Genomic DNA, 70,760 nt, shown 5'->3' with positions numbered 1-70,760 from the left:
TGACTACAGTACAGTATTAACAAATTCTTCTCATCTACTGTATTTAATGTCACTGGCAATAAGGCAGCAGAGGAAAGGGTCTCAATCTGCAGGCAGCCTGACCTAGAATGAAGCAAAGCGTTCCTAAGCTTCCTCTTGTCGGGAACAGCAAAGGACTGTCCAGAGGTGCTTTGAAGTGACAAAAATACACTAGTGGGCACCTTCCAACGTTCTGAAAAATCCCCCATTTCTGCCAAATACTGTGGCCTGAGACCAAGCGTCCGAGCATGGGCGACGATCACCCACAATCCCACAGCAAGAGAGAGAACCATTTGCTCAGTTGTGATCATGTGACGTTCAGTGTCATGTACCACATCGCTCGTTTGTCAAGTTAAAATTTATTAGAAACGTTCGCTCGTCTTGCGGGACCCTCGCAGAACAAGTTACTCACAATCCGGGGTTTTACTGTATTATATTTCTCAAAGATGCCAGTAGCTTTTCCCTCATCTAAATAACCATCATTCTTTTGTAATGTTTGTTTATTTTTGAGAGAGAGAGAGAGAGAGCATGAGTGGGGGAGGGACAGAGAGAGGGGGAGACAGAGAATCCCAAGCAGTCTCCGTGCCGTGCTGAGAACAGAGAGCCCAATGCGGGACTCGAACCCATGAGCCATGAGATCATGACCTGAGCTGAAGTCGGACACTTAACCGACTGAGCCACCCAGGTGCCACTAGATAGCTCTCATTCTTAAGGAGCCTGGCATCTATGAACTACTCAATGAACGGGTGTTGAATGCACAGACGAATGGTGTTGCCTGGACTATCATAGTTTTTTCCTTGAATGGATTTTTCCAAATAGGTGAATTAAGAGAACTCTTGGGGCGCCTGGGTGGCTCTGTTGATTAAGTGTCTGATTTTGGCTCAGGTCATGATCTCACAGTTTGTGAGTTTGAGGCCCACATGGGGCTCTGTGTGGACAATGTGGAGCCTGCTTGGGATTCTCTCTCTCTCTCTCTCTCTCTCTCTCTCTCTCTCCCCCCTCCCCTGCTTGTGTTCACACACACTCTCTCTCTCTCTCAAAATAAACTAATTAATTAAAAAGAGAGAGAGAGAGAGAACTCCTACCCTAAAAGAGATCTAAGGGACCCTTGCTGTACAAGGATTTCGGAGGGTTTGAACTCCACTTACATTGATCTTTAACAGAAATTGTGCATTGAAACCCCAAAAGATGCTTTGAAAACCTCTATGGGGACACAATGTGAATTTGGTACCTCCCCAGTCACTCCGCTGGTGATGTTCAAAGGGAATATTTTTATGACCTTATGAAGTGCTTGCTATATTACCAATTCGAGGCAATAAGGAAGTATAAAGGGCAGTCCAAATCTGAACAAAGAATAAATATGAAAATAGTCCCTGCAGTTGGCTAAGACGTCAGCAGAAGGTGGGTATAGCTGGGTTCCAGGAGATGGCCCAGTGTGGGACATCACAGATCGAGCATCACAGACCCAGCATAATGCAGATGTCAAGACTGCAAACCGACCCACCAACCGTCATCATCGGAAACTAACTGGCACTAATTTGCATAAAGTTTCTTATATAAGTTAATTGAAGTCAAAATAAACACAAACTCCCCTGAGCCTGTGGATTTTCATTATATGCATCCCCAGTCCCCTCTAGCCTCTCCCGAGCCTAACCTATTCAGAAAAAAATTTTTAACTTAAATTAAAGAAAAATAAAAAATAAAAAACCCTTGCCTTGGCCCAGCCTAAGCCAGTGGTTTTCAGTTTTTACCCCCCAGCATTGCTAACTGTCATCTCCTGGTCTCCATCTTGACACTAAAGCATAGAGCAGAGTATTAACCCTCGAACCAAAGATCTCCTTTACTTCTCATAACAATTGTCATTTTGCAATCTAGAGAGTAACTAGGCCAAGTCACCAGCTGGTAATAGGAATTCAAATCCAAGCATCTGATTCCAAAGTCAATGCTTTTCACTGACCCCCATTCTCCATTGTCCCCTTCCTCCTCAAATCAGAAAACTGGGTGCCCACCAAAATGGAATGGCAGAGGTCTAGAAGTCTTGAAGCATTCCTCCTGCCATGAAGACCCCCAAGAGACAAGAGAGACAATGGCCAGCTCATCCACGCTGTCCCGAATTCACTGCCACCAATGCCAGATGTCTACTTGGAGCGCGGAAGATCGAGTCTCAGCCTCCCCTGATTTCCCTGCATCTACAGCTTCTGGTGTGAGGAGTCGTGTTCTAGACATTTCAGCCTTGACGGATATAACCTTTCCTACAACTTAGGAGCCCATAAGCGCAGACACTAGAGAGTCAGCCCTTTTTTTTTTTTTTTTTTTAAGTATGCTTCATGCCCAATGTGGAGCCCAACGCAGGGCTTGAACTCCCGACTCTGAGATCGAGACCTGAGCTAAGATCAAGAGCCAGATGTTTAACTGACTGAGCCACCCAGGCGCCCCAAGAGTCAGCCCAATTCTTTTTTTTTTTTTTTTTTTTTTTAGCTATGACTGTTTTGTTTTTTTTTTTATTTTTTTTTTTTTTAACACTTATTTATTTTTGAGACAGAGAGAGACAGAGCATGAACAGGGGAGGGGCAGAGAGAGAGGGAGACACAGAATCTGAAACAGGCTCCAGGCTCTGAGCTGTCAGCACAGAGCCCGACGCGGGGCTCGAACCCACCCACCGCGAGATCATGACCTGAGCCGAAGTCGGCCGCTTAACCGACTGAGCCACCCAGGCGCCCCGAGTCAGCCCAATTCTGATGCTGAGATGGAAGGGGACCTTAACTAAGTCCACGCTTTCTTCTCCTTTACCCTGTCACAGTAACTATATTCATCAGTGTCTAGGCCATGGAACTTTTGATCGGAAAAGGACTGGAGAATACTTTTTATAAGAAAAAAAAGGCAAGGTGAAGGACAGTGATGTAATAGATTCCTAGTAAAGGGGAGATAAAAATCTACAATATGTATGTGTATAAATTAACTAACAAGATGAGTGAGTATGGTAGAGAGACAGAGGCAAGATGGGCAGATGAGGGGCACCTGGGTGGTTCAGTTGGTTGGGCATCCGACTTCGGCTCCGGTCATGATCTCGCTGTTCCGAGTTCAAACCCTGCATTGGGCTCTGTGCTGACAGCTCAGAGCCTGGAGCCGGCTTTGGATTCTGTGTCTCCCTCTCCTTCTGCCCCTCCCCCATTCGCACTCTGTCTCTCTCTCTCTCTCTCAAAAATAAATAAATAAACGTTAAAAAAAAAAAAAAAGATGGGCAGATGAGGGGTGGATTAACAGGGAGATTTTTTTCACCGTGTAAGTTTTTGTGTATTTTTTTTTTTTTTGGACCCATGTGAATGTACCATCTATTCAAAAATCAAACACATTGATTTTTAAATTAAAATAAAGTATTACCATCAAAAGTGTTAACATGATTTGCCTCTAGACAGAAAAACCAAAGGGATGGGGGGAAGATAGGATGTGAGTTTCCTAGCTCCATAACAAAGAATCACAAACTGGACGACTTACAACAATAGAAATTTATTCTCTTACAGTTCTGGAAGCTTCAAGTCCAAAACCAAGGTGTCAGCAGCGCCTCGCTTCCTCTAAAACTCCGGATAGACCCTTTCTTGCCTCTTCCTAACTTCTAGAGGTGGCTGGCAATCCTGAACGCTCCTTGGTTTACAGTTGCACTGCTCTAATCTCTGCCTCTGTCACCACATGACCTTCTCCCTCTGTGACTCTGTCCAAATTTCCCCCCTCCTGTAAGGACACCAATCCTATTGCATTAAGGACACACCCAACTCCAGTATGACCTCAACTTAACTAATCACATCTGCAATGATGTGATTTCCAACCAAAGTTACATGCTGGGGTTAGGACTCACACATATCTTGGGTGGGAGGGACACTACAGAACCCATAACAGATGGGTTGGGGAGAAGTTTTCATAGTGTCTCTTTTCACACTGTCTTATTTTTTCCTGTCAAGTGCAAAAGAGAAATGCATAACATTTGGAAATACAAAAGACCACCATCACAAACCAACCAGTGCCCTGTTGGAAAAGAGGACTCTCCATACAAAATGCATTCTGAAACCACACTGTATGTGAATTCTGCCTGTGCTTGTGTTTGCAGGGAGGGGGGGGGGGGGGGAGGGGGTGTTAGGGTTCCCCCCACCGAGGATGCTAAAGGAAAAGTAAAGACTACAGGCTAAGGAAGTATATGCATATTTACATAAGCTGTCAGGAGCCCCGGTCTTTTCATGACCTTGGCACAGTCAAAATGGGACCCAACTGGTCCAGAGTCACTTTAGTAGAAGTGGCCCAAAGTAGCCTTCATTTTTGGTTTATGTTTCTCTCCTGTAAATACAGGAAGAAGCAAATATGGATCATCCAAGATCCTCCTTCCCCAGCACTTATTAATTACCCAATAAAATCGAATGGCTCTATCATTAATTCAGATGGCACCCATCCACCTAGAAAGCCATAGGAAATCACACCAGAAGGCCATGGGCCACACAAGCAGCTGATATTTCAACCGTGATATCCTGGAGGAGTTCGTTTGTCAAACGAAAAAGGAGTTAAATTGTTTGCTGGCCACAATTCAGAGTTGTGGGGAGTTTCAGGGAGACGAGATAAGAATTCTCTGCTCACCGAGGACCCAACACGGAAACCTAGCACCGTCTTCACTTACAAAAGAAGTCAACATGGGGGAGGTGGGGTTCTTTTAAAAAGATCCTCTTTTAAATTGAAACCTCAGGGGCGCCTGGGTGGCTCAGTCGGTTAGGTGTCCGACTTCGGCTCAGGTCATGATCTCACAGTTTGTGGGTTCAAGCCCCGCGTTGGGCTCTGTGCTGACAGCTCAGAGCCTGGAGCCTGCTTCGGATTCTGTGTCTTCTTCTCTCTCTCTGTTCCTCCCCTGCTCATGCTCTGTCTCTCTCTCTCTCTCTCAAAATAAATAAAGATTAAAAATTTTTTAAAAATAAAATAAAATAAAATAAAATAAAATAAAATAAAATAAAATAAATTGAAACCTCAGCGGGTTGATGGGCGGTGGGCGTGAGGGGAGGGTGGGTGATGGGTATTGAGGAGGGCACCTTTTGGGATGAGCACTGGGTGTTGTATGGAAATCAATTTGACAATAAACTTCATATATTGAAAAATAAATAAATTGAAACCTCAGAGCCCATTTTCACATGCAAAAAAAAATATCCAACTTAGTCATTTCTTTTCAGGAACACATCCTCTCTCCAACTACACCCATTTCCAAATCACATTTGATTATTGCCCTCTGTTTAACATTTTTCCCACTGAAAGATCTAAACCTTTATAATATGTATCTTATTAACCTAACATTTTGTTGTTGCTTTTGTTACCAATGCATCCAAGGCTCTTTGCCAATCACTGTAGAGAACAGGGACCTAAATAAATCATAGGCCTTGCCCCTGATATACTTGCCATCTGGTGAAGAAATAAACAGGTAACCAAACACAAAGTAGAATGTGAGTATCCCTCATGTTTTATTTAACAGGCCTTATTGTACCTGAAGCACACACCCAGTGTTACACTTATTAACTTTATTACAAAGATATAGGATGTTCAGTAAATAGTGATGGTAACCGTAGGTTCACAGCAAGTGGGTTTAAATAGAATTAAAACAGGGTTAAATAAAGTTACAAAAACTATGCTCTAAGGAGTCGGGAGAAGAGGCAATTGCTTCTGATTAGGGTAAGATGAATTTGTAATTTGGGATTTAAATTATATATATATATATATATATATATATATATATATATATATTTTTTTTTTTTTTTTTTTTTTTTTTTTTCCCCTGAGTGGGAGGAATGGCGTTCCAAGCTGAACAAAGGTCAGAAGGAGTCTTGTAAGTTCCTGGTATATTCCAGGCAAGGCAAAAGTTGGGAGCAACCAACGCATCAGGGTATTTGGAAGCACATCACCAGCAGCAGTCTGCAAAAGCAGTTTGGGGTTGGGTCAAGGAGGACCTGCCAGGCGAAGAGTTTTAGAAGTTAATCTTTACGAAAGGGAAACTGTCACCGTTTTGTTGGAGAGGAGATTGATATAATGAGACCTACGTTCAGGAATATAACTCCAGGCTACATACAATGCTCAGCGTGGATCCAATGTGGCAGATGAACTGGAGTGGAGAAGAGCTGTGTCTGAAGATCTCAGAGGGGAAGCGGAAGTGCTGGCTCATTGCAGCCTAATTATAAAGCCACTTACAGCTTCCAAACACTCTGCAGGTTTACGGTATCCATTATTCTATCGAATTCCTATAAAACAGATAGCAGCATGCCCATTTTACAGATGAGGATATGAAAGCTCACCCATGTTAACTGGTATGCCCACAGCTAAAAACCAGCACCTCCTCTCCTTCTGAATCCACTCCTCTCTCCACCAAACCACAGCCAACTCCAAATATGTCCCTCTTTAGGTGACAATGAGAGTCACTGACTCAAACATACCTCGCGTTGTGGATAAAAAGATGGAAACATCTGGGCTTCTGGGAAACAGTTTGCTTTAAACAAAAATGCCTCTTTGGTCATCCTTGCGTGTGAAACGCACACGCGCGCGCACACACACACACACACACACACCCCCAAAAAACTTTCACACCAAGATTTAAAGTGAAGCAAATGTTAGCAGTCAACTTTTAAACTTTGGAAAATGGTGTCATGAAAGGAGTAACAGCCACAATAACAAGGCTCCAATAAAACAGTCAATACTAATATGGTGTGAATGAGAAGAATTGTGTGTTACGTTCCCTAGGAATGCGGGTCAACCTTCTCATGACTCCCCTTCAGCCTTGTCTGAAGCGTTCACAAACGGCTTTTGTGTCCCTGTCTGTGTGACTATGGTATGTGACTGCACAAGCGGCTACTTCACACAAGAAGGGCTTATATGTAAAGGTTTATATCTACAGTAGCCCCTTCTGACCCAGAGGGATTGAAATGCTATTCAAGAAGCACTGTGGTGGTCCCACCCCCCTCCCCACTGGGCCCTGTTTCGGGAAGCCACGGCTCCAGCTGGCTGGCTCTGTCTTTTGTTGGCAATGAGTCCTAAGCCAGGTTTTCTGCTCACACTCCCTAATGCATTCGACTCCTCACGCCTACCCAAGACATCTTTGTGGGTGGTAGGGCTTTTTACTGTTTAAACTTTGGTGGAAGGGGGAAGAGGGAGTTCTGCTATTCTTTTTCAACAAAGTCATTTCAGGTAAAGCAATTTTGGTGACCGTTTTCATTCTTCAATCCCCCCGAGGCCACCTTTTTTCTTCTCCTTTGCTCAAGTTGCTCAGTAAGTATCATCGTTGCTTTCTTGGTTGGTAGAATCCAACACCTGGTACATTTTCCAACTTGCCTTATGTTCTCCTGCTTCAATGTCTTTATATAGTTAAAAAAAAAAAAGTCCTTCAAAGCTGGTTCCAAAAATCTCAGATATTGGGCTCAGCAATTTCTTAGGTTACGCTTTGGGCAAGATATAGAAGTGGTAATTACAGTTAGCCCAAAGGATAAAAACTGCAAACGAAAAGAAGAAAATACTTACAACCTTGCGATGGGATTTTATTGCTTTCTCTGTGTATTAAAATTTGATATCTTAACCTCTGCATGAGTGGAAGGAAACATATTTGCAAATTCAACCATTATCTGTTCGCAATTAATAATATGGAATATCATCTGTCCCAAACCTCTCCTTTCGACGTGTGTCAACATTTGATCTAGGAGTTTTGTTTTGCAGCAGAGAGAGTGAGGTCAAAAGTTGGTTTTCCATGCTTCTCCAGAGGTAACTAATGTCTGAGGGAACTAGAGGAATGGTTGAGAATTCACTTTCCTATTTTATGAGACTGGAGGAGGGGGTCGCTCTATATCAGACCACGAATCAGGAGAATTTTAATACAGTACAATAAGGATAAATTTTTGGACACGTCAGCCAAATCCACTGTGGCTTTTAAAAAAATTTTTTTTTAATGTTTATTTATTTTTGAGACAGGGAGAGACAGAGCATGAAAGGGGGAGGGTCAGAGAGAGGGAGACACAGAATTGAAACAGGCTCCGGGCTCTGAGCTGTCAGCACAGGGGCCCGATGCGGGGCTCGAACTCAAGAACCACGAGATCGTGACCTGAGCCGAAGTCGGCGCTCAACCGACTGAGCCACCCAGGCGCCCCTCCACTGTGGCTTTTAAACTAACTAGAGGACATTGGGCACCTGGGTGGCTCAGTCGGTTAAGTATCCAACTTCAGTCTGGGTCACTATCTCATGGTTTGTGGGTTCAAACCCCACGTTGGGCTCTGTGCTAACAGCTTAGAGCCTGGAGCCTTCTTCAGATTCTGTGTCTCCTTCTCTCTGCCCCTCCCCCACTTGCACCCTGTCTCTCTCTCTCAAAAATAAATAAACATTAAACTAACCAGAAGACAGCCACAAAAACCAACTTGGTAGTCTTAGACAGCCTGAGTTACTGAGGCAAATTCATCTAACCTAGTCCCATGGTTACAGCCTTTATTATTATTATTACTATCTCATCCTCTAAGGAGAAAAAATAAATTTAACTTAAAGTCTATCTGACAAGAAAAATTAAATAGAAAGGAATAAGATTTTGTCACATCGGGTTGAGCTTGGAGGGCCACAAGCCACTATAATCTCTAAGATTTTTTGCCCCCAAAGATCCAATTTTTGCCCCTTTAAGGGCAATATCACCCCAACTGAGAATGCATGTTTTTACGTAATTCCATATATCATAATGATTTATCAGTCCACCCCCACTCTATGCATAAATCCCTGTTACAACTCACTTCAGTGTCTGTAATTATATTTTCATTCTTCTGCCTCCCCACCAGCCCGGAAGCTTCTCAGTGGAATTTGTTCCTAGCAAACAGCTCAAAAATGTTGAATAAGTCAACGAACAGATGAAAACATGAGATATAAAGGCTGAATACTACAAAAAGTAAGGGGCCAGTATGCCCTTAATCGCTCTGCCTCTTTCTTCCTTGACCAGCCGACCCAAGCTTCAAACATTAAAGACCATCTCCGGGTATTGCCCCAGCCCAGGGACTAGCCTGAAAAAGCGCTAAAAGTTTTCCAAACAGCCGTGAGGTCTTGCCCACGTTTTGGAGGATGACAGGTGCTGTAGCAGGCGGTGACAGAGACCTGATGCTTGTTTGATGTCTTTGTGACCATTTCTCTACCAGACGCAATAAGGCGTGGGAAGTAGTAATTATGTTGTCTCGAAGCAGCATGGCAAATTTACTCACCAAAATGAACACCTCACCTTTCTCACTGTTGCGCTTGGCCTAGCTGCTAAGAGTGATGGCCAACAGTAGGGCTAATGGCCTGGGCAAAGCGGAACAGAGCACCCTGCAATTAGGAGGGAGGAGATTCCTAAGGATACTATGCTGGGTGGCCAGGGGGCCTCAGACACCCACACCCCCCAGACCCCGAGGTGCCACAGGATGTAGGGAGATTTGTCAAGAAGAGCCAAATCCCTGCCAGTGGTGTTTCTCCCATTCAATCAGCACCGTCTGTCTACCTCCTTTCCCACCCGACCCATCACCACCCACATCTCCAATTTGCTCAACCAAAGTTCAATCAATTTTACTAATGGCTGTTGCAGAATAGGTTACCGGAGGTACTAGCTATTATGGGTAAGAAACAGCACATAATAATAATAATAATAATAATAACAACAACAACAACTATAGCAGCAACAAAAGTACCAAGGCACCTGCCTGGCTAAGTCAGTAGAGCATGAGACTCTTGATCTCTGGGTTGTATGTTCGATCCTCATGTTGGGTGCAGAGGTTACTTTAAAATTGAATCTTTAGGGGGCGCCTGGGTGGCGCAGTCGGTTAAGCGTCCGACTTCAGCCAGGTCACGATCTCGCAGTCCGTGAGTTCGAGCCCCGCGTCAGCCTCTGGGCTGATGGCTCGGAGCCTGGAGCCTGTTTCCGATTCTGTGTCTCCCTCTCTCTCTGACCCTCCCCCGTTCATGCTCTGTCTCTCTCTGTCCCAAAAAAACAAATAAAAAACGTTGAAAAAAAAAAAATTTGAATCTTTAGGGGCGCCTGGGTGGCTCGGTCGGTTAAGCATCCGACTTCGGCTCAGGTCAGGGAATTCGAGCCCCACGTCAGGCTCTGTGCTGACAGCTCAGAGCGTGGAGCCTGTTTCGGATTCTGTATCTCCCTCTGTCTCTCTGACGCTCCCGCATTTATGCTCTGTCTCTCTCTGTCTCAAAAATAAATAAACGTTAAAAAAAAATTAAAAAAAAAAAAGAAAGCGTGATCTTTAAAAACTTAAAATTAAAATAAATAAAATCTTTAAAATTAAATTAAATTTGATTTGATTTGATTAATTAAAATAATAAAGTACCACATATTCATGTAGCATTTTACGTTTACAGAGCAATTTCATAAGGATCAAATTTTATCTTTTTTTAATGTTTATTTATTTGTGAGAGAGAGAGAAAGAGAGAGAGAGAGAGAGACAGAATCCAAAGCAGGCTCCAGGCTCCGAGCTGTCAGCACAGAGTCTGATGCGAGGCTGGAACTCATGAACCATGAGATCACGACCTGAGCTGAAGTCGGACGCTCAACCGACAGAGCCCCCAGGTGCCCCGGATCGAATTTTATCTTCACCACACTGTGTACACAACATAGACTAGACCGACATTCACTGCCTTTTATGGACAAGAAAGCTGATGGCAAATGACTGAAAGTCCTGTGGGGGTGCACTTTCCATTCTAGTGTCCTGGATGGATTCCAGACTGCGAATCAGCAGTTACTCACTGGTGGCCTAAGACAGGTCACTTAGGCTCTTTCAGCTTCGTTCCCTCACTTTATTTTATTTTATTTTATGTACTGTTTATTTATACTTGAGAGAGAGAAGAGTGCATGCACAGGCCCGCAGGGAGGGTCAGTGAGAGAGGGGGACAGAGAATCCGAAGCAGGCTCTTTGCCGAGAGCAGGGAGCCTGAGGGGGGCTCAGACTCACAAACCGGGAGATCGCAACCTGAGCTGAAGTCAGATGCTTAGCCAACTGAGCCACCCAGGCTCCCTGGTTCCCTCATTTAGAAAATAAAGATACCGGAGTGCCTGGGTGGCCCCATCGGTTGAGCATCTGACTCTTGATTTCCGCTCAGGTGATGATCCCAGGGTCGTGGGATAGAGCATTGAGTCAGGCTCTGTGCTGAGTATAGAGCCTACTTAAGATTCTCTCTCTCTCCCTCTGCCCCTCCCCACCGCTCGCTCGCTCGCTCTCTCAAATAAAAAAAATAGGGGTGCCTGGGTGGCTCAGTCAGATAAGCATCTGACTCTGGCTCAGGTCATGATCTCGGGGTTCCTGAGTTCAATCCTTGTGTCGGGCTCTGTGCTGACAACTCAGAGCCTGGCACCTGCTTCGGATTCTGTGTCTCCCTCTCTCTCTGCCCCTCCCCTGCTCACGCTCTGCTTCTCTTTCTCTCAAAAATAAATAAACATTAAAAAAATAATAATAAAATAAAATAATACCAACAATAGCATCTATCTAAAAAAGTTGTTGAGAGTTTGAATGAGGTAAAACCTATAAGGCACTGAGCGACTGGCAAAAGATACAAGTTAAAAAAAATGATAGTTATTAGTATTAGTATTTGGAAGACATGAAATATTAAGCAATGTATGCAAAGCTAAAACGACTTGATTTCAGCAGCTCTCAAAGGAAACAGGAAAATATTCAAATTGTCCTAGATATTTACAAAAAATAAACCTGTTTTTCTCCTTCAGAAGAAATAAAGCCTTAAGACAAAATGACCCCATTAAAGAAATATAAAACATCTTCCTTCAAAACATATTCTTTAAAATGTGATACACACACACATACACACACACGCACACACACACGAGTATTAGTCAGCCTTAAAAAACAAGGAAATCTTGCCATTTGTGACAGTATGCGTGAACCTGGAGGACATTATGCTAAGTGACATAAGCCAGACACAGAAAGACAAATATTGCATGAGTTCACTTATATGTGGAATCTAAAATAGTTGAACTCACAGAAGCAGAGAATACAATGGTTGTTGCCAGGGGCTGGGGGTAGAGGGAAACGATGAGATGTTAGTTACAGGGTACAAAGTTTCAGTGACAAAAGATGAACGAGCCTAATGTACAGCATGGTGATCACAGTTAATAATACTTTTTATATACTTGAAATTTGCTAAGAGATCTTGAATATTGTCACACACACACAAAGTGAGGTCATGGGTATGTTAGTTTGAGTGTGGTGGTCATTTCACAATTTGTATGTATATCAAAATACCAAGTTGTATTCTTATTTGTCAATTCTTTTATTTTTTTTTTTTTAATTCCAGAGAGAGATAGAGAGGGAGTGGGGGAGGGGCAGAGGGAGAAAGTCAGGGAGGGTAGAGACAATCTTAAGCAGGCTCCACCATCAGCTCAGAGCTGGCAAGAGGCTCGATCCCACAACCCTGGGACCATGACCTGAGCCAAAATCAAGAGTCAGCCGCTCAACCAACTAAGCCCCCAGGCATCCCCGTATTTGTCAATTCTTTATCGATAAAGCTGGAAGAAAACAAATACATATGCTTTCTATAATGACTTTCACCCGCAGACCTCAAATGTCTTCTCCTGAACTCCAGGTAGTAAAGAGGGATCTGGAAGGTGGGAATTAAAGCATTTTCCCAAAGTTAGATAAGGAGCCATTTGCCTAGCCTTGTAAAGCAATACATCTACCAAAACAGCCAAATCAAAGTGTAAACTTCATGAGGGAAGGGATTTTTGCCTGTTTTATTGGCTGCAGTATCCCCAGTGGCAAGAACTATCCCTGTATATAGTAAGTCATTAAAAAGAAACATTTGTTGAATATTGCAGACATTGACTGCTCGAGCACCTTGGTCCATCTTCAGATATTATCAGGTGGATCATCCATTGACTTACTTAACTTTCTGTTACGGGTCCATTTAATCATTTCCTTATTCGGCACACACCTATTCACCACCTTCTGTGTGCCGAATGCGGCGCTGGATGCTGAGGATAGAAATACCAGAATAAGATCTCCCCCTCTGGGAGCTTACAGTCCCATCGCAGAGAGGAAGGAAAGAGCAATGGCGTCCTGCAGGTTGTAGAAGACAATGAACTTGCCACCTGTCCTCCTCTCCCAGGCGTTTCCTTTGAGCTCCTCTTGTGCCTGAATGCTGAGTACGTTCGTGTCAATAACAGGCATTCTGTTGCCAAAGAAAAGAAACAGAAGGGCATTTCGTGTTTCTGCTCACTCCCATCCAGCAGCTCCCACACCCCTACATTTTTGGTTGTGGCGCTGCAGCGGTTACATGGTAGCTGATCCTGTCCCGTGAGACGCCAGCGTCCGACCCAGGTCGGATGCAATGGTGCATCGCCGGACTAGGGCTCCAACCACATTAGCCATAGGCCGCATTGTTGCTGCCGCTGCTGTTATTTTAATTATGATTGTACGTTAACTACCACCTTCCTTCCTCTGCCTTCCTTCAGCGGCAATGATGTATGTTACTTTTTGGTAACTGGATTTCATTAACATTTATGAACTCTCATAAAGTAGTAGAAAAAGCAATTTGTGTGGAAGAATTTTCCACCTCATTAAACAGTGTTCTTTTGGGGGTCAAGCTGATATTTTTTTTGTTGTTGGATTTTTTTTTTTTATAGGTCCTTTGTCCTTCCCTGAGCCCTGGGGGATGAAAGGAAAGCCGTCCACAGTCGGCGGGGCTCATGAGCCCTATAGAGGGCGCTAGACCGAGGGCGGGCTTCCCGCTCGCTTCCGCCTGGCGTTACCCACCGGCTTTTCAGACTCCACCGGTCCCACGTACCCGCTCTGGGTCCCTACGCCCTTCTGCCTCCTGGGCCACGTCTGACTCCTTTCCCGCCTGCGGATGAGGTCGCCTGGCTGAGGGCGGGGTGGGGTGGAGGGTGGCAGGGGTGGTCTGCCGGCCTGAATGCAACTCATACCTGGGGCCTGAAAGGGTGCCCCCGGGCTTTGTCCCCGGCCGACTGTGCAAGGCATTCCCACGCCTAGCGAGGACTGTCCCCAGCTCGGCTCTCGCCCTAGGACACCACCCTCGGCAAAGGCGCACTGGCGCCCCCCACCCAAGCCCCCTTGCCTGGGAGGCAGGCTCCAGCCCCGGAAGAAAGGCCCGGGGGGAAGTGGGAGGAGAGATCCGAATAGAGTCTTTTAAAAGCCCTTCCCCACATTTCAAGCTTAGCTGCATCGTCCAGCCACGGCCTCCTAGCCCGAAAAGACTGTGTTTCTTTTCACACCCGGAATGCGAGCGGAGCCGGCCTCGGTGGGCAGCGGGCGGCCGGGAGTCGGTCCGGCTGCGGGCGACGCCTGCACTCGCCAGCCCCCTGCCCCCAGCCCCCCAATCCCGCATCCACCCTCCGGGCCTGGGCCCCGGGACCCACCAGAGGACGTGCCGGAGCCACCGAAGAAGGCATGGGAGAGCGATGCCGGAAAGAAGAACCTCCCCGACGGCTGATCCAAGGGAACTGGGGGGTATGGCAGCGATTGCTGATGGGCTTTGGTGAGGGACACACTCTGTCCCAGCAACCTGCCTCTGGGTGCCGGGGAAGAGGTGAAAAGGGCACGGTGGCCCTAACACTTGGGGGAATAAAGCGGAAACCCGAAGACGCCGAGGCCTGAGGGCTCTGTAAAGTAACCAAGGAGCCAGGTGACAGGTGCTGGGGGGAACTAACATGTAAGAACGACCTTTCTCTCTTCTAAGCGTAAAAATGTAAAACAGTGGTTCAAACTCCGCAATCTGTGTGCCCACCTAGGTTAAAAAACAAAAAACAAGACTCAGCTCTCCAAGCAACCGCTGATTTGGTGCTTGTGACATGGTTTTTCTGCCAGACGGCTCCCAAACCAGATCTTATGACCTCTAAGACCTTTCAGCAGGTGACTGGGGCAGAGGCTGGAGCGCGTCTGCTGTTCAGCCTCCGGACAGATTCTCCGCATCAGCCGGTGTGGACGCGGGTCCCGGGGCTTTTCCGATTTGCTGAGTCAGCCGCCGGCGCCGCGGGCTTTGCTGTTTCAAACCCAGGCGACTGTGCTTCGCTGACTGATGTGTCGACTTGGTAGTGTAATTATTGTTTTGTTTTCTAATATGTAATTACTCTTTGTCGTCGCTATTATGAATCCGCCGAGCCTGACTTGAACAGCAAAATGGATTCAAGTTTGGGGTTAGGACTCGATGCGTGGGAAATACTGATTGCTCCCCACGCTGAGGGCCCTGGGCCCACGCATCTCTCTCTCGCCGCCCCCACCAGCCCAGCAAGAAAAGAGCGCGCCTGGGGTTCCCTGGCTGACAAGAGGCCGTTAAACCCGAGCCCCACACCGCTGTGGATCCACTCTCTGAGAGCAGGAATCGCTGAGGCTCTTTTTTCTCGTATGCATATTTATAAAGAGGGACGACGATGGAGGGAGGGAGGGAGAAAAGGAAGATTCAGAAACAGAGAGACGGGCTAAAGAGTTGAGGACAGGGTAAAAGAGAGACATTGATTTGGAGAGAGTTCAGAGACAAAGAACGAAGAGAGAAGGAGGGGAGCTTGCTTATTTTCAGGTGTTCCCGTCCTACATTTAAAATGAGATATTGGAAAGTTCCTACCATTTCCCATTTGTTTTACCACGCCCTGCATTATTAAACACCCCCCCCCCACACCCCCGCCCACACACACACACACACACACACACACACACACACAAAGTGGCTGCTGGGTTCCAACACTACTCCCGCAACCGTGCCTCCGGCTCTGAGCCAGGCCTGCCTGGTCGGGTCTCCCCACCCGACGGGGCGACTGTCAGGAGGCCCTGAAAGTGCCAGAACAAAGAACCGACGCCGCAAACGCCTCCAGTACCGAAGGAGCCCCGTGGGCCCCGGCCTCAGAGTCCGACCTCTAGGCTGAGCCGGGTTGAAAAGGCCCCCAAGCACTTGGCGGGCGGAAGTTCACGGCTGGGCTGGGCACCGCGGGACCGCCCCACCGCGGCGCCGCCCGGGCCCTGCCCGCCGCCCTCTGCGGCCTGCAGGGCTCGCAGAGCCGAGCGGGCAGCTTTGCAGAGCCGCCCGCAGGCCCGGGAAGTGAGGTCCCCGGCCCAGGAAAGCGATCCATTTTCTCTAACCATTTGCCCGAGAGCTGTCAGGTTAGCGCTGCCTCCTCGGCCACCCAGAGAAGAATGTGTTAAAAATTGCACGGGAGGCCTTCCCCAGACCCAAATATACCACACCAGGGCACTTGCGGCCCCAACCGCCGGTCCCTAACCTCGGCCACCTTTTCCCGTTGAAATATGCACATCGCTCTTCAATAATTTAGACACCTGGGAGACTGGACAAGTATAATTTTTTTCCCAAACACACGAGCATCCGGGTTGCCATCAATCATGCTTTTGTTTTATGTGAGATGGGCTTTGTGTGTTTAGCTGCCCGGCTTCATCCTATTTGCATGCGGCTATTTAATGGGCATTTATTTTAGCTTTGAAGATCTGCTTAAAAATCTAAACCCAGAAAAGAGGTGGGGGTGGGGCGCCCCCTTCCCCACCCCCCCCCCACCCCCCGCTTGTGGTTCGGGTGAATTTGCCTCTGGGGCCCCTTCCTTTCTGGAGACGGGTCCTGCGGGTCTCGATTACAGATGAATTTTGATTCCGAGGTGGGACACGTAATGAAACGGAAAAGATACGTTCTTTTCCCCTATATGTCCGTGTTTCTTTCTAGCAAACAATGCTCCAGTCAGTATTTGTGTATGAGACAAGTAATTGTGCTCCAAATGCTTAAATAAATCATTGATGGGTGAAATTACACATGCTCACTTAAAGTGTAATGTGATTAAGAGATTATGAGATTGAAGCTAATATCTTGTCTCCCAGCTCCTGGCCCCCACTCTTGACACCAGAAATTTATCAACTACAACTGTCCTGAAATTTACAGATACAATAGGTTTCTATTGACAGCGGATCAAAAACAACCTCTAAAGATAAATAAATAAGTAAAAATATGTATGCGCGTATCTGTATCATACAGGTCGTGGTTTTATTGTGAAAGGACATTAGAAGGGAAGAGGAAAAGACAAGCGATGAGAGCGAGAGGGTGTTCGCCTGTTTTATCTCTCATTTTTAAAAAGTAAATGGCCGTGGGGGGGGAGGGGAGGGGAGGGAGGGGGACCGTGGCGGGCTCTACGTCTGCGAGCTGATTACTCCCCGTCTGAAAGCGGCTCCATTTCCCGCACGGTGGGTAAGTCCTTTATCGGGGGAAGCCCCGGCCTCGCCCGCAGCCATCCTTCGCCTCGAGGCGCGCGCTGGGCCGGGGCGCGGGAGCCGCTCGGCGACTCCGTAATGACCCGGGTTCGCCGCAGCTGCGCCCTGACCCTTTGTGATGGCGCAGATAGCGCTCGGATGAAATTATGTCCTTCTCCGGGTGTGAAATTACCATGTTTATTAATTGAGCCAGACATTAGCTTTACCTTTTCTTTTTAAGCCGTGAAAATTTGTGATTCAGGGCAAATGATTCTCTGGCAGACGCTTCGCTCCGCACCCTACCCCTCCCGGCCCGCGCCTCCCCTCCCCTCCCCGCCCCTCCCGGCGCGCCCCTTCCCCCCTCGTCCCGGGCAGCTCTGGACAGCTTGCTGGCTTTCCAAGCTGGAGAGCCCGGGGAGAAAAAGCAAGCGGGCCTGAGTGTGAGAGCGCGCGTGTGCGTCAGTGCGCACGCGGGGTTTTTTTTCCTCCTCGGGAAGTGTTCTCAAACAATAATAATAACCCCCCGACTCGGAGGTACAGCATTTCCCCCAGAATTCTTGATCAGTGAAACCCAAATCGTTTTCGAGACAAAGAAGCATCGATCAGCGACAAAGACAGATTTAACGTATTAAATCTTTATTAAAGTGAAGTCATTCTTATTGAAATGATGTATTGGGTGTTCAAAAAGATTGGATTTTTTTTTTTTTTTTTTTTTTTTTTTTGCATTGCTAAAGATGGAGTTGGTGGAGGAGGGCAAGCGTTGTGTCTTTTGCCCTTATTGTTCTGGGCTGGGGTAGGGTTACCGGGGCTCTGCCCCAGGTCCTGCGCCCCGGAGAACACTGCCTTGGACTTGATCCCTTTCCTTGTGCCTGCCCCTACTTTGATTTCCCGCAGAACAAGTGCCCCCAGTCCTCTCAAACTTCCTGCGTTTGTCGCCACATTTAGGGGAAACTGAGGTAGGGCAAGCATGGATGGTTGTCTGAAGTTCGAGAAGTTAGCGACTCCGGCGGGGGTGGGGGGGGGTGGGGCTAGACTTTCTCCTCTAGGGTGTTCCTAGGTTTGGGGGAACAAGCCCAAGATCTCCTGAGAGCCGCAAGAAGGTCCCTGCGCCCCAAGTCCGAAGGGTAAGGAGAGCATGTGTTCTCGGACCAGAGCGTTCTCGGACGGTCTCCACATCCTTCCTTCCTCTAGGCCAGGACTGGAGGCAGGAGCTGACCTCTTTCCCCTCTTGAGATAGACCTTCAATTCAACTGGCCCTCCGGACCTCTTGCCCAGCCAAAGGCAGGGAAACCAGGACCAGAAGGAGTTCAGAGAGGGGCCCTCTCACCCCCGCCCCCCCAAGGGACAGCTGCCCCACATTTTCGGTCTTGCCTGTTAAAGGGCTCAAATTCTTAGCTCCCTAGAAGTGGAAGAGGCGGGGTATCTAAAACCGTAGGCTGCTTCTCAGAAGGGCAGCCACAATTTTAACAAGATGTATTTGTGTCTCCACCTCAGACACACAGACATCCACCCACTGCAAACGAACTGTTGGAATCAATTTCCTTGGAATACTCCACTTTTTTTTTTTTCTATCATATTTCAGCAATGGCATGAATGCTATAGTCAGTTGATTCAATTTAGTATTTGCATAAGGAGGAGAAGAAGGTGCCTTTGCAGACTCAATGAATAGGTCTCTTGTTTGTTGTATGTGTTGTCAGATTGGACTTTTAAATACAGGTAGGGGAGGAGGGCAGTGGGAGGCCACATCCAGGACTGTGTTGCTGCCCATGAGTCAGAAGCAGAGAAGTCACGGCTGGGATGGTAACAGACTATTGTTCCTTGCCTCTCCATACGTCCTCACTCCTCCGGTGCGTCCACCCATTGGAATCCTCTACTTTCGGGTATTTGCGAATTGGAGCTTTCGTGGCCCGTTCCAGGCAGTCCTGCTTTCAAAGACGTATCACTTTGACAAACTGAAATAATTCAGTAGCAAAGAGAGATGGCAAGAAGAGAGTTTTATATACTCTGCACAGAGGAAAGGAGCAAACAGATTTTCAGGACAGTCTTCAGAAATAGAGCCAGTTTTAATAGGATCCCAACCCGTGCACTAATTAAATATTTCACAGCTTCCAAATTTAATGTGTTAACATTGGGATTTTTTCCCCCACCAAGTCATACAAATTGGCCTTCTGTAACACCATCCCCCACCCCAAGGATCCCCTCCCATACCCACCCACACACATACACACTGCCTGCCACAAAAGTCCTACCCACCCGTTTTCTGAATGGCATTACAAAGAATTTTGTTAAAGAAAAGTCAGACTAATTGCTGCCAGAAGACCCGTCTCTTAGAGAAGTCTGGTTTTCATAAGCCAGATTCTGTAAGGGTTGTGGTTAAATCTAAGCCTAGTAGAAGGTTCTTAAGGTTTTCTCAGCAAAAGAGGGAAATACAAAGAAACACTAAGTTCAGCCAAAATGCCCAGTGGGGAGAGAGGATGAAGAAGATGGGGTGGGAGGGAAATTCAAGAGGATTCCCTGAACTTTTGTTTCTTTCTAGATTCCTCTCCTTGGAAGAGCTTTCTCCAAACTAATACCCATTGAGTCAGTTTTCCCAAGGAGCTCTAGCATTGCATGGTCCCCGACCAGTGACTTGATTCTCTTGATGTGGCTGGGAGTTATACTAGAGAGGACAGCAAGGGACTTTCCAGCCCCAAGATTCTCTGAAGCACCCCCCTGCTCTCTCAGCTCCAGGCTTGCTCTGGGGAGCCAAAGGTTCCTTCGGCAACATGCAGGTAAGCCATGTTGCTGTAGGGGCCGGGCCAGTGCAGACATCGTGCCAGCCCTCCCCCTGGCTTCCCAGCAAGCTGCTGCTCAACCTTGTAGCAGAGTTAGACGGGGGTGCAGGCGGGGGTTGGGGAGAATATCTCTTTGAGTGTTTGACAAAGAAAAACCATAGAGACTCGTAAATACTGAGAACAAACGGAGGGTTGATGGGGGTGGGAGGAAGGGGAAAGTGGGTGATGGGCGTTGAGGAGGGCACCTGTTGGGATGAGCACGGGGTGTTGTATGGAAACCAATGTGACAGTAAATTTCATGTAAAGAAAAAGAAGAAGAAAAACTTCTCTAAGACTGGTCTATCAACAGGCTGATTGAATTTTAGACTTTCCTCCTCCAAACTTTCCTCTATTCTGTTGTTCCTGAAGCTTTTATAGGCACAGTCCCAGGGATGGTTAGAAGGCCCCTGGAGTTCACCATCAGAATGGCCTTCCCCACTGCCACCTCGTTTTAGCCAACCCTGGAAGCTGGAGCCACCACTTCATGTCTCATGATGCAAGAGAGGAAACCCACTCAATTCCCAGCCTCCAATCCGCATGGGGGATTCCCAAGACCCTTTTGGCTTGCAGAAATATCCTCCAAGGTAGGACTCATCACTCCCATGTTCCCGGATATTCCAGAAAACAGTTCCCTTCCTTGAACTTGGGTCCTTCTATTCAACTGGCTATTGAGAGTGTGCGTGTGACAAATCGAATATGCAACAATAATGCTTGCTGAGCACCATGAGAGGGTTCTCCCAGTCCTTGACATCCTGGTCTGTAGTATTTAACTTCTTTCTCCTCCCCAAGATTCCTTCTGAATTCCCTTCCCATCCTCCAATCTTACTGCAGGGGTGACAAGAGGGTCCGAGAAGGTCTTGATGTTACTGTCTTCCTTTGTTGTATAATTACAAAAAGATCATAATAGAAGCAAATAAATAAGAACTTAAAAATGCCTTATTGTCTCTCTCTCTCTACCCCCCCACCCCGCCCCCCAATCCTCATGGTTTAGGTTCTGAAGGATTCTAACCATACTTTAGTGTTTGATATAACCATACAGAGTAATTTCTTGCACTCAAGATACAAAGCTACTTAGCTAAAAGATGTATTTCGCTTTCCACTTTCCAGGATGAGTAGAGCAGCCTTCTCCCCCAAATCCTATCACTTCCCTTCCCAACAGCCTGAACTTTTTAGGGGAGTTAAGGCAGGAACATTTCCAGTCACCTATTAAAACTGTGGTCACGTAGGTCTGACAACGTAAACACCTGGACCTTGACATCAACAGCAAGTCCGGCTCATCCAGGAGACCTCAAGGATTTCATTTGACTCCAGATGTGGATCAAGGCTAGTGGGACCAGCGTGGACGCGTCCCTATGAGTGGGAAGAACACATCTCTTTTCGAGCACTTCATAGCCTGGGCCTGTGCAGAGTAAAGGGAAAGACCAGAAAGCCCCATGGTGTATCATGCCCTGAAGCCCACTGCATTTGAAGACCATAAAATATGCAGCAAGTCCATTTGTGTTGCCTTTCTCCTCCTTGATCATCATGAAATAAATTGTTGCAAAAGGAAAATACCTAAGTCCCGGAAATCCGTCTCAATGTAGGGTGATGTGAGATTTGAAGAAAACTGTTCAATTACTCTGACGTTCTCATTTTAGAAACAAGCCACAAAGCTGTGTTCCTATAATAGAACTACAGTGTCTACTGTTGGTGTATATTTGCATAATAATTGCTACACAAAATCAAACCTCAAGCTTCGTCTTTTGCATTTGGCTTCATTCCCCCCACCCCCCAACAGCATCAAAAATATTTTGTATCTCTGCTTCTAAGGTCTTCTCTAGAGTTCATCTTTCCACTCTGTCATTCTCTCTTTTTCTCCTAATCAATGAAAGCTTTTTCTCCTGAAGCTAGAAATCCAGTCAAACTATTAAATCCGGAGCGTGTAGGACTTCCGTATTTACCAAGAGGGTATTATCATAAGGCGGAGATCTTCAGATTCAACTTTAGCTGTGCCTGTCACCCGCAACAAAAGAGATATGGGATATGTACAAGAGAATCAGCATCAGGGATCTTTTTTGTCAGAGTTTTTTGATAAAGGGACTACCCGTAATGCCCTTCAGACAGGGTCCTTCCCTGTTATCTGCCCATTTTTGCTGTCTTTTTCTCCCACTACACTGCCCCAGCACTCCACAGAGCCAATTTCTGTAATTCCAAAGGAAGAGAGAAAAAAAAAAAAAAACTGAGATGAAACATGTTTTCTCTTTGAGGGTGACCTCTGACCCTTTCCTTTCCAATACACCTGACACCAGGGTTTTAGAATAAAACCCGTTTAGGTCTGGGATGCTGACGTTGCTTTCTCTCCGTCTGTCCGTCTCTCTCTCTCTCTCTTCGCCTCTCCCTCTCCTCTCTGTCTTCTCTGAGGCCGAACTCAATGAAAAGTTGTTGCAATAATCGCAGCTCCCTGCTCCGCCAGGGCCCAGGGAGAAGGGCGGAACACGCAGGGTGTTTTGTTAAATGCTCCCGTCGTTCGCAGGGGCTGGGACTTGATAAAAGGAGACAGTTTTCTGAAAAGATTTGATTGAAATGGCGTGTGCCAGGGCTGATGGGAGCCAGCGAGGGACAAAGCGCCGCGAATCCATGGACACTCGAGCAATTATGCCTCCACGCTGAAGGTGGATTAGCGCGCTGGAAAGAAGCATATGTTTGGCCCGGGGCGACACTTCCCCCGGCTGAGCTTAGAGAATGGGAGCGCGGAGAGCTGCTGGACCCGGAATATCAACTATCTGCGAAGCCCCCCTCCCCAGCCCAGCCCAGCCAGTCTCCCCGCCCCCGCCCAGAAAAGTCAGAGCGCATTTTTACAAAGAGGGGAGGAGGAGGAGGAGGAGGAGGAGGGAGGGAGGGGGGAAGGGATGCCCAGAAGTGCAAATGGGCCTGGGATTGGCGAGAAGCGCCACCCAAGGCTTTCATCTCGGGTCATCCTAATGGAAGATCCATGCTTGGGCGTTGAGATTCAGAGGGGGTCGGCTAAACGCTCCCCCAGTAGCCTTTCCTTCCCACTGCCTAAGTAGTTCGGCCCAGGATGTTCGCCCAAACGGGTATTGGAAGGTCAACCAAAATTGTTGCAATAAAACAAGATCTTCATGCCTTTTTAAAGATTCAAGTGGTAATGGACAGTGTCGCGGGAGGCGCTGAGCGGGCGACGCGGGTTCCTGGCCTCTGGGTGGGTCTAGGTGAAGGAAAGGCCCCGGGAGGGCGGTCAGAGTGAGGTTTTGGGCGAGATGCGTGGCGAGTGAAAACAGCTCGGGGAGGCCTGGACGGAAAGAAAGGGTGGGGGTGCGGGGGGTCGAGTCCCACGCCGCTCGAGTTGCTTAGAGACCCGGGCCAGGGTTGCTAAAACTGCGCGCCGCCTCGGGAGTCGTGGAGCCAGAAAGTTTCCCAGATCCTGCCTCCAACCATTAATTAAAGCACCGCTCCTGCGGAAAAGGCCCTTAAAACTCTGACCTGAGCCTCCCGGCTCTTGCTCACTGCACCGGCGAGCGCGCGAAGGGAGGCGGGGGGCGCACGCAAGTCCCAAACCTCTCTCTCAGGGTTCGACTGCAGCTTAATTGGGTCTCACCCGGTCGCGAGCGCCGGTGGCCGCCGCCCAGGCCGCCCGCGCCCCTTGCCGGGGCTGCCGTCTCGGCCCCCTACGGTCCCCACCCCCCTAACAGTCCCCACCCCCGCCTCCATCCAACCCCGAGCTGGGCTCGAACCATCAGTCCTCTTTTCCACCGTCACCGCCCCCGCCTCCCACCTCCAAGGCCAGACCTTCAAAATCAAGTTGCGCGTTGCTTCTGATCCAAAGAGGCGCGCGACGGGATTTGGGGGGCGAATGTAGCTAGGACTGCGCGGGGGCCGGCGGGCGGGGGCGGGGGCGGGGGTGGATCCGGCGGCGGGGCGCACGGAGGGGGTGCGGACCGTGCCGCCTCCTCCAGCGCGGGGGTCCTGGCGCCCGGAGCTGAGATCAGGCATTGGGGACCGCCTCCTTGCTGTGGACAAAGGCGCAGCCCAGACTTGGGGGCTCCAAAAAAGACAGGGGGGATCCTGAAATAGGATTTGGTAGCTGACAAAGCAGACAGAAATTTGATCCTAGCATTAACTCAGCGCCTTAGGAAAAAAAAAAAAAAAATCTTTTAAGCTATATTAGCTAAATTTAGTTTGACCAAACCGTTCAAATAAAAATATAAGTAAATCTGTATACATAGATGTGTATATTTCCCCAGGGTAGGTTGGATTCTAAAAGGGTGATGAGCGAGAACAATTCAAAAGAGAGCTCAGGGAGATGTGTGCCCTGACAGAAATAGGGGTCCTGGCTTCTTTACTTGCAAAAGTTTAGAGTTGGGGGTGGACAGCCGAACCGCAGGGCATGGTCATACAGAGGCTGGACCACCAGACTCCACTTCAGTTTGAAGTTTCGGGTTTAGGATTGTTGCTGGAATTTCGTGATTTCCATAGAAAAATCATGTGCAGAGAAGGCATAGCCTGGAATTGGGCCACTTAAAAGAAGAAGAAGAAAAGAAAGAAGGAAAATGCCCATCCTGCTGTTGAAAATATTCCCATCTCCAAATGGAAGTTAATATGGAAAGTCAAGCTAATTCCACAAAGTTTCCCCAAAGATGGTCAGACTCCTCATTAAAAACAGAGAGACAGAGAGAAAAAGGAAGGAAGGAGGGAGGAAAAGGGGGGAGAAGGAGGGAGGGAGAGAGAGAGAGAAGGAAAGAAGAAGGAAGTTAAGGAGGAAGGAAAGAAGGTGGGAAGGAAAGAAGGAAGTTAGTAAGGAAAGAAGGAGGAAGGAAGGAAGGAAGGAAGGAAGTTAGGAAGGAAGGAAGTTAGGAAGGAAGGAAGGAAGGAAGAAGGAAGAAAGGAAGGGAATCTCTGTTATAAATACCTTAAGTATCTACTATGGAAAGTTCATCTCCTCTGCATTTCCTTCTCCTCCAACATAGATTTCTCTAGCAATATCCTAAGTGTTGCTTTTTTTCTTGAGAAATAAATCTCCCTGTGAAAGCAAAGTTGGCTTTGTGCTGTCCTTTTCAGACGCCAAAGATGACAAAGATACACAGTTTTACATGGGAGTAACAGTTAAAGTTTAGTCATAGGGCCCTCAGGTTCAGCCTAAAATCTCCTTCACTCTCTCCTTTCCTGTTTCAATCATGACCCTAAAGAGCAGAATGTTATTTTTCAAACACAGGAACCTCCTGTGTACATGAATTGCATAGGTTTCCATCCCAATATTCTCTTTCTACTCTCATGGCCACCCTGCTGCCCTCAATGGGAAACAGTTACTTCTTGGAGGAAGACTTAACTTGTGTTGGCAATTTGAGAATGTTTCTCATCTATGTCCATGTGGGCAAAGATGAGTTTGGGCTACTGGTTTCGTAGAAAGAAATCAATGTCACGTTCAATCATACAACTGCTCTCTGTTTATAAATACTCCACCTCGGACTAATTCATCCCTGCCTTCAGAAACACAGTTGAGTAAACTCTGATCATTAATGGGGTTTTCGGTTCTAACTCGGGGTTAACTTGGCAAATAAAACTTCTAAGAGGAACCCATAACAAGGTCAAACTTTGTCAGTTTCTCTCCCATGGTGCGTTCCAAGGAGGACAGTATCCTTAAGAGTAGTGTAACACTTGGAAACTGACATGCCATACCTGTGCAGCAATCAAGTTTAATATAAGAAAGGAATTGTTCATTGAAATTCGCAAGGAAAAATATCCCTGAGCACCCCAAGAGGTGATGCAGAGGTGTGAGAACTGTTATTACCTGGCGTGTTGTGTGGTTTCATTCTTCTGGGGTGGATGCTGGGGTGATGTGAGGAGTTGGCTTGGGTTTGTCTGTGGTATGTGGGGTATTTTCTTCTTATCTCCTTGCATTTTAGGTATTTCTCTTTACCACATAGCACTAAGCGATGGGGAAACGTGGCTGTGTTTCTTCAAATGCCCAACTTGGATAATCAAGCAAATTAAAGAACAAATTTCACTACTCTTGCCTCAGGATCATTGCCATCGCTGCACCTGTAACTCAAAGAATGAAAACCCTGGTTATTTATGTTGTACTTTCTGCCTCTTGGATCTCTAGCGACTTGACCCGATTTTTATAGCCCTTTTACCCAAGCAATGAGGATTCTTCCCCGCACTTCACCTCCCCCCACGCCCAACCAACCCCATAACTGAGTGGCTTAGGAGGAGATCTGTAACTGGGATGAAGCAGCTGTTGGCTTCATGCCGCCCTCTAACTTGATTATTCTTTGGACACGTTAGGCAAGCATTAGTGATTGATAATGACGCTAATTAACCCCTTTCCTTTCCAAACAGTAAACGGCTGCCAGCAGGATGCTACAAACAATAAATATAAAACACTGCATACATCAATATCTGTTTAAAGCACAACTTCATTTGGGCACATTTAACCATACTGCTTTCAGTTAACAATTTCACTATTTACTCAAGCACTTCTCCAAAAGCCGGAGGAGGGAGGAGGCAGAGGAAGAGAGAGGGTTAAGAAAAGGAGCCTGCAGCTTTAAGACCACAAAAACAAAAACAAAACAAAACAAAACAAAAAACCCAACAACAACAAAACGCTTGTCATACCTGTCAGCTGCAGCAAAGTTAAGCTCTAATGAAAACCATGCGTAATTTTTTTTTTTTAATTTCAGGTCAATACTTTTTTAAAACTTAATTAATCCAGCTCTGTTCTTAACCTATTTAAACTTAACCCAAGGTTGATGACCACATGTGATTTTTTTCTTTGTGGGGGGGAAGCAGCTCTCTTACCTGACATGGAATTATTATGAATTTACTTTTGACTGAGCAAGAAATGGGGAGACTGTTTCATAAAGGCTGGTGAAATTCAGATTTTTAGAGGATTTGAGGAAACCAGGGCAAATTTGATCTGATTGCGCAGTCTCACGTAACCTGAGTTGTAAAGAAATGTACATTAAATTTGGAATTTTGATAAATGAATATTCCTAGCAAGTGAATAAAATGTATTCAATTAACTAAAACCCTGTGCACTTCTGAACTGAAGTGGAATCGACTGTAATTGATTTATTTGAAACCAGAGGTTAAGGACTGAATTAGCTAAGTACAACTGGGTATTTCAAGCCACTGACTTCTCAAATGTCAAATCCCTTCTATTTTAAATATTATTTCAGCTGCGGGGCATTGCAGTCCTGATGGTAGTTCCATCAAGAACTCAAATTATATTAATATTCGATTTTGGGGAGGAATGGATTGGATTGTGATTTTTAAAGGGTGTTGGAGAACAGAAGGGGTAATAAAGGAGCATTGTGTTTTCATAAAAATTGGGCGTGGTAATTAGCATAGCCTAGCAAGCATCCTTATAACTCAAGTATGTATCCTAATTTGAGTTAATCTACAGAGAATCATGGTTGTTAGTATATAAACATGTGACCTGTCAAGCAATCACCATGTGCTTTAAAAAATACACATTGGTCACAACAGATAAAGTCAAAATCCATATAATCTTCAGTTAGACCCATAGAAATTATTTTTAATAATAACTGCTCTAATCCTCCCACCCCTTAGAAATAGATATAACTTCTTTTAAATATTAAAAAAAAAGAAAAAGGAAAAGAAAGTCACAATATCCTGATCCTCAAAATGCCTAACTACGGAATAAAAATACCTAATTCTGTGCATTTGGAAACCATTGTTTATTATGACCTTGTAATGTTCTAACCCACTATTTCCTTTCTATCTTTCTCAGGATGCAAGGATTATATTGGGTTCAGGTTTTCCAACATAACAAGCATCTGTAAATCCAGATATGAATGAATGGTATTTAATAAGATTGTTTTCGTTTTAAAATGAGTATTTATGTGTCGTTGGAGAAAGCAGCAATGTATGGCTGTTTATGAATGCTATTGTGCCTGAGGTTAGGATCCCCCACACAATCTGAGATGCAGCCAAGAAAAACAGCCCTGATAGACAATGCTTCACTTCACCTGCTACGATGCTGTGTGCGTTTCATTTCTGTCAAGAGTATGTACAGTTAGGGTTCATTCGCCTCATTATTTTGTTACATCTACGTTACAGTTAACCAGTCTCTCTAGGAAATAATAAATAACCGCTTTAAAAAACAATTGCTGCGTTGCGTTCGGAGAATACACTTTCCATTTGAAATTAAAAAAAAAAAAACCCACCATTGTTATGAATTCTCTGGCTTTGGAAAATAGAATTTAGACTCCACCAACTCTCGTTCGTCTGTCGAGATTGATTTTACACAGCCTTCCATAAGGAGATTAGAAAGCAAAAGGCTGCAAAATGGACACTGTCTAATGCTTTGCTTCCTTAGTCCTTCGGAATGTCAAACCGGATGAACAATTGTTAAATCTCCTCCAGTATGTATAGCTAGACACATTTCCTATGACCTTTCCTATAAACCTTCCAGTTAACTACCTCCATTTTCTTCTTAAAAACCATTAAAAAATCCCCTTCACTTCCAAAGCAAAGACTTTCCAAATCAGACTTTCCAAAAGCTCTGAATTCACCATTTTTAGGTACAGGAAGTCCTTCCTGCTTTAAGAGCTAAGCATATAGTCCTGTTACTGTAGAAGACAGATAGGATAGTCTGTAGGGGCAAGATTCACAGCCCTCCCCCACCCTCTCCACCCCACCTCAGGGCACAGTTTCTATTTCCGAAAGGTCCTAGGAGGAGCCCCGAGGTGATAGAAAAGGGTGGGTCGGCATTTAGGGGGCAGGCAGAAAAGACCCTGGGAATGAACCTCATTGCCACTCACCTCTGCTACCTCAGGAGATCCTAAGAACAGCAGAGTAGTGAACTCAGCCCTAAATAAAATACTAAAATAAATGGGAGGCAGTGTACCCTCTCTCTCCCTGCTCCACGTGAGTTTAACCATTCCTTTTCCCTTCCCAGAAAACCAGAGCTGGGTCTTGCTCATTGACGTGTCTTAGCCACTGAGAAGCTTGAGCCAGCAAGTGAAGGTTTACGTGGTATTTCCTTTGTGCTAATGAACTAACAATTCAAATTTCAGTTATCCTCTGAGACAGGTTCCAGAGCAGTTATGGGGGGGGTGGGGTGTGTGTGTCTTCTGTTCTGTTCTCTTCTCCATCTTCCCGGTCATCCTTAACAGTTTGGTTCTGAAGGTTTTATATTGCGGTTTCCAAAACACAAACGAAAACCTAAAGGGTCACCATAAATAAAATAAAACTTTATTTTTAATAATAAAATTAATGTTTCTAGTCAGGAAAAGAGAGTATGTCATTCCTTTAGCAGTACAAACAATCTTTTATCCAAAAGAATACATTGGGTTTTATTGTGTCATTTGTCTGAATACAGACTCGGTGGAATATCTAAATGATACCCTGCTCTGAACTCCAAGTTGAAAGTAAGTTTTTATTATACTTGAGGGAAACAATGGGTTCAGCTGCTTATTGCACGGAACAATTGCCAAGGGAGAGTTAAACTCAATTACTGTAACCATACTGAATAAAAAATACTGCCAAGAACAAAAATACGCCTGGGTAAAGACAGCCCCTGAATAAAAAAAAATCGACATAAAGCGTATCAAATATTTATTTATCTGGGCAACAAAGGACTATGATACATTGACAGGCATGAAAACTACTGCCAGCACAAGTCAATACAATACAACTACAACTGCTTCCAAAATGGCCAGTGAAAATACAGAATACCAGGTGGTCCCAAATGTTTGAAGTTCTTTCAACAAAAAGAGAGAAAGAGAGAGGGAGATGGGGGGGGGGGGGGAATCCCTTACCCTTGGTTTAAAGACAATACTCATTTATTGCTGGAATGATCCTTTCAAGGGAGGATAGTGGAATAAGATAAACTTTTTTTTTTTTCTCCCCACAATACATAGAAGGGTCATCAAACCGCTCAAGTTTAAAACTCTTTCCAGGGTCCGATATCACATTTTTTTCTTTCAGTTCAATGGAAAGCTAAATGTAATACTAATTATATATAAAATTTTAGTTGGCTTTTTTTTTTTTTCCTTCGTTCAGCTGTCTCCTTGTCGTCTTTAACATGCTACAACAGGGCTAAATTCATGAATCCCAGAGGAGGAAAAAAAAAAAAAATCCCCCAAACCTTGAATTTCTAAATAAGTACCATGAACCACATGAAGAACTAATAGGGAAGATTCAAAACCCACTAAACAAGAGGTAAACGAGATCACCAGATAAATTAAAAAAAAAAAAAAAAAAAAAAAAAAGAGGCTTAAAACAGACTCACCATATTTACAATTCCCATTAAATTACACATAAATAAATATATACAGAGACGTGAACACTGATTCCCTTATATAACTGTGAATCGTGTTGCCAGAGAAAGTTCAAGTTGGTCGCTTTACCTTGAAGAGGAAAAACTTCTACAACTGAAGACATGACATGGAAATTCCTGTGTTTGTGTTCAAGTTTATTCACAATACTGATAAAAATGTCATTATCCTTTTGGCTTTTTTTTTTTTTTTTTTTTTTTTTAGTATGGCTACAATCTGAACCGAAGTATGTAAGGGAAGGTGGTGACTCAGTCCCATGAAGCTCGTATCTTTTTTTTTTTTTTTTTCATTTTTATGTTCTTTTTTTTAGAAAAAAAAAAAAAATTTTTTTTTTTTTTTTTTTTTTTTTTTTTGTGGTGGTTGTCACTGTTGGGTTCCTGTTGGTTTTTCTGTTTTGTGTTTTTGTTTTTTAAAAAAGGTTCACACACTTGGACAGAACTTTTCTTTGCTGGCTTCGAGGCCTGTTCTGTTCTCTTAGGCTCCACAGGAGGGCAAAGGGCGGGGGAGTTGGTGCTGGTGGGGGGGGGGGGAGGGAAGTCGAGGCAGGGGGGGCGGAGTCAGCAGGGGCGGTCCCGCTGCCGGAAGAGACAGGGACCCTCTCTCGGACTCTGGAGGGCTGTGGGTGGCGGGCGGCGGCAGCAGCAACAGCAGTAGCAGCAGTGGGGTTCGCTGATTCCGAAGCTGTCACCTGCCTGCGGTGGTAGGTGGGGGGAGACGACCGAGTGGGTGGGCTCGCTGGGCGGGGAGGCGCAGGGCGGGAGGACAGCCTCACTTTCTGTGTTTCTCCTCTTTGTCACTGCTTTTGGCGCTGTTGTCCGTGTGGCTGTTGGGGTTGTTGCTGAGGTACATTTTGTCCATGGCCTTGAGGGCCTCGGTGAGATAGTTCTGCAGGGCCGTGACCGCGGCGCACACCGCTGGGCTGCCGAAGCCGTGGGAGATGAGGTTGAAGTGGGTCAAACAGCTCTGGATGCCGGGCTCCAGGATGGGGTTGGGCCGTGAGTTCCCCAGGGGAGATCGGTCCTGAGCCAGCAGGTCAGTGAACTCTTTGCATATCTGTCTGCAGCACAAGTGAAGCAGAGAAAGAGAGAGAGACAGAGAGACAGACAGAGAGAGTGATGGGGGAGGGAGGAAGAGAGAGAGAGAGAGAGAGAGAGAGAGATGAGGCTCCCCTGTGGGCAGTACCAGCAGCAAAGAGAAAACCCTTCTCCCTGCAGTCACCCCCAGGGGATTCCGGGGAACCCCGACCTGACCCACGGCCCCAGAGACAGACTTGGGGAAAGACCCAGTCACCTCTCAGTGTCCACTGAAACATGGCTCCTTCCGTCAATGCATGCCTTTCCTGCCTTCACAAATGTCTCTCTCGCTCTCTCTCTCTCTCTCCTCTCGCTCTCACCCCTCAGCTACCCTTAACTGCTAACCGCCTCTTTTCTCACTCATACCAAATGCCCCAGACACAGAAACACATTTCACACGTTAGAAGAGAAACAAAAGAGAATAAGACGGGCAGGAGTCAGAAACACAGGCATCTCGCCAATGGCCAATAGCACACAGCCATCAGCTGTCCTGTTCAAAATACTAGACAGACCCTCTTCCTGCTCTAGAGGTCTAGAGAGACCTCAGTTGGTGGGATGGTCTCCACTCATTCACCTGCAAATCAGGTTGGATGCAGACAGGAAGGCAAAACTTTTCTTGGGATTATTTTGCCTTAAAAAAAAAAAGGTCACAGAAAACCTGTTACCTGGGGACAACTCAGACTGATTTTTGAGAAGAAATCGACCCTTCAATTTCAATTTCTCCTTCCACCTCTTTTCCCACCCCCAACCCTCAGCCCCCGAAAAATCTCTAGGGAAACTGAATACGGGTGGGCTTAGGAAGCTAAGGGAAGAGAAAAAGTTGGCATTTCAAAAAGGGTCTGGAAAAGTCAGAAATATAGGCAGATGAGGCCTGTATGCTGGAAGCTGTCTCTGAATCTGGGAAGGAAGGACTTGCTGGGGCCTCCCTGAGGCAGTAGCAGCCTGGAGGGGGTGGGGGGGGGGAGGAGGGAGAATGGGGAGCACTGCTAGGCTGCCTTCTCCAAGTCCAGCTGATGCCCTCAGGTCAGAAACTATCCCGCCTGAGGCCCCAGCCTCTGCCCTCTGGTTCCATGCCCTCCTGTGACACAGACTTTGATAATTAAGGGCTTCCGAACAGGCCTTTTAATTTCCAGAAAACATATCAAAACAGTAATTTTCTTTTCACACACCACCTGGAGGGGCCTATTCAGCCCAAGCACTGATGGGAATATAACTTGGGCCATTTTGAAACCTATTTGACATCTCGCCTGTAGGCTAAGACTTGTGGGTGTGTGTGTGTGTGTGTGTGTGTGTGTGTGTGTGTGTCACTTTTGAGGAGGGAGGAGAAAGAAAGGCAAGAAATGGGATAAGGGATTAAGGTTGAAACTAGGACTCCTGGCTTGCACATTTTGCAGACCATTGCTTAATCCTTGCCCTCAGAGACCATACTGATAGGAGACAAAAACTGATACAGGCAAGCCTGGTCCCCATTTAAGGACTTGATGCTGGGCTTTCTGAAAAGACAGAGTCACCAATTCACACTGAGCTTCTATCAAATCCCTACATTACCCACCCTCCCCCCCCCCCCACACTCATTTTTTAAAAAATGAGGTGGAGCAGAAGAGAGGATTAAGATGCAAACACACGACAATCCCGCCTACACTTCCCCTTTAAAACGGTATGGTTTAATAAGAGCGTGTTGTTAATTTCAGTTATTTACAACACCAAAGCTGATTAACACAAAAGAAGCCGGAGAAAAGCCAGAGAGACCAGAAACAATTTCGATTTTTGTTTCTCTGGACAACAGACACAGAGAGACCCCGGAAGAGGTAAGGTAAATGCCTTACTTTGTAGCCAGGAGCATGTTTTTTCTTGTCACTTGCTCATTGGGATCGGAATGTTGTCGGTTGAGAAATTCAGCTACTGCTTTGGCAGGAAATTCGGTTTCGCACACGTACCCAAAGTCCCTGGCTAGGTGGACGGCTTCTCCTGGCAAGAGGGGAGAGAGGAGAGGCAGTGTGACAAAAGGTTGAAAAGAGCCGAGATCAAAATTTCCTCCCAGCTCTCTTATTTTCTTAATCCAGATGTTGAAGAAAACACAAACTACTTGTTTTCTCATTTCAGGAATTTTATTTCCTTCTCTGTAGTATCTGGCAGATGAATTTATCAGAAAAAAAAAAAAAAAAAAAATGGCCACTTGGCCTAGAAGGCCAAGAGGGATTGAAAATGTAAGTCCCCTCCCCCACCCGCCAGTCCCCTCCCCCACCCTGATGACATTTTCCCAACTTCTCTTTTTAAATGTTTCTTGTACTCCAACCTCACACCTATCAACACATTCATAAATGATATTCATAATTACTCGCTGAGCTTTTCTTCGAGGGAACAACTAAAGGTTTACATTTTAACTTGATCGCATATAATTATCTGTTCATCCAAACCGATTAACCAAGAGGATTTGAGGGTCACTCCACTGAGTCTGTCTGTGTTGTTGATTTTCGAATCTTTGGTTTTAATTTCCTGAACCAGTTGGTTTTTACTGCAGGGCTTCCTGCCATTAGCTCCAGCTCCGGAAGAACGCATGCGCCAATTAGAGCATCAAAGCCCTCTCTGCAGAGCTCGTTTCCATAAAATGGAGCGGATCGCAAACAATAACAGTTCTCCAGAAACTGCCTCCCTGCTACAGGACTCAACCCCCAAGCCCATACACTCGTTCACACTGCTCACACTATACCCGAATCCACTACTGCCACTGCTATCATTTCCTTTGCATGTAATTCTTGGGGGGGGGGGGGGGGGCGGAGGGGTATGGATAGTGGGTTCTCTTATGTACTGATGTTATTTTTAACGTAATGCTACTGTAGTTGAGTTTCTGGCACTGAACACTCGCTTATTATTTAACAATTATGGTATCGTCCTCAACGCCATTAACAAATGCTTCATAGGATTCTTTCTCAAATTTACAGTTTTAAACTTTTTTTTTAGTTATTTATAAGCTGGAGCTCAAATCCAATTGTAATGTATCTCCTCAAGTGCAAGATGTAAATAAGACAAAATGCCTTCTTGAAATAGAAATGGCAGTTTTGAAATCTACCTGGTAATGTGTCTTTTTTTTTTTCCTATGGGCATAAAACATCTTCAACCTAACGCATAGGAAAACACAAGAAAGCTTATACATTCATTCCCATCACATCTAAACTTAAGCTAATTCAGTATCAGAAAAAGTTAACAGGAATCTAGAGGAAGCAGGAATGTAAGTGGGTTCTGGTGACAGGGTATCTATAGCATGGAGTGAGAACAGGAGTAGCTTTTGTTTTGAAGGGTTTGGAAGTGTGTGTGTGTGTGTGTGTGTGTGTGTGTGTGTGTGTGTGTGGTGTGTTAAAAACTGCCATGAGAAACTTTCTGCAATGCTTCCATTTCTTTTTTCTTTCCTAGCCAAACAATTCAAAATCTAAAATTGCTCACTTTTCTTCCCCTCCACTAGAGAAGCACAATTAAATAAGAGATAAGGGAGCATATGTTTGGAAAACAAAAACCTGAAAGGGCATATAACCCTGAGCTTTCAGGACGGTCTTAAATCAGGATGCAGGTCAAAGATTCCCAAATTAATTCAGGAAGTAATGGTCACGCATTTCTCAAACGCAGATGTCAGAATAGCTTAAGTGATTTACTGCTGAGCTCTCTGAAGGAGACAGGAACTTGGGATATATGCAGTTCTTAAATTTTCACATTGTTTAGGTCCATATTGAGCTACGGAGGTGGAATTTTGTGGCAGAGGGAAAGAAAAAAGGAGGACAGGAGTATATGCAAATAGTTTTTCGACATGCAAGGATTCCGCTCACTTCCATTACAGCCTCTGGAAAAAACGAAACTGCCCAGTTGACACAAAACACAACCAAATGGCCACTAAGTATTATCCATTTTCCCACAAGACAGTTCCCTTCTTGTTAGCAAGTGGACTCGCTTACCCTCCACTAGTGATGTGAGCAGAGTGACATTGGCAGCTTTACGTCTCCCTGCTGGCAGATTTAATCCTATTTTGTCCAGTTTTTCTCTTAAAGATCTTCCTCCATTTTTAGACTTCGCCCTGTTTCACAAATATATGCAAGAAAGGGATTGAGAAAACACTGGGTTGCTCTACATCACATTATTTTCATTTTGAAAACTTCCTAAAATGTGCTTTTCACAGTCAAGAATCGTGGCCCCGAGATCCTTAAGGGAGGGAAATCTAGGAAGGAATGGTACAGAAAGATCATAGAAGACAAATGCTTGACTGTGAAGCACCCCCGCGTGCAGTTGATTGCAGCAACCGTGGCAGGTTAGAAGGGTTTGATTTTCCAAATCTCTAAAGAAGAACCACAAACAAACAAACACAACTCTCATCTCTAGGGTTTGAGGTATTCTTGAGTTCAACTGATTGCTGTATATTTTCCCTGTTGTTACAATCACACAAATCCCAGTGGGGTCTTTAAATTGTCTTTGCAAGGACTGCTGTTAGGTTGTTCAGAGTAACCAAAGTTATCATCACTCTCACGTTTCTTGCTCTGGCTTTAGCCCCGGTGGGAAATTCATTTCACCAACTGTTTACATGCCATGTCACCAGCCTAACTGGAAATGTCAAAAGCTGAGATCAGCCTTTAAAAATTTCACTGATTTCAGCGACAATGGGGGTGGTTCTAAATAGATGTCTAAATAGACTCCCATAATCAGAAAGTGGTTAAGATAAATTGTTTAAATAAAACAGCAAATTAATTAATTTCAGATTTTATTCCCTACTCAAGTGCTCTTTAATTGTGTGGATTAGATTATACTCCCCTAGGTAAACAGTCTCCAATATTGGGGATGGGGGAAGGGGAGGAAAAAGCAGAGGGCGGATTCAGATCTCTGTCAGTGAAAGATTACAAAGGGAAGCAAAATGACTGAAGGAGAAAGAAAAGATTAGAAAAACTGATGTTAAAACCTTCCAAAAACGGCTTTGTAAGGTTTTGCATGGGATATACCCATCAGAGTGGGCCTGTGGGTCCATAGATACACAAATGAATAAATGGCATAAACAGTGAAGTTCTTGGTCTACTTTCTTATTAAAAAAAAAAAAAAAAAAAAAAAAAAAGGAAAAGATCATGTGGGAAACTTCCACCCAACACCCACCACTCACAAAGTTGGGTGGAACCCTAGGAGGACGCAGCTCAAGGGAGGGAGAAATCTGCCCTAAGGGAAGGTGCTTCACCTTGCAGACCCTTATAAAATCTTATCTACGAAACGAATCATTCCGGCCTCACAGGGGTGAGATGTGTATCCCTAGCCACGTATGTAACACGCACTCGTGGGCAACGACTACTCAGAATGATGCACGTAACCGTATTTTGCACACTGCCGGGAGCACATCGCCGCCGCAGTACACGGGAACCACTAATGCGTGTGCCTTAGGCACGGGGAGTCGCCGTCTGGCCAGAGGTGACAGTGACAGAGGGGGGCACGGAGAGGGCAGGAAGGGCAGCGGACTCAAGAGAAAGCCACCGTCTTCCACTTAAAAACCCTATCTATTCAAGGGGCGGTGGATTTCCGTCGGAGACCCTACACGGCGGTAAGGCAAAGTAAGGCGCCTGAGAGGAAGTTTTCCAGGGTTTGCAAGGTGTTCGCGGGAGTAAAAAGGTGGCTGCACGGCGCCCCGCCGCTGCAGCAGCCGGGACTGAACGCGCGGTGCAAAGAGCTGCGCGTGCGCGCGGGGAGTTGGGTTGGGGGCGGAGGGCGCTGGGAGCGCGCTGCGGCGGCGGACCCGGGCGCGCGCCAGAACGCCGAGCGCGCGGGAAGCCTGGGAAGGGCGCAAGCGCGCGCCGCCTCGTCCCGCCCCCAGCTCCCACCCACCGGGTTTGGCGCTCTTCTCCCCGCCCCTTTCTTTTCCCGCGAAGGGAGGGCCGTGGCGCGAGGCCCGTTTGCGTCGTCGCCCCCGCGCAGGCGCAGTGTTTCCCGCGGCCGCGAGGCGGGGCGGGCTGGGCGGAGCCGGGCCTCACCTCCGCAGCACTCCGCCCAGCAGCGAAGCGTTGAGACACTCGGGCGGTGAGAGGCGCCGCTGTACTTCCGCCACCGTGACCTTGTACTTCGAGGTGGAGCTGAGGAGCGAGAGGCGACCCGGAACTGAACAGAAGACTTCGTTGGGGTTCACGACGCCGCCGAAGAGGTTGTCCTTGTTTATGGGGATGGCGGAGACGGCGTTGCTGTTGGATTTGGACAGGGACACGGGGCCTGCGGAGATAGACGGGGAAGCTGCGTGTGGGCGTCGAGGGTCACTCCCAAGTCCTTCCCGACCCCGGCGCTCGCCCGGCCTTGCGCTGCAAACCCCCCCCCCCCCCCCCCCCCCCCCCCCCCCGTTTCCTGCCAGCCCAGAAAATCCCCTCTTCTCTCCTATTCCCTGGTGTTCGCCAGTCCTGGGGATCGAGCCTCTGGCCCTCGGCGCACCTCACCCGGCGGCCGGCAGGCACCCCCACCTCGCGCCACCAGCCAGGCCCGAGCTTCCGGCTGAACCCTTTCCTGTTAGCCGCAAGGGTGCTGTCTACAAATGGTAGTGACATTGTGACCCCCTGGGCTCTCATCCGAGGACAGTGGCCCCAGCTGAGGTGCTGGAGCATAGGGTCAGGGTGCAGGGGAGGGGATCACGTTTGCACACCCGAGAGCAAGCTGTGTGTACTTTGGAGTTTTTGTGGGGTGGGAGGGGGGGGCCTTAGTGTTGGGAAGAGATTGCTTCAGAGACCTATAATTAAAATCAGCAGAGAGTTTAGGTGGCTGAAGCGGCCTGTAAGTGAGCATTGCAGTTAAGGCACCAAGCTGGGAGGCGGTCGATTCGCTTGTCACACACCACACGTGCCCCACCCATCCTTTTGAGGAATAAGCCCTTTCCTAGGTTTAGTTGTGAAAAAGACCCGAGTTGTGGAAATCCATCCCAAAGCCCCATTTTGAACTGGGAGAAAAAAAAGGATAAATAGGCCTACCATAGGATGTATGCCCTGTTGTCCAGCAAATCGTTAATACCCTTGTCTGCTTAAGAGTACTCATTGGGAAGGGGAGAGGATATATTCTTGCTGTTTCAAATCATAAGCTCTTCATGGTCGGCCCCACCATAGTTAGAGAAAAAAGCCAAGGCCAGCAGAAAGTGTACTACCATGTTACATTTCTCAACACCAATAGAGTTCAGATGCATTCACAACCATTTAAGTACAGTATGCATTTGTATTTTAAAATTCCACAAGGAGACATATATAATAATATGCACACATTCTATTCACAGTACTCCTCCCTCTTTAATGGGGATATTCTAGACGTATGGGGAGGTAGGGGGCTCTAGGTTTTGGATAGATCACTTGTGACATTAATAGCTCTGGGGAGGCTAATAGAGACAATAGGAGTTAAACGAACTCTTGAGAGATTACTAATAAAAGAGCCAATTATCATGTCGACTTGGAAAGAGCATCTCTTAAGATTTATCCCTTGCACATCTAATTTGACGTGACAAAGACTTCACAGATGCAAAAAATGAAACTTTAAACTGGCTAACAATATACTGATTGGGGTTAGAAATGAGAACAGTTTTATATAGCATCGTCCTCTGGTGGTGCCTAGAATCCTGAAATGTAACATTGCCACCATAACAACAACAAAAAAAGCTGCTGTGAATAGCATTTAATCCAGTAAACTTTATTTCTACTCACTAAACACAATACAAATTACAAATCCATCCAAGTCACTTGACACTTTTTAAGAACAATTTCTGCTCTGAACAATTATGCTAATAATCCCGACATTTTCAAGATGCTAATTTTAACCAAAAGCCAAATTTTTGTTAACCTAATTCACAAAGTTTAAAACCCCTTAAACAGCTAATGAGAAATTAAATTGAAGAACATGAAAGTTTCTTCTTCCTCTGCTAAGGAGTGTTACCAAAGACACAACTGCCCTTCTGTTAACGTTGAATTATTTGCACCGTTTTAGCATTATACCCCTTCTTAACACTCATAGCCACGCACACAACAGATGAACTAAACTATTAAACCACTTGAAAACTGAAATGCCACTTCCAAATCAGTTCAACTCTTACACATTTCATGTGTTTGTCCATGTATCATTAAACTAAATTAAATGGTCAAATCATGAACAAGGCTAGCCTGTTGCCATTACTAACACACTGAGAGCCGATCACTTAAGCATTGCTGTTCCAAGCCCATCTATTTGCTAATTCTGAGCCTTTAGGAAATCCTATTTGAAAAAAATAAATACAGCTCTGCAAGTTCTTTTAAATAGCACTATGCCTGTAAGGACATGCCTGGAATGTAGAAGGAAATGGCTTACCTTTCTTAATTACAGTTTGATCTGGGATGTTAATACCCGGGTCTTCTACATGCTGCAACAAAAGGATACACATGGATGTAAGTGTATAATCAAAACAAAAGGAAATGAATATTCCATGCAACATGGGGGGAGGGGAAGGGTTAGAATCAAAATTTCCCCCTCCCAAATAGTGACATTTATATATAAACATCTCATCTTGGCTTATTGGAATTTGAGGCTTTGCAACTCAAGAGGTTTCACTGCACACCCACGGCCCATTTCTCCTCCCCCAGCAAATAATCCATGTTTGAAGGAGGTGGGGGTGGGGAATAAAACTTTCTTTGGAAATGAAACCAAGTTTTGGAGCACCTAATCTTTCTCACAAAGTCAGTTCAACCTTTAAAAATACACCTGGCTTTATTTTGGCGCCTCAGCGGCTTCGGACCTTAGCGATTCGAGTGTTCGGGCAGCAAAAGCCAGAGAAACACAATAGAAATGACAGAGGCGGGAGTAACAAGGGAGCATTTTAAACGTTTTAGGTAGTGTGATAAAAAGCAAATGCATATACACACCTTCACTTATGGAACACTAAAAATAATTTTTTTAAAGAAGACTACTGCCTAAACCGGGTATCAGAAAGGAATATGAAAATGGTTTTAAAAAAAAAATACAAAAAACAAAACCTTTGCGGTTTTTTTCCCCCCTGTTGTCCAGCAGCAGATTTGTTGGGTTTTTTTCTTATTTTTTCTTCTCCCTCTCTCTCTCTCTCTCTCTCTTTTTTTTTTTTTTTTTACAGATGGATGGGTATACGTGTGTGCTAGAGTCAAAACGTGATTAGAAAGTAAAATGAAATCATGTTTTCTAATGCAGAAACTGACAGGCAATATAATGTCTGGCTGTGTTTACAAATTAGCACCAGGGCTGCTGAGATACAAGATTTCGCAATCGTTACCAAACACAGGCATTACCATTTAAAAAACTATTACTTCCTTCTCTAGTCTTTGTCCAACAATAATACTGATTCGAACATTTTCCATTCTGTCTTGGATTTATGCTCCTGTTAATTGTGCCTGATCGCAATGATTCCGGGTGGATGGTACTAAGTTGCTTTATTACAGGTTTTATTATACTCAATGCTCTCATTTGTAACTTGCCTAAAGTGCTTCTGGATTTAAGTATAATTAAATTGAGAAATGTTCAGAAATGACTACTGCTGCAGTTCTTGTGTTTTAACTATATGGGGAAATATGATCCCTTTATGCATGCACCCTCAACCCATAAAGTAAATGTAGTGTGGCATAATACTTTTATTTGTGTTATTTCTAGACCTTGTCCATACAGGGAAGACTGTTAAGTTTAAAACCCCACTGAGATATTAATGATTAAATAATTTTCACCATCAATTTGATTTTCTTAAATATTTAGCAGTCATTCTTATTAAAGGTTAACTGTTGCAGCAATGGGAAAACTGAAAACAACCCTTTTCCTGACCCAAATTCCTTTGAAAGAATTTTTTTCTTAATAGGTGGGGGAGGGTGGGGGGAAGAGCTGCAACTGAGTTTCCTTGCTTTTATATGATCTTTTGGTTAATTTCTCCTACTGACTAATTTCACCACAAAGAGTGACTATACAGGTGCTAAGAATTCACACCAGCCACTTTGGAATTTCTGCAAAGGAGAGCAATCCTAATTCACAGTAATTCCAAAAGGTTGCAATGCATTTTGCAATTCAAATATTTCCACAGAGCAGGCTAGGAAAAGGATTCAGAGGCTCTTTGGGAAGGGGAACTAAAATGATCACAACTTCCAGGTTGGTTTTTTAATTGCGCTTTTCTCAACTATTGCTTCTCTCATTTTACTTCCCAAGAAATGTACCGTTTAGTATCAGTCTCCAAAAACATTTATGAGCACAGACAAACACACACCATGCTTACTAAATCCCACAATGGATCAAGTGCCTACTTTCTTGCTTTCCATGCAAGGCTGCTCAACATAACCAACAAATTTCAGTGATTAACTGGGCCAAGTGAGAGCTGTAATAAATTTTCTATTTTCCTATGTAACTTAAATAATGTTTTAAATTCACCAAGCAAGCAGGTAAGTTCATCTGACCATTTTCTTTGCAATCTAATGCAGTAATCATTAAACTGTCAACGGACATATTGCTGCAATATTTGATGCACTAATTTGAAATAGCATTTTAGTAAAAATCACATCCAGATACATTTCCTCTCCAAAGAAAAGTAGCATTAACAGAGCCTTTACAGCTTTAATAAAATTATTGGCTCATTCTAATTCCATTTCAGGAAGGTTGTGAGGAAACCATAAATACGTAGAATTGAAACAGAGATGCTGGTTTAAATTTAATTTCAGAAAGTACTTTCAAATTATCAATAGGTTTACATTGTAAATAGTAAATGTGCTAATACCATGCTTATTCAGAAATCATTTTAAACTGCATTTATTGATAACTGAATCAGAACTCAAATAATGTATTGCCCAATAGTCTCAAAACATTTAATTTAATATGGGGTGTAGCAGGTTCTGATAGGCGTTGGGAACCCAGCTAATGATTTATGAGGTCAGCACTTAGCACCCCTAGGAGGAGAAGGAGGCTGCATTTTAATGTCCCCTGCTCCGATTTGCTACTTACTATTCTTTAATCAGGGTAGGGTACACACATAACTTTTAGTTATCACCAGTGCTTATAAAACCCGGCAAAAATGATTTTCTTAGGGTGTCGTTTACACTTTATGTTAAACTGCCGGGGCATTTAATGAGCTCTTCTGGTCGGATTTTAACGTCTTTTTCAGGACAGACAGAAATCCCTACGCCAGACGCAGCGGTGGAATTAGATCCTCTCCCAATCGAAACAGTTTACTGTCGTGGAGAGGGGCAGATATTGTTAATGGTGACATTCGTCTGATTTATTTCTGTGTTGGTGGAAATGGTAACGCAGGCATTGTTTGCAGGAGCTCCAGGAACCTTTGTTCTAGGCTATAGAACTCTCAACTACTTTTTTTTTTTTTTTAATTCGGTCGTTGCCGTGGGTTCTCAAAGCGTCCGCCCCCCAAAAATAATATGAAATTTTGGAAAAGTAAACGCCATCGCGGGAACCTCAGGCCCACCCGCCGCACGTCCCGATTATCTTCTCTGGGGGTGGGTGAGCAGGGGCTGCGTCCCCTCTCGCGCCCCCCGCGCGGCCTCTTACCGGGACGTCCTCGATGGCGTGAGGTAAGGAGTGGATCGGGAGGTCTCCGAGTCCTGAGCTAAGCCCGTGTGGGCCGTGCAGGAGGTCTTCGTGCCGCCGGTAGTCCCTGCGAGGATCCAGGCCCGAAAGCTGGTGGGGCAGCCCCCGGTGCGTGTGCAGGAGCCCAGACTCCTGGCTCTGCCTCTGGCCGGGCCAGCCCGGGTGCTGCGGCTGCGGCTGGGCGTGCAGGGGGTTCAGGCTGTAGGGGTCGTTGACGTGGGAGTAAGGATCTTGCGACTGGGGGTAGATAGGCTGGTAGGGCGGGGGGAAGTAGGGGGGCTGGAAGTCGGCATTGGGGGTGTGGGACAGCGGCGGGGCGCTCGTGTAGGGAGATTGACCTACAGTGCCCAGCTGGGGCAACCGTGCCGTCCCGTTGCTGGTGCCGTCGTGACGGTCCTACAAGAGGGAGAGAGGGGAAGGGGAAAGAACGAGAAATCAGGCGTCGAGTTACAGCTGTCCACTCTAAATCCACTCCGCAAGACTGCGTGGGGAACCGCTCACTCCCATCGGCAGGCCGCCGAGAGAAATGGGCTCCAACTTGTTCATTTCGGAAAATACCCCAGAAGTGAGGCGGGCTCTTTCCAAAACGCAGGGAATTAGATGGTGCAAATGTGGGGGCATAAGAGGCTCTGCTTAGGCGTTTCTTTGAAAGTGGGGGGTGGGGGGGAGACAGAAAAAGGCCTCCCAGAATACACTCCGTTTAGCTGCAGCGTGAAACCTCCCTTAAGCAAAATTAAAATTCCTGCTAAATATTAAACAGCAGAAGCGGCCTTTCCTTTTTCCCCCGGATTTGAACCTGCCTGCCACTGCGTTATTGTTTACACCCTGTTCATTTATTTGGAGGGAAAAAAAAATCACACACGTTCAAAGACCATTACCATTTCATGACTATTTAAATAGAAACATCTCATAGAGGGGCTGCAACGAAAGCACACGTTTAAATTACCAGCTTAAAGAAGGTTTTAACTGCAGGATGGGGGTCTGTCTTTTCCGCTTCCTCAGTTGGGAGCCTTTTTCTCGACAGGGTCGATTTTAGGATACGGATGGGGGAAACGGGGACGTCAAGTCAAGGTTTAAAATAGAAAGATTCAGCCTTGTTGGGTTTAAAAGAGAGAGGTGTACCCCGGGGCGGAGGCTCCCGCCCCTTGCACCCCAGCCCCAAAGGGCACAAGACACGCCTGACTTTATGTCCCTGTATTGTAATTCGCTTGCAAAACAGGCGAACAGAGTTGATTCCAGGGAGTGCGAACCCTCGGAGATTGAGCCCGGGCTCCGAGGGTAGGGGGCACACCGGGCCGCGTTCTTCCTGCAGATGGATTAAGCACCAAAGGTTGAGAACACCTCGGGAACAAGTGAATACGCGAGGAAATAACGATGAACGTGTTGAGGAACACGCCTGGGGAAGTAGCGGCGAGGTAGGACTGCGCGCCGGGAGAGGTCGAGCAGGGGGGAGGGGGTAATGCATTCGATTTAAGAATGAAAAAAGCGAGAGAAAGGAGGAAAGAGAGAAATGCAAATGGAAAGGTGGGGGGGGGGGGTGCCCTGAAGGAAACCTGGGCGCGAAACCCGAGGTTGCGGGCAGCCCCGCCGCACCCGGTTTCCAGAACAGAATTCCTAAGGAAAACAGGGATGGGGGTGGGGATGGGACTCACCATAGCTGAAAAACTGTGAACTAACATCTGCGAAGAGTCTGGGGTAACGAGTCAGGGTGGAAAAAAACAAGCAAGCCTGGAGAGCCCGGCTGCCCCGCCGCCCGAGCGCGCCCCACACAAAAGGCGCCGAGAGCCCCGCGCCACCCAGGACTCCGGTCACGGCGCAGACGCTCCCGCGAGCGCTGGAGCCCCGCTCTGGTCCATCCGAACTTGAACCACCGATTGGAGCGGCGCCTTCAGCTGGTCGAGCCCACGGTCTCTATCCTGCCGTGAGCGGTTAGGATTCAAAGTTCCTTAAAAAATGAAAAAACAAAAACAAAAAAAAAAAAAAACCCAAAAGAGGAAAAAGAAAAAAAAAAAGTGTGTGTGTGTCTGTGTGTATGTGCGTGTTCCTTAATCCGTGTCTCCCCTCTTTTCTTAGCGGCGGCTTCGCTTGAGCTTCTAATAACCGCGCTGGGCAGCGTTCCTGGAGCCTCCTAATAGCAGATATTCATGACTATTAATATTACACGAATACTTAATAAGGGAAGAATGCCTGGAAATCGAGCGTGAAGCGGAGAGGCAACTCGCGCCGGAGCCGGCTCTCAATGCAGTCCATTGACGGGAGCCTCAGTGTAGCAAATCGGAGGTGGGGAGAGGGAGCGCGAGAGACAAAAAGCGGGCGAGAGAGGGAGCGGGCGAGCGCGCGGGGGGCCGCGGCGCGGCGTCTGGCGAATCACAGGGAAGGGGCAACATTTTAAAAGGTTGCAGGGCATGCAAAAGTGAAAGAGAAAGAGGGAGAGAGGGAAACCGAGGGAGAGAGCGCAGAGAGGGAGAATGTGTCTGCGTGCGTGTGTGAGAAAGAAAGTGTGGGTGAGAGAGGGGAGCCCGGAGTGGGGAGAGGGGAGGGAGGAAAGGAGGGAGAGCCCGGGAGGAGGAAGGGAGGGAAAGAGGGAGGGAGGGAAGGAGGGGGAGGGGGCCGAGCCGGAGCGCACAGAGGGGGAGGCCGCGGGGGAGGGGGAGGGAGCGAGGGGGGGGGGAGAGGAAGCGAGCGAGGACAATCAGACCTAAAAGGCTGGGGCAGACCTCGGGATACCGTGGGGGCCGCGCGTCGCGGGCCGGAGCTGCCGGGGACCGCGTCCGGGCATTCATCGGGCTCTCGGCACGGGAGGTGCTGCCCGGCCCTCTCCGGCCGCGGGCTCCTCCGCTCCGCAGCCGGGCCTGGGACTCGGGGTTCGGCCGCCCGCCGCCGCGCCGCTGCTCCATGGCCCGGCGCCCCGCCCGGGACCGGCCCGCCCGCTCCACCACCGGCCCTCGCCTCGGCCGCCGCTCGAGCTCCCCTCGGACGGCCCGGGCCGCTCCGCTCTGCGGCAGCTGCCGCCCCGCCCTCGGCTCTCCGGGGCAGGGGCTCTGGGCGGGGGAGCCGGGACGCGGCCCGGGGCGCGCAGAGACGCTAGGCGGCCCAGCCCGGGCGCCGCTGGCACCGGCTCCCGGCTCCCGGCGCAAACCCGTCCGACTGGCTGGGCCACTCCCGCCCGACGCCCCCCCCCACCCCCCACCCCCGCCCGGATGACACGGCTCGCTCTCTCCCTGCGCGGCCCGGCTGCCGCCGCTGCCAGTCCGCCCGCTGGGTTGTCAGAACAAGCGGCACCTCGCCTCCTGCGTGTCCCTGCAGAGCCCCGACATAATTAGACAGCCCCGAGCCGGCTCGGAAACCCGAAATCCCTGCTCCGGCGCTCGCCCACCGCAAAGTTGTTGAAACAGCCCTCACTCTGTTCTCCTCTCTCTCTTTTTGGCCTCGCTTACACACATTCACACGCGCCCCCACAGGATCCCTCTCAGAGGGAGCAAGTTCTTCGCCTCCCACCTGAGTGTCGCAGGCGGCCAGCGCCGCGCAGAGGTTCGGACCCCGCCCGCCTAGGGCTCGGCCTCCGCGAGGGTGAAATGCCCGAGCCTCGGGCTCGCAGCCCTGGCGGGGACAATTCGCTCTCGACTGAGGGGCTCAGTTGCACTCGGACCAGTTCGCAGAGCCACCCCCACCGCCCACCCCAGGCCTGAAAACAAAGCGGCTGGTCTGCCCTGGGGTCGCTGAGCCCGGCACCGCGCACGGCAGGAGCCCCCAGAGAAGCGCCGGTCCCCGTGGGATGTCACCTCGTGCCCCGTGGGGTGAAGGGAGGGCCCGGGAAAGGAGAAAGATTTAAAATAGCCGACGGAAAGGAGAGGGGGAAGGGAACGGGTGACACATCGTTCACATCAACCCGGGTTCTGATTTCAAGTGAAGACAAGACCCACGCTGCTGCGCCCGCACAGACCTCTGCGCCAGACATTTCCAGCTCCAAATGTCAAAGAGAAAGAAAAGAGCAGAAAAGAGAATACAAAACAACACAGCAAAGGCAGGGACTACCACCTATTTAGGTAATCATCGGCCGCGGCCCTCCTCCCCCTCCCGTGACCCCTCCGCGTATTTCAGCGGGGGTTGCGAAGGAGTTCACGGCCGCCGCAGCCAGGCGGGTTCCCAGCGCCTCCCGCGGGCGGAGCGGCGGTGCTGGGGCTTCCCCGGCTGCCACAAGAAGCCGAGCTCCGGAGACCCTGGCTTGTAAAACGGGCTCCAATGAGGCGCGCTCTATCGGCCCCGCGGGCTCCCCGCACCAGAGGCCCCGTGCAGCCCCGCCAGGATTCCCACGGTCACGCAGCCGAGCGCCGGGCGGCTGCAGGGGCCGCAGCTGGAGGACCCCGCGGCCGGCCGGCTCCGCACCGCGCAGCCTCCCCACCGCCACCCCAGGGATGCTTTCCGAGTGTCCCACAGAGGGAGAAGCTGCTTACAACTTCTTCAGTAACAGAGATACCTGGAGCGAGCCCCGAAGCGATGTGGGAGAGGAGTGCTTCCAAACTGAACCCCATAACCGGGAGGTGCAACCCAGCTCAGGGAGAAGTGTGCGGGCCCCTTCTCCAAACAGAAAGGAGCCTTTTTAGAAAGGGGGGAGGGAGGGGGAAGATAGGGAGGAAGTAAAAAAATGAATCAATAAAAGAAGGAATGTTAAAGATCGGAGAGGAAGTGAAAGAGGAAAAAGGGTTTTCTCTTTCCTTTCTCTTCCTGGTGACTCGAGCCCCCAGGATCTCGCTGGAGACACACGCCGGGTGCACAGACGCGTGCCTAATTGCCAGCAACTGCTTCAAAAACCCAAGCTCGTGTCTTCGCTCCACTCTTAGGCAGACCCAAAACTGGTCAGAAAAAAAAAAGGGGGGGGGGGTAAAGTGGGACACGAGCTTCGAAGGAGGGAAATGAAAGAAGGCAGCGTCCACATCCTTCCTCTCCAGCTTCTCCCTCGCGTTCTTCGGGCGAATCGGAGAGGCGGGCGCCGCGCTGGGGAAAGTTTGTCCCACCCGCATTTCGCAGCTGGCTGCGAGGAGAGGAGGAGGAGCGGGAAGGTAGCGCTCCGAGCCTGCGGCCGCAAGGATACCCGGCGCCGCGCTTACCTCGCAGTCCTCGTACTTGATATTATCCGTCAGTTTCCAAAGCATTTTCATGGATCGGCGTGAACGGATTTGCCCCCTTCTCCGCCTCGCACCCAAGTGGAGCTACTCTCTGGGTAAGCGCAAAGTGCCGGCTGCCGGCGGTGAGCGCAGGAGGAGGAGGAGGAGGGCGAGGAGGAGGAGGAGGAGGAGGAGGGCGAGGAGGAGGAGGAGGGCGAGGAGGAGGAGGAGGGCAAAAAGGAGGAGGAGGAGGGCGAGGAGGAGGAGGGTGAGGAGGAGGAGGCGAGAAGGGAAAGAGCTCCCGTGTGCGCTCGGAGATCTCCCTCTAATGGTAGAAACTTTTCCCTTTTCCAGCTCTTTACCAACAGCCTAATCGCCTCATTAGCATATCAACAATAGTCCAATTGCTCGCCAGCACCGCAATCTGCGGCCGGCCGCTCCAACCCAGGTATAAAGGCCTCTCCAAGCCGCGAACTTGCTCCTAGAGCGCACGCCTGCCTGTGAGCGGACGGAATCTCCCCGGAGACCAGCCGCGCGCCCCTGCCCCAGTCACCCCCCAGCCCCCGCCGCTGCCCCATTCCACCCCACTCCCCTTCCTCTCCGTCTCCTCCTCCAGGGAGATGCCCTCCGCAACAACAACAACAACAACAACAAAAAACCTGCACTGTGCAGGGTCCGAGCGGCTGCGCCTGGGGCCCAGCTTTCAGCACCTCTCCCTCACCCCTACCACCGCTAACCGCGAGGTCCTTTCGGCCCCGTCCAATTTTATTAGAAATTATTATCCCTTTCGCAATTAAATATAATCATCAAACCAAGACCGGCAAAGTCACTCCAGGATTTTTGCCCAACAAGAGATCGCCTCCGCTCGCGGCAGCCTCCACCTCGGGCCCCAGCTCCTTGGGAGTTTTATTGGCTTTGCGCTCCCCCCCCCCCCCCAAGTTGAAGATTTTGCCAAACGGCTCCAGTGGCTCGGCTGGGGTTTGCGATCCTTTAATTGCCGCGTGTAAAATAAAAATTGTACCCTGAAGAGGTTAGTTGACAGCTCCAGGGGTTAAATGATTTTCCTCTCGTTTGTATGAAGCTAGAGCTGACTGATAATTCAACGTGGTGTTTGGGCTAAGGGTTTCCTAGGTGCGATGTGGACAAAATACAGAACTCCTATGGAGTCTCACAGTCGCTTCTGGAGTTGAGCCGATATACCGACATGTGTGCGCCGTGTCATTCATGCATCAAAATAAATCGCTGGGAACCAACTCTTCGCTGTGCTAATCTGCTCCAGTTTTCCCAAGATCCCCCTTTTTAATTAAAGCAGGGAGAGTTCCTTCATGATTTGGTGATGTTACTAAAGCGGGCGCGCTCGCGGCGCAGTGCCCGGCTGACGCGGAACCCGGAGGCCCCGGGGCCACCCCCGAGTCCAGGTTGGCCAGTCTGGGCTCTCCCGCTCCACACAGGGACCTGCTCGCCCCACCGGGGCTTATTATTATTATTATTATTATTATTATTATTATTATTTCTCTCTCTGCTGTTTTAGTAAATTATTTTAAGGGAGAAACTAACAAGAAAGACGTGATGTAATCCTTCGAAATACAGAGTAATTAATTTCTCTGGCTGAGCTCCTCATCTGTCCTCCATGAAAAAGTTTTTGTGTGTCTTTCTCGCTCTTGAATACTACAAACTCACTAAACAGTAGTAGGTCTGCCTCAGAATTGCTCTAGTAATGACTTCTGGTTCCATCTAGGCCTGTTTCTTGCAAACTTCCAGGCCTCCCGGGTTTCCACGGGGTGTCCTTACAGAAGGGCGGAGGCTGTTAACAATTCGAGCGTTTTTTAACAGGTGGAAGGAAGACGAGAAGAGGGAAAACCCCCTTCCCCCCAAATCTGTAAAAGGGCAATTCTCCTTCTGGGTGACCCCCGCAAATTCCTCAAGCTAGGCAGAGTAGGCCAGAGGCTCCTCCCAAAACTTGGGAAGAAGACTTGAGCTTGAAGGGGGATTTAGAGCTCGGGACATTTCCCGGGGCGCTCCCCACGCTCCTTTCTGCCACCTGAACACTAGCACGGGTCTGTGGCTGTACACAGTCCGCTCCACCGGGGGAAACGGTGACGGTCCGGGGCTGGCACCACGCACCCTAAGGGGCTGCCCCGGGGCCCTCCGCGCAACGCGGGGCCTAGAAGTCCCTAGAAGTCGGGCGATGGGCCGCCGCGAGCATTTCCACCTTCCCAACGGCAGCCGCAGCCGCCGAGCGTGATCTGTAGGCCAAATCCTAGGCCTGGGAGCATGGGATTTTTACACCCTCAGCCGTCGCCACAGTGTGCTTAAGGGAACTTCAAGTTTCGCTTTTTCAGTTTGTTGGCTGGGGAAGGCATTCAAGGCCCTTTATCTTCTCCACTGCCTCCCACCCCCACCCCACCCCACCCCGGCTGACCCGTGCCCCGCAGATCTCTGGCTCCGCACCCGCAGGGGCTGCTACACTGTTGTTGTATTCCCGCCGAGGGTGCCTTTGAGGTGCAGATTGGGGCCTGCGGGCTCAGCGCCACCGCCCGAGTTACGGGGGTTGAAGAAAGGCCCAGGCCCGCGCCCCAGGAGCCCCTGGAGCCAGCCGAGCCGCGTTTGTGTGAACGTCATTACCACGACAAGTCCCTTCATTGCATGTCAATGCTTCGTCCCCACCAGCGCCCCGGGATAGTAGCGCCAGGCCTGGGGATAGAGGTCGGGGGTCCAGGCCTGGAGTGGGGGCGTGGAGAGGGCGTTGGAGGGAAAAATGAGTACCAGTGTGAGACAGAGACACCCGAGGAACAAAGAGACAGCAAGGGGCCTGAATGGCTATTTTCTCTGGTTGTCACCACCCAGTGGGACCCAAGAGCCCAACAGGCCAAGCCTGAAGGATCCAACCCCTCCAGGCCCCAAATCCATGGGCCCCACCCTAGAGGCAGGCTTCCCACCTCTTGCCAAACCGTGAGCCCGCAGGAGCTAGGCCCAGGGTTCACTCTCTTCTCCTTGAGGCCAGGATCTCACCGCTTCGGAACCTGAGGCCCTTTGGAAGCTCGGACCTCCACCGAGGCTGTGCTACTCAGACCCGAGGCGTTCTGCTGTGAAGTCCACTCGGCTTGCTTGCGGAGAAACCTGCAAAGCCCTCAGCCAAAGACTTCCCGGAGTCTACACCCTCCAGAAAAGAGAACGAAGTAGGGTCCTGAGGCCCACGGGGGCAAGGGAGAAAAAGGTGTGGATTTCTAACGTTTGTGTTTGGTGTGGGTATTTGCACCCTCAAACCCCAAAGGCAGTCTAACGTTGGGGCTGAAATTGCATTTCAGTGAGGTTTAACTTGGGGGGAGAGGCAGAAAAAAGCTCAGTGTTAATAAAAATTATAAATACAAGGAAAGAAATAAAAATTGCAAGACGAATTCCTTTCCCCAACTCCAGGGAATGTAGTAAAGATGGGACTTCTCTGACCTTTACTTCTCATGGCACAAATCTGAAACAAGAAAAGGAACTCGCCCCAGAAAGAGCAGGACCTCGACTTTTCTTTGGAAGTTCAGGGCGTTCTGTTCGAATTGCCCTACAGGCTTCTAGGCACCCAGAATCTTGCCCTAACCAGGCTTCTCTGGCCCTGGGTTGGGGGTTGGCGGGGAGAGGGCCCCGCAGCTCCCATTATGAAATTGGCCACAGAGGAGAGAGGCTGCTACCCTCACCAACCTGGCCAGAGCTGCCCGGGTTTCCGTAGGGGAAATGTCTGGAAGTTAGAAGCTGAGAGAGCTACAAGAATGCTCCTGTGGCCTAGGTCGGGTCCGGAGCTCAGGGATCCCAAGGTCCAGGGCCCAGTTGGCCTTGTAATAGGGGCGGCCTAGTAGGGCCGAGTTTGGCAGGCGTTCGTTTGGAAGAATTTTGGACCTGCCTTATCCCCCACCATCCACTCCTCCTCCAGTCACCCCAATCCATAGCCCAAGCGGCGCAAACGGGCTTCACGACTCCGACTGAGAGGCTAAACTTTGTGCAAACTCTTAAGTATTTCCCCAAAGAACATTCTCGCCGGCGCGACCCGTCCATCCGGACCCCTCTGCATTCTCCACCCCTCACTAGGTCCCCCAAACTTGGGAGACAGGAAGACAGGTGCACCAGAACCCCACCACATGCGTACCCTGGGGTCTAGGGCAAGAACGGAGGGCGGACCGAGCCGGGAACCTTCCTTACGACGCACTGCCACCCCCGCCCGGCGCCCTTCCCCCTCCCGAATTAGTCATCCACCCTTGTTTCTGCTGTGTGTGTGTGTGGGGGGGGGCATGAAAAGCTCTAGCGCAAACCACAAGTGACCCCCCGGGGCCACCTGTGGAGCGTGCGCCGGACTTTCCCCAGCTCCGGGCCGCCGGCAGCGCGTGTTTTTTTCTGCCCTCTTTCTCTCCTGGGAACACTCCTGGGCGCTGCCAGGCGCGCCTCACTTACGACTCTCCCTGCCCTGGGCCAAGGCTCTTCCTCTCCGCCTCCCCCCCTGCCGGCCCCCTCCCCCGCTCCACCCCCGCCCACTTCAACCCCAGCCAAGGCAAACCCCCGTACCTGCCAGTCCCCCATTTTGGCAAGTATGGACATCGCGGCTCGGCGCTCCTGGCGACGGGTCCCCGCCGGGCATGGGCTGGAGGGCTCGGCCGGGCCCGCTCCCTGGAATCGCTTAGGCAAATCCTCCTTTTTTACCTGCTCACCAACATCTCACCTGGTCATAAAGAGCTGGGTTGCTACCTGCCGACGCATGCGCGCTAGCCCAGGAATTCACTCCGCCAGCTCTAGTCCCAGCGCCTCGCAGAGCTGACCTGGGAAGTGATGGATTTATAGCCGCGGCAATCTCGCCATCAGCTCCTGCTTTTCCCAACAGCCCCAACCCGCTTTCCCGGTCAGTCCCTGACCGGGGAACCGAGGCAGACTGCCTGCTGGGGTGTGCAGGGCGCGATGCGAGCGTGAGTGGGTGTGTTTTCACACTCAAGCAATGGGGGCATCTACGCGCTCTTCCGTCGACTCTCCTCCCCCCTCGGAACTTTGGGGCTAGGAGAGTCTCCACCCCGAGGGGGGAAGGATCCGGGAAGGGGGGGGGGTGGGGGTGGGGTGGAAGAAGAGAGCAAGGCCCGGAGATTGGGCCCGACCGGATAGGTCCCGCGCACCTGGCTGCATGCTGTAGGGCCAGACCCCGGTCCGGGCCTCCTCACCGGCCCACGAGGTTCAGGACACCCCCGGCCCTCGCGGATCCGAATCTGCGAGCCCCAGGGCTGCTTCAAGCGTCCGATCCCAGATCAAAGTGTTTCTCAGTAGGTGAAAACGTTCGCGATTGTTTCATTTCTGGCTTCTAGGTTTAGTCTCCTCCCACCGCAGACACACGCACACACACACTTGCACACTCATACACTTACACTTCTATTTAAGGTGAGCCCCTCCCCCACTCCTCTATGGCTTCCCAGCTCTTTATCTTTTCCACTAATAACTTTCTAAAGGGAGAATGGGGGCGTTGGTGGTTCTGGGATGGGCAGCTGAGGTTTGGGCTTGGGGTTTGCTTTCCCATGACAGATAAAATCACTCAAGTGATTTCACCGCTGCTTCTAATTAGAAGGGAGATTTAAAAGAAGCCACAGGATTTGGGGCTCCCGAGGAGCTCACCACTCCGTCAGGAACCACACCTGGTCGGGAGGGAGGCCCGGGTGAGGAGCTTAGCCTCGGGCCGCGCACTCCTCCGCGACCGTGCCGGCCCCACTCCGGCAGCCGCGAGGTCTGAGGTCTGAGGACCCAGGGCTGGGGCCTGGAACTCCCGGGACAGGCTCGGTTATCCCCTCCTGCTGTCGTCGCGGGGACTAAGATGAACAAAGAAAGAACCGGCTTCACATCGTCTAGGACACGTCAGGCCAAAGTGTGTAAAGGGTCAGCTCCGCGCTGGGGAGTGAAGACTTGTCCCGGTACCAAGCCTCCCTCCATCCCTGGCGGACGGCCTCAGTGGCCCTGCACCCTCCCAGACTGGGCGGTAGTGGTGTGGTTGGTGTCTCTCAAGGAGTCCCCGTGTCGCCTAGGCATTTGGGGCGTCCCTGGACTGCGGGACTCCCATCCCGGTGCCGACTGTGGATTTAAAACTTTCTCGGACCTGCCTTAGAACCTTGCTCAACACGTTTGTGGGTGCTTTTTTGTTTTTCCTTGCGAGAATTTCAAAGAATTTAAATTACGGCGTGTTTTTTTTTTTTTTAACTCCTAGTGTTTCCACTTCACTTTCCCGGCTTTTTCCACACTGTCGAAATAGGTTGGTGAAAACCGAATTCTTTCAAGTCCAAGAGAGAAGGGGAAGACGCGCCTGTAGCTCTTCGAGATTCCGGCGGGGGGCGCTGTAGTCTCTTAGAAATGAGCACGGTTTCTGGCCCCTGCAGCCTCGCTACTCGCGCGCCTCCGTGGAACTAGAGCTGGAGGGACGTGGGACCCGGCTGGCTGGGCCAGGCCGAGCTGGGACGGGAGGACGTGTGCTAGGGCTGGGGTGGGGCGCCTCTAGTCTCTAACTTTGGTACCTTTGGCGGGGGGGAGGGGACGTGGCAGGGCTTGTGCGGGAAAGAGAAGGCAACAGTGTCTGTGCACTTGAGCGCGAAGGCAAGCCGCCGCTCTGGGTTGGACGGGAGCGGACAGAAAGATTTGGAAGCGAAGCGGCCCAGGCCTTGGGCATGAAGGTGTCTGTTCAGATGACCGGGGCTGTGGCTGGGATCGGGGTGGGGGGAGAGGGGAGAGAAGGGGCAATCCGGAAGCGGCCGCGAGCTAGAAGTTAGCTTTGGAGTGCGACCACTTGGGGTCCGAACTCAGCTCGGTCATTTACAGTCAACAGGCTGAGTGCTCTAAGGCAAGTTGCTGAGTTTGTCTGAACCTCAGTTTTACTCATTTGTAGAATGGGTAATTTGTTGTGAGAATTCACTAGAGGAGCGTGTGCGCCAAGCGCTCAGCACAGCGCTAGCCCAAGATGCGCTCTCAGGGCAGGCTGCTGAGCCTCGTCAAGGACGGTCTACTCCGCCCCACCCCCCACCCTGATAGTACCCGAGCCTGGTTCCTTCTAGGTGGGGTCAACTCCTTTGTTCCTTCCTTAGGCGCCCCGCAGTCAGACCTCGTGGTCAACTGCACCTCCTGGGACTCCCTCCGCGGAATCTTCCTCTTCCCCAGGAGTGGGCCCTCCCCGTGGCTTCCGATTCTCCCCTCAGGGCCTTTCCCCACCTCGACCTCCTCCCTAGCCCCGCATCATCCTGACTTTGCCACCTGCAGGAGGGAGCCATGGGGTGGGGGGTGGGGCGCGGGCAGGGGCGACACCTCCCAACTTCACCCCAAACTTAGGCTCCAGTCAGCCCCCCTAGTGACCCAGCTGCACCCAGTGCCAGGGCTGTCCCAAGGCCACTGACTGCTCTTGGCGACCCACCTCAGCACCTTAGCAGCCTGCAGCCTCCAGAACTGTGGCCTCCCGCCTCCGGCGAACCAGAGAAAAGTGGGATTTTTATTTATTTATTTTTTTACTGGGTCGAGGGAAGGGAGATCAGCAGGAATTATCCTCCCCTCTCCCTGCTCAGCTGCCACCACCGAAAAGCAGGTTCCACAGCTGACAGGTCCTGGGATTCTCAGCCCAATGGCAAACTTTTCAGTGCGCGGCTCAGTGAGGCGTTGGGAGCTGCGGGAAGGGGCTGGAAGATTTGGTGTCAGATTGCGCCAACCTCCTAGCTTCAGGTAATGCTGAGCGCAGGCTCTCTGAGGCCCCTGGTGTCCGGGGATATCCGGGTGGAATCTATTCCTACCCTGTAAGTTGCCACCCAACTTCATGAGTTCCCAAGTTGCAGCGGGAAGGATCTTTCCCTTAGGGTCAAGCTTTGCTTGAACTGCATTCCTCCCCACCCCAAAACTTTGAGGATGCTTACTCACCTTTTTTTCCACTCACCATCAAGTGCCACCCCCTCCCCCCGCAGTGTTCCCCTCCCCTCACTGAGGCTTCTTAAGGCACTTAGAAACTGAAACTTAAATCTGAGCAATGGGTTGACTCAGAATTTCAACCTTGTGGTTTCTCAGCTTGCTTCTCCCTTAGAGGGGTCGGGGATTATTGGGGACAGATTGAGTGACCGCTCATTGTGCCTGGTGCCTCTTCCTCTGCAGAGGCTCTTCTTTCTGGCCCTTGGGCCTGACAGAGCCTGTCAACTCTGGGCCATTCTTGGGCCCCTCTCTGCAGTAAACTGGCCCCCAGGATCGGAGCAGGGACGGGAGAAGGTTTGACTACTCAGAGGAGGAAGCGAGGGGAGTTGAGCAGTGACGTGGCACGCCAGGACCCTCCAGGGATTCCTCCAACACCCCAAAGCCCTCTCGACTCTCCCACTGGATTAGGGCAAAGGAATAGGGTTACCAGTCACTACAGAAGAAAGAAGCCTAACCTCTTACCAAAGGCGCCCAAGGAGAGTGCAGAAGAGAGGAACTGTGACCCTGAGGTGTGCTCACCTAAGCGCCTCCAAGGCTTGCACTAGGAACTGGGAGTTCTTGGAGCAGTGGGTACAGAAGGCCCCAAGGGGGCAGTAAGACAGGTGGCCCAGAGGCCAAAACCCTAGACATGCCCTGGAGGCCATAGGCCCGTGACCCCTCCACGCGTGGCCCCGGTTCCTCCAGGCCCCAGGCGACAGGTGCAGTGGCAGCCTCCGCCGCCTGCTGTGCCAGGGCGGCCGCCGCTCAGCGGTGCGGAACCACTATCGGAACGAGTTTGCGCTTCTGTTTACAAAGCAATCCTGCCATCAAAAGAGGAACAAAATCACCACTTATCACACCCTGTCATAAAGTAATCTGCCCTGGAGGGAAACCCTAGCGAAGAACCGCGAGGTGTGGTGTGTGTGTGTGTGTGTGTGTGTGTGTGTGTGTGTGTGTGTGTACGCGCGCGCTCGCGTAGGTATGCGCGCTTGGGGGTGGGGGGAGCAGGGAGAGCAAAGGGAAGGGGGAACTCTCCCAACTCTTCCAGAGTAAATCGCTAGGACAGGCAGGGTCTCTCCAGGCCGAGAGAGACAGACGGTAGCCCCAGCCCTGGCCCCCGAGTGTGACAGGGGAGCCCTGCCCAGGACTGGGTTCCACAGAGCGTCAAATCTCTCTTTGCTCTTTGGAATCCACTCATTTGCAGTCTCCCACCGGATGCCTTCTTTTCTGGGGTCTCCAACGATGCCGTACCCCCAACCCCCACAGATGGGCAGAAAGGGAAAACAGTGAGTTCTTGGAAACTAGGAGGTCCATCTTGATTTCCCTCCCTGTTGGGGCACAGAAGGGCCCACAAGATAGTCTTCAGTAATTCCTCACCAGTGGGGGAGGGTTTTGCTCCCTCTAATCCCCATGGTGTCCCCCCCACAATTCGTCGCTGAAGAGGGTGTCCTTAAGGATGCTCTGGCAATATTGACCAAATGGTCTGGAAAGTGGCCAGGGTTGGGAGGGAGGGGGGCGGGGGGGGGGGAAGTGTTGGGAAGTTATAAGCAATCCCTGTGGGCATCCAGTCCTTTTGGATTATCTCCGTTCCTGGCTTGTCTAGAGGGAGATGGGAAACCCTTCAGGCAACCAAACCCATCTGTGTCCAGCGGAGTACCTCTGGGGGCTTCCTCTGGGGTGGAGGTGTCCCTGCCTCTTGTGTCACCCTCGGAAGGGCAAAAAGAGCAACCTTTCCCACGGTCACCCCACCCTCCCCATTTCCCTTCCGACGCGAAGACTTTTCCAGTCTTCTATCAGTAATTCACGACTTATTAATACAATGCAGAGTTTGGGCTTGTGCGAAGGTGATCCTCAAGCCCAATACCACTCCTCCCACTCCCACTCTCCTAGTCAAGGGAGTGACTTCCCCTGCAACCCACATTAATGTAGCAGGGCACCATTTGGTGAATTTGTGTCCACAGGCACTTGGATTTGGGACTCTTGGTCTCCACGATGTTAGTCTGAAAAGCTAGTGATCACTAACCCTGAGAGATCACTTTGGGTCCTAATGGGATATCCCAGAGCCCCGGCAGGCAGAATGATCAATGTTAAAGTATCCTATGCATTTTTAAGGCCTTGGGGGAATTGTTCCATCCTTTATAATTCCTGTATGGTTGATGAAAACAGTCCACATGGGAAGGGGAGGGACTTTTCTTTCCCAGGACTGGGAAGTTAGATCCAATGCTGGCAGAATCTCCAAGAGCAGGGTAAGAAAAGGTCCTTGTCCTCTCCGCCCCGCACCCCCCAAAACAAGCTGTCTTGGGGCAATAAATGACTTAGGAGAGCGGTATTCAAACTTCGCTCTATATTGGAATCACCTAAAGAGACTGAAAATCCTGATGCACCTGATCAATGGAGTTAGAATTTGGGGGGGGGGGGGGTTAGGTCCCAAGCAGAAATATTTTTTAAACTATCCCAAGCGATTGCACTGTTCAGCCAAATTTGAGAACCAATGGCTTAGGGCATTGTGGTCTAGAGAACAGCAAGATCAACACCATCTGGGAACTTATTAGTAGAAATGCGAATTCTTAGGCACCCCTTTTGTTCTGCGAAAAATTCTGAGGGCCCTGAAATCGGTATTGTAACCAGCCCTCCCAGCGGACGCTAGTGCACGTTCAAAGTCCCTTTGGGAACCACTGACTGGGGAATTGTGTGCCTGTATTTGAGGCAGAGTTTGGAGGCTGACTTTCCAATCCGCAATTATTCATCTTTGTCTTTATGAAAAACTGAGAGCCCCAGCGTTTACCTGTCTGTCCATCCTTCGGGAACACAGGGCGTATCTCGGTCTTAGGTATGGAGAGGTGCAAATCTCTCAAGCAACTTGCCTTGCGTTTAGAATTATTAACCAACTTAAGAACAAGTTCAACGTCAGTGCTACAAGAGCCTACAAACTCAGCGTTTCCCCGCCTCTGTCGGTGGCGTCGGCCAGGATACAGTTTAAAACCACACCTGGGTTTCTGGGTTTTACTTGGGGCCAGATACAACTTTTACCCAACCTCTGAGCTCTGGGATTCTTTTTCCTTCCGAGCCTAACCTCCTCTACACTTTCTCTCCCCGCTCCCCAACCCCCAACTCCTTGAACCCTACTAGGCAGCTTTGTCCCACTCGCTCAGACCATGTGTCTGGGACCCGTCCTGGGAATTTAAGGTCCGACCACAGCTCTCCCTCCATTCGCCAACTTCTTCCAGCACCGGGGAAGTGAAATCTCCCTCCGATCCATCTTGCTCCCAGACCCGTCTGGTTAAGTTTGCTGATACGGTGCGCACCCAGCCGCCGCGCCCTCTCGGACACCCCGACGCGGTCCCTAGGGCAAGCTTGCCCCAGCTGTAACCAAAAGGCGCTAGGTTGCCTGGGTGGAGCTGCTCGGCGCCTCTCCCGGCTGCAGGCGGCCTGCGCGGCCGGGTCCCGGTTGCAGCCGGCACCGCCCCGAGCGCGCCCTGCCTTCGGGGCTTCCCAGGCAGCTGCCCCTCCGGCCACGCAATCTAGAGCAGGGTGCGCGCCCCCTGGCGTGCCCGGCGGCGCCCCACGGCTGGGGCCTGGTCACCTTTCGGGCTACAAAGGTCTTTCCTTGGAAAGGGCGGTCTCTGGGCAGACAGGTGGGCGTCGCTCGCAGGCGGCGCGGAGGGGAGCAGCGCTCCCAGGCTCCCGCCGCCGCCACTTTGTGCCGCCGACCGGATCAGCTCCGGGGTAACGAGGCCGCGGGGGACGGGGGGGGTGGGGTGGGTGGCGGGGCCGAGGCCGGACCTTGCGGCCGCAGCGGGAGGCGAGGGCGCCACGCCCGGAGTTGGGCGCCCCCGCCGGGCGGATTGAACCCGCTGCGCTCGGGCCTCCGCCGGAGGTGGGGAGGTGGGGAGGGGTGGAGGGGGTGGAGGGGGGTGGAGGGGGGGCGCCCTGGCGCCAAAGCCCGGCGGGCCGGGGGGCGGGGAGCCGCCGGGGCTCCCTCCCATTCAGAACTCAGAGGCTGCTGGAGCCAGAGAGTCTCCAAAATTGCTGCAAGTCTCCCGAAAGTCTGGGAAGGACGCCTCAAAACTTTTCTGCCACGCAGAGCGGGGGCTGTCGGGGGGCGCGGTCCCGGAGCCCTTCGTGCGAGCCCTTGAACGTTCGCCCGGTTCCGCTGCTGCCGGGAGGGGCCCGCGGTCGTGGCCGGACTCCGACGCGGCTCCGTTTCCTTTCAGTTTGTCCTAGTTGCCTGATCGCGCTGAGATTTTCTCAAGGATTTGTCACGTTAATTTAGAAATAGGAGGTAAGGCCTTCTTTTCAGAAGGTGGCGATCACTAGCTGCTCTTTACACGCATCTGCGGCGGATGTGCCCAGCAGGGGTTGATTCCTTAATGCCCCTTAGCCATTTAGCCCCCCCCCCCCCCCCCCAGAACCCCTCCAGCAACCCTGTTTGTTCTCCATAGTTAAGATCCTGTTAGGTTTTGTCCCCCTCCCTGTTTTTATATTGTTTTTGCTTCCCTTCCCTTATGTGCCTCTGTTTTGTCTCTTAAAGTCCTCATATGAGTGAAGTCATATGATATTTGTCTGTCTCTGACTAATTTCGTTCAGCATAATACCCTCGAGTTCCATCCACATTGTTGCAAATGGCAAGATTTCATTCTTTTTGATCGCTGAGTAATACTCCTGTGTGTGTGTGTGTGTGTGTGTGTGTGTGTGTGTGTGTGTATGTATGTATGTATACACACACACACACACACACATCCCACCCCACATCTTCTTTATCCCTTCTGCCATCGGTGAACATTTGGGCTCTTTCCATACTTTGGCTATTGTCGATAGCGCTGCTATAAACATGGGGGTGCATGTGTCCCTTCAAAACAGCACACCTGTATCCCATGGATAAATGTCTAGTAGTGCAATGGCTAGGTCCTAGGGTAGTTCTATTTTTAGTTTTTTGAGCAACCTCCATACTGTTTTCCAGAGTGGCTGCACCAGCTTGCACTGCCACCAGCAGTGCAAAAGAGATCCTCTTTCTCTGCATCCTCGCCAACATCTGTTGTTGCCTGAGTTGTTAATGTTAACCATTCTGACAGGTGTGAGGTGGTATCTCACTGTGGCTTTGATTTGTATTTCCCTGATGATGAGTGATGTTGAGCATTTTTTCATGTCAGTTGGCCATCTGGATGTCTTTGGAGAAGTGTCTATTCATGTCTTTTGCCCATTTCTTCACTGGATTATTTGTTTTTTGGGTGTTGAGTTTATAAGTTCTGTATAGATTTTGGATACTAACCCTTTATCTCATATGTCGTTTGCAAATATCTTCTCCCGTTCCGTTGTTTGCCTTTTAGTTTTGCTGATTGTTTCCTTCGCTGTGCAGAAGCTTTTTATTTTGATGAGGTCCCAATAATTCATTTTTGCTTTTGTTTCTCTTGCCTCTGGAGACCTGTTGCATAAGAAGTTGCTGTGGCTGAGGTCAAAGAGGTTGCTGCCTGCTTTCTCCTCGAGGATTTTGATGGCTTCCTGTCTTACGCTTAGGTCTTTCATCCATTTTGAGTTTATTTTTGTGTATGGTGTAAGAAAGTGGTCCAGGTTCATTCTTCTGCATGTCGCTGTCCAGTTTTTCCAGCACCACTTGCTGAAGAGACTGTATTTATCCCATTGGATGTTCTTTCCTGCTTTGTCAAGGATTAGTTGGCCATACGTTTGTGGGTCCATTTCTGGGTTCTCTATTCTGTTCCATTGATCTGCGTGTCTGTTTTTGGGCCAGGGCCACAGACCTTAAAAGAGCACACTTTAAAGTTGCCATTAAAACCTGTCAAGAGTTCCATGTTTTCGTCTCTTGTAATTTCCTAATGATGGAGACTTCCTGCTTTTCAAGTGCTGCTGGAAGGCTTGCTCCACAGGGAAGGTGCTTTGCTGGGTGTGTTTTGAAGCTGTGCAAGACTGTTTGTCAGGGATCTCAGAATAACAGGCCAGCTACCTCTGGATTTCCAATGACAGATTCCAAAATCAAAAATGCATGTATCTTGCTTCTCGACTCTAGAAAAAAAATAATTTTTTGAAGACATCATCATCATCATTATCATCATCATCATCATCATTTTCACAATAAAATGATACTGAACATGTCTCTGGAAACTTGGGCGGAGGCATTGCTCCACTGGCATTGTGTTTTTCTGTACGTCTTTCTACGTGGCAAGTTGCACTGGAGATTTAAGTTGACGATTTAACAAGGCCAGATCAAGTACATGAGGCTTTGAAAAAAATGGGCATAGCATACATCTCTTCATCTGTTTCCAAACTCAAAATGTATTTTGCCCCTTAAATCTTACAATGTAAATTACACAGCCTTTCTAATTGGATAATTTCAGCCCTTGTGTTGTGGATATGAGAATTAAACAATTTCCCTTTGAAGTGTGGTGCTGAGAAAAAGGAAGAGGAAGTTTTTTCTTGGGAAGTGAGTGCAAACACACACCAGAACCTGACAATTTCATACGCACAGGTCCCCTTCTGACTTGACTCTCCTCTTTGACAGTTACTATTTAAAATGCCAAAGTTATGGGATACTAACTTAACTGGGGTCTGCAGCTTAAATAGTTTATTCCTCATTTTGGAAAAATTCATTTTCATTTGCTTCAGGAACGTTTAAAGGCAAAATCACTAAGATGCTTTTTAAAAAAAATGTTTATTTTTGAGAGTGAGAGAGAGAGAGAGAGCAGGGAGGGGCAGAGAGAGAGAGGAAGAGAGAATCCCAAGCAAACTAGGTGCTGTCAGCAGAGAGCCTACGTGTGGCTCGATCCCACAAACTATGAGATCATTACCTGAACTGAATTCAAGAGTCTGACACTTAACCGACGTCGGAGCCACCCAGGCGCCCCAAGACACTTTTTCTGAACAGAGACTCAGACAATAGCAGTTGGCTGATTTAAATCTCCAGTTATCTTAAAACTTTTAATACAGAGCCAGTTTGCATATTCTTATTGCATTCAAATATTTACACGACAACCCCCCGGGATATTGACAGGATTTTTAACATCTTTTTTTTTTTCTTTTACTGCTCGAAAGAGAAGCTAACAAAGCAAAACTTCACAGAGTTTTAGAGCCTACGACGATGCTCTGATCATGATGCCCTTCACCACAGGTGTGTGTCTCCTGAGCCCAGGACCGGCAGTACGTGTTCTGAGCCCAACACCATTCAGCTTGTTGGTAGCCAGGGGAGTCTGGACGAGGTGTCCCAGCTGATGGCCTTTCCCCTCACCACACCTGTTCCCTGACACTATATCCTAGATTGTGTTCCGGATGAAAGGCCTGATTAATTACAGACCTTTTTGACGAAATGTTTGTTAACCTAGGTATCCAACCCGCTTTGCAGAGGTTGGGATTAAAGATGCCCTGTTGTTAATTGCAGACAGGGAATGGCCAGTGTGGATAGAAGTGACCTCTCGAAAACCTTGATGCTGGATGGTGCTAGAGAGATGGCTCTTGGTTCTAATGTGGATGCTTCATTCGCGACTGCTTCCTACGAATGAGCTCAGCCTCCACTGGAGGCTACAAGAAAGCCAGAAACTATGGGTGGCTCGGTCAGTTAAACGTCCGACTTTGGCTCAGGTCATGATCTCACAGTCCGTGAGTTCGAGCCCCGCATCGGGCTCTGTGCTGACAGCTCAGAGCCTGGAGCCCGTTTCGGATTCTGTGTCTCCCTCTCTCTCTGCCCCTCCCCTGTTCATGCTCTGTCTCTCTCTGTCTCAAAAATAAATAAACGTTAAAAAAAAAAATTAAAAAAAAAAGGAGGCCAGAAACAAAATTTCTAGTCTGACTAAGGCTGCAGCTACCTGTCTCATTCATGTGTCTTGAACATTGTCTAGACGCTTGCTTGATATTTTACAGCACACGATTCCAGTATTAGAACCCCACTTTATGTAACCAGGGATGGCAGGAAGGCAGGACTAATCCCTGGAATCACTATTTGGGAATTATTAGAGAGTGATAAGAAACGAGTGGAAGTAAGAAAGAAAACGTTAAATGGGTGGGGAAGTGAAAACTAGAAGTAAGTACCAACAGAGGGTGTTTGATTCATCAGTAATCGTAACGATGAAAATGGGTTATGATAACAGCTGAAGGAAATCTTCACCAGTAAGTTCAATTGATAAGTTCACGTGACATGAAATTTCATTAACTTCTGTGAGGAAGGTGTGGCTCAATATTACCAAACATTCTGGAGAAGACACGTTCCATTTATAAGGAATGTGTTTGATAATCTCAGCAGTGGCATATTTGGAAGCCAAAATGAGTCACGGTGACTACCACTGTCTCTGAAATCTCCGGTCCCGTGTTGAAGCACACGGATTGAGAAGCAATCTCAATGCCATCAAATAAACAAACCAACCCCCTCCCAGGAAAATCTCTTTTTTAAACACTTTGCAAATCTAGAAGGTAGATCTGGAAGTTTTTCCTAAACATTTACTGCCCCCGTGTGTTTCTTTAGAGAACTGAGTGTTAACGTGACATCGCATTTATTTAGCGCCTCCTGTACAGCATTCGGTTTAGATACACGGAACTACAATCAGAGAAACACCGAAACCATTGTAAGAAAGAGCACCAAAGACAGGGCTGGAGAAAGGTAGAGAAAAGATCTTTCTTTGGCCTCAGGGTCCTGATGTAATCTCTAGTAATTACATAACCTGTCCATGCCTCTGCCTTTTAAAGTGTGTGGCCGGTTGATGGGATGGGACGGGATGGGAGCCTCGGTTTTCTCTGAGGTTCCATCTGGTCCTTTATTTGGTCATTCCCACTGAGGATAATAACCCAGAAGTAGGAAAACCTAGTCATTCCATTTCTGGCTCAGTAGTCAACTTGGAGGTGTGCCCGATCCTCATGAATGAATTTCCTGTTTCATCACTGGAATCCATTACCTTGGTCCTCTGTCACCTCGACAAACCTGCTTCTCTGTGTCTGAGTAGCTCTGAGCCTAAGGAGACAAGAAAGAATTCGTTTTCTTTAACGGCCAACAACTATGCAGTAGACCGCTTGTGACTTCAAAACTGAAAATCATCTTCAGTGTTTATAAGTATGCGCCAGTGACAGGTGCTTCTTCAGCGCCAACTAGTTCTTAAATCTGCGCAATGCCATGGTCAACTTAACAAAACTGTTCTCTCCCTACTTCCTTGATAGCAGAACCCTGATTGTTTTTAGTTACCAGGCATGGTTTTGAGAAAGGCTGGGTCCCTCCCTTACCCGAGGGGATGAATCTTGGTTCACCTAAGAATTAGACTAGGTCACTGATTTCACTGCTTTCTTTTTCATTCAGAAGTTTGGTTTTATTATTATTTTCATTATTATTGAGGTATAATTGACATACAACATTATATTAGTTTCAGGTGTACAACATAATGATTTGATATGTATATGTGTTATGAAGTGATGATCACAAGTATAAGTCTTGAGAGAGCGAGAGAGAGAGAGAGAGAGAGAGAGTGCGAGCAAGGGAGAAGGGCAGAGGGAGAGAGAGAGAATCCCAAGCAGGCTCCAAGCTCAGCGCAGGGCCTGATGTGGGGCTCAATCCCGCGATCTTGGAATCATGACCTGAACTGAAATCAAGAGTCCAATGCTCAACGGACTGAGCCACGAAGGCGACCCAGAAAGTTTTTTTTTCTTAGGGCGATAACTTTTAAGATCTACACTCTTAGCAATTTTCAAATATGCAATACAGTATGACCTAACTATAGTCACCATGTTGTACATTATATTACCATGACTTATTTCTTTTATAACTGGAATCGTATGCCTTTTGACCCCTTGATCCATTTCCTAACCCCCAACACCACCTCTGGTAACCACCAATCTGTTCTCAGTGTTTCGTCTGTTTGTTTTTCAGATTGCACATATAAGTGAGATTCTATGGTATTTGTCTTTCTCTGTCTGATTTACTTCACTTAGCATCATGTCCCCAAGCCTAATCCATGTTGTCATAAATTACAAGATTCCCTCTTTTTTATGGCTGAATAATATTCCTCTCTGTGTGTATACATATACACATACCACAATTTCTTTATCCATTCATCAATTGATAAACACCAGGCTGTTTTCATATCTTGGCTATTGTAAAAAAATGCTGTAATTAATATGGGGTGCATTAGTTTAGGAATGAACACATGATACTATTTTTAGCCTTATAAGGAGAAATGTGATTGGGGTGGAGCATCCAGGATAGTTTGCCTCACTCTTAGAAAGAAAGAGAAGATGAGGTTATGTCTTTATTATCTCTTGTAGTTTTTTGGGTTTTACCCTCTGAAGACATAAGGAATGTGATGTCTGGAGCTGTTGCAGCCACCTTGTGACCATGAAGGAAGCTCCCATATGCAAGGTACAGCTGAGTGGAATGACGGAAAGAATTCCAGTCTTTGATGATCTTGTTAAGCTGCTGAATTAACTGACCGTGTAGCTGTCCTACCTCAGGACTTAATATTAATATGAATGTAAGTAAAAGTCGTGTCATTTAGTTGGAGCTGTCATCTTCCTGATACACCAATAGTTCTAAAAACAAGTAGGCACACATATTTTGTTTTATTTTTTTAATTTTTTTTTTTTTTGAGACAAAGAGAGACAGAACATGAGCAGGGGAGGGGCAGAGAGAGAGGGAGACACAGAATCTGAAGCAGGCTCCGAGCTGTCAGCACAGGGCCCGACGCAGGGCTCGAACTCACCGTGAGATCGTGACCTGAGCTGAAGTCGGACGCCTAACCAACTGAGCCACCCATGCGCCCCTAGGCACACATATTTTAAATATTTTAAATGGGGTTCCTTGAACCATGCACAATGGATCATCCTGGGATCCCAAGGAATCCTGCTAGTATTCTATAGGGATGTTTTATAAATAGGATTCTATAATGGGCATGTATGTGTTTATATCGTAAAAAGTGTGAAGATATAATTTCAGAATGTTATTCCTTTCACCTGTCCAAACTAAAGCCGTGCATTCATTTGCAAATATAAAACAAAGACTGGGGCAGACTTAACCTACAAGTGGAAAATTTATTTGGCCTGGGTAAGATTGAGCCTAAAACTAAAGACATTTTTGTTACAATTCATACAAAATCCTTAAGCTGTCGTAATATGTACAATTGTAATATTTTACTACTCTTGTCTTCCGAGTGATTATTAGTGCTATGAACTTTGTTATCACTTGCCTTGAACATGCAAATGATTAAAATGTTACCGTCATGTCAAGGTTTGCCGATTGTTTCTTAAGAATTGTTCAGCGTTAGTGGCCAAAGTGTTTGAAAGCTCTTGTACTCGAATCCGTTTTTCTCTGAAAGAATCTGGCACTCTTTTTTACTTTTGGCTGTTGTTTTCATTTTTTTTGGTATCATTTTCATCATTAATACACATATCACCACTTGATGTACTATGAAACCTTTTAACTCTTTTTTGTGTGTCTTATTTGTACACATGAAACTTTTAACACAATAGCTAGGAGTCTAGTGCACAGGATGCTAAGCCACATTCAGATTTATGAACCTTGCTTTGAACATCATATTTTAATGCTAGAATATTCATGTTCTAGCATACTATGCCTGACAAAACAATGTGATAAGTGATTGCACTCTTGGTTGCTTGGAGGAACTCATTTCTGGTCTAGCATTCTTGTGTTTCCCAAGCATTACAGGCATATTAGTAAAGCATGTGTCTTGCTATGTGAATTATATGTGTGTGTTTCCTGACTTCAACATGTGCCTATATAGAAGAGAGGTATTACTTTTAGGCTGATCGCCATTTGTTGCAACGTGAAATTTAAAAATCCAAAGCCCCAAAGGCATTCAGTGTAACATTTCAGGTTAACTTAGGCGGATTTTCAAACATTCTCTCCATTACCAGATGGTTTAACATAGAACTGAATAGAAAACAGACTTATGGTGTAGGAAATATTCGTGTGTTCTCATCTTAATAATGATTCTGTTATTCAGCTTCTTCTTCTGTACCCAGAAACCAATGAGATTTACCGACGGCATTACCAATCATAACCAGAAGTGTCTTGTGAGAGCCACAGGTGTAACATGCGTCCTCAGAGCAAAGCGCAGAGGGACAGGCGTGAAGTAACCACCTTTAGAGCCCCAGTTCATTTTGGTGAAGGAGCCACGTGCGAGGTCTAATTGCACTTCACTCTTCATCACAAGGGTTTAGTCATTTCTCTTTCTTTCTTTCTTTCTTTCTTTCTTTCTTTCTTTCTTTCTTTTTTAATTTTTTAAATGTTTATTTATTGTTGTGAGAGAGAGTATGAACAGGGAAGGGGAGGAGAGAGAGGGAGACACGGAATCTGAAGCAGGCTCCAGGCTCAGAGCTGGATGCGGGGCTCGAACTCACGAACGGTGAGATCGTGACCTGGGATGAAGTCGGAGGCTTAACCGACTGAGCCACCCAGCCACCCCAGGTTTTGTCATTTTTGCAATGCTTCCCGAATTCCGGTCCCCATTCCCACGCTGTGACTGTTGGTTTCCAAAGCTGTTTCAATAGAGTATACAGCCTTCTAAAGACCGCCGCTGTCGCAGGTGGGGCCGTGCTCAATTTGCAGTGGGGGTAGAAGGCAGATGGCCTTTCCGAGCAGCGTGGGATGAAGGAAAGAGGCTCAGACTGGCATTGAAAGAGTGGGATGCTAGGGTCAGCCTTGCCACAAGCCACCTGCTCCGTGTCCTCTCCTGACCTGAAAGCAAGAGTGTCTCTTCGGTGCTCTCTGAGGCCCCTTCCAGGTCTTTAAGCCCCTTGCGTCAGATTCATGTATCCGTCAGCTGAATTCCCAAACGGCAGCCTGGAGACCATGGTTCTAAAAGGGAGACATAGAACCAAGAAACCACTAACATCCTTTAATGCATTAAGTCACTTTCACGGGAAGCTTACGTCAATAGTTTGGGACACGTGACGGTCAATCTCATTTTAGATTCACCAGTTATTAGGCAAGCCATTTTCATCCCCTGGTATCTCACTCTGTACTCTAACTTACAAAATCCAGTTAAGTTCTCCTGACACGGAGATAATATACAACTCCTTTTCATTATTAGCACCACTGAAGAGAGCTATATAAACACGTGCCAATAATATTCAGGACGTAATAAAAATATGACATTTCCTCAAGGGAACTGATTCATGCAAGCCTATGAATGTATTATGTATAATAATCATCATAGGTAACTCTGCTGTTGTATTTTTTATAAAAAGCAGAAATAGTCGGGGCACACGGCTGGCTCAGCCGACAGAGATATGACTCTTGATCTCGGGGTCATGAGTCCGAGCCCCACACTGGGTGTAGAGATTGCTTATTCTAAAGTTTATTTATTTATTTTGAGAGAGAAAGAATGCATGAGTGGGGGAGGGACAGAGAGAGAGAGAGAGAGACAATGGGAGATTCCCAAGCAGGTTCCACACTGTCAGCCCTGAGCCCGATGCAGGGCTTGAACTCACAAATCATGAGATCATGACCTGAGGCTGAAGCCGCAACTCGGACGCTTAACCGAGGGAACCACCCAGGCGTCCCTTAATTAAACTTAAAAAAAAAAAAAAAAAACTTTAATAAAAACATAAAAAGAGAATTAGTGTTACAAAGCTCTTTGTTGTCTACAGAATCCTTTGTGCATGTAAGAATGCTGCATTTGAATATTTAAATGCACAGAGGTCAAATAAAGGATACATTTATTTCAGTTGTAGGTTCGAGGGCCTGGAAGTCGCGGAGAAAGCCAGTTCTTCCTCTTGCCTCTACACACAGCAATGGTGAATGTCATCAGCAAATTTAGAAACTATTGTATTTTCTAATGTCTTCAGAGATTTGATTGGTTTTCTCTCTTTCTTTCTTTTTTTTTTTTTTTAGTTTTTATTTATTTTTGAGACAGAGAGAGACAGAGCATGAGCAGGGGAGGGGCAGAGAGATAGGGAGACACAGAATCGGAAGCAGGCTCCAGGCTCTGAGCTGTCAGCACAGAGCCCGATGTGGGGCTCGAACCCACAGACCGTGAGATCATGACCTGAGCTGAAGTCAGAAGCTTCACCGACTAAGCCACCCAGGCGCCCCTCTTTTTCTTTTTTTAATTCTCTTTTTTTAAATTTACACCCAAATTAGTGAGCATATAGTTTTTCTTTAGAGCTTATTACAAGAGTTAAGAACTTTCAATATCTGGTCTTTTTTTTTTTTTTTTTTTTTTTTAATTTGTTTATTATTGAGAGACAGAGAGAGACAGACCATGAACAGGGGAGGGGCCGAGAGACGGGGAGACACAGAATGTGAAGCAGGCTCCAGGCTCTGAGCTGTCAGCACAGAGCCTGACGCAGGGCTCAAACCCACAAACCACGAGATCATGACCTGAGCCGAAGTCGGACGCTCAACCGACTGAGCCACCCAGGTGCCTCTGGTCTTTTTTTTTTTTTTTTATTCCACATAATTCTTTATGTTAGTGGTTTACATCAATTTTTGCTTGTTTTCTCTGTGTAAGATGCGGACAGCTGTTGGGGGTTCTTTGTACGATAACGCTTCTCATGGTTAGTAATTATCTCTGGGTGAGGCAGCATGGTGTGGTTCTTTCAATGATTCAGCATATACTCATGGGGTGTCTATTCTAGATTTTGGGGGGTAGACCAGTGAAAATAAAGGACAGAAACCCCTGCCCTTGTGGAGTTTACATTTCTAAAGGAGGAAACAGACGATAAACAAGATATATAGGTAAAATATACAGTATGTTAGGCAATGGTGTGGGCTGAAGGAAATCTAAATGAACAAAGAGAGTTAGGAAGTGCTGGGAGAGTG

General features: G+C 48.3%; 1 protein-coding gene and 1 long non-coding RNA gene across 5 annotated transcripts; one reads left to right on the top strand and one right to left on the bottom strand.

The window, feature by feature from the left end:
- Positions 1–30,974: 30,974 nt before the first annotated feature.
- Positions 30,975–34,174, top strand: LOC122219577. Its single transcript, XR_006202450.1, has 3 exons — positions 30,975–31,051; positions 33,116–33,232; positions 33,946–34,174. It is a non-coding gene; the product is annotated as an uncharacterized LOC122219577 (long non-coding RNA).
- On the bottom strand, positions 31,045–52,768 carry TFAP2A (transcription factor AP-2 alpha). 4 transcript variants are annotated; one of them, XM_042937929.1, is made up of 8 exons: positions 52,619–52,768; positions 43,307–43,364; positions 42,930–43,167; positions 39,741–39,792; positions 37,412–37,643; positions 35,369–35,487; positions 33,251–33,392; positions 31,045–31,408 (listed from the first exon to the last, which is right to left on the bottom strand). In XM_042937929.1, the coding sequence occupies exons 1-8, from the start codon at positions 52,689–52,691 to the stop codon at positions 31,120–31,122; spliced, it is 1,203 nt and encodes a 400-aa protein (XP_042793863.1). In that variant the 5' UTR covers positions 52,692–52,768; the 3' UTR covers positions 31,045–31,119. The 4 variants fall into 4 exon arrangements, with proteins under 4 accessions (XP_042793863.1, XP_042793861.1, XP_042793860.1 ...); XM_042937927.1 differs by having other exon boundaries at positions 42,930–43,364; positions 52,619–52,686; XM_042937926.1 differs by lacking the exon at positions 52,619–52,768 and adding an exon at positions 48,077–48,216 and having other exon boundaries at positions 42,930–43,364.
- Positions 52,769–70,760: the final 17,992 nt, after the last annotated feature.

Source organism: Panthera leo, chromosome B2, assembly GCF_018350215.1.
Source record: "Panthera leo isolate Ple1 chromosome B2, P.leo_Ple1_pat1.1, whole genome shotgun sequence".
In the NCBI taxonomy this organism is placed as follows: domain Eukaryota; kingdom Metazoa; phylum Chordata; class Mammalia; order Carnivora; family Felidae; genus Panthera; species Panthera leo.
The sequence above is the reverse complement of the archived record's forward strand: the minus strand, read 5'-3'. Positions and strand labels throughout refer to the sequence as shown.

Excerpts from the sequence above, each read along its gene's own strand:
- TFAP2A (XM_042937926.1), bottom strand. The coding sequence starts at position 48,127 with ATGAAAATGCTTTGGAAACTGACGGATAATATCAAGTACGAGGACTGC. Across the intron at positions 43,365-48,076 it reads TCAAGTACGAGGACTGCGAG|GACCGTCACGACGGCACCAG; the intron begins GTAAGCGCGGCG and ends TCCCTCTTGTAG. Across the intron at positions 37,644-39,740 it reads TCAAACTGTAATTAAGAAAG|GCCCCGTGTCCCTGTCCAAA; the intron begins GTAAGCCATTTC and ends CTATCTCCGCAG.